The 61,555-nt window shown below is 35.2% G+C and overlaps 1 protein-coding gene across 3 annotated transcripts; it reads right to left on the bottom strand.

The window, feature by feature from the left end:
- Positions 1–5,325: 5,325 nt before the first annotated feature.
- On the bottom strand, positions 5,326–29,103 carry LOC101735354 (methanethiol oxidase). Of its 3 annotated transcripts, XM_062670861.1 has the most exons (12): positions 26,765–26,782; positions 24,793–24,895; positions 21,639–21,790; positions 17,297–17,482; positions 11,141–11,300; positions 10,947–11,058; positions 10,223–10,420; positions 9,726–9,823; positions 9,246–9,430; positions 8,739–8,888; positions 6,055–6,173; positions 5,326–5,733 (listed from the first exon to the last, which is right to left on the bottom strand). In XM_062670861.1, exons 4-12 carry the CDS (start codon positions 17,369–17,371, stop codon positions 5,685–5,687), a joined length of 1,146 nt encoding a protein of 381 aa, XP_062526845.1. In that variant the 5' UTR covers positions 17,372–17,482; positions 21,639–21,790; positions 24,793–24,895; positions 26,765–26,782; the 3' UTR covers positions 5,326–5,684. The 3 variants fall into 3 exon arrangements, with proteins under 3 accessions (XP_062526845.1, XP_004932960.1, XP_004932961.1); XM_004932903.5 differs by lacking the exons at positions 24,793–24,895; positions 26,765–26,782 and adding an exon at positions 28,316–29,103; XM_004932904.5 differs by lacking the exon at positions 24,793–24,895 and having other exon boundaries at positions 26,765–26,889.
- Between the last annotated feature and the right edge of the window lie 32,452 nt (positions 29,104–61,555).

The raw sequence follows: 61,555 nt of genomic DNA, 5'->3' as shown, positions 1-61,555 counted from the left end.
GAACTTCCGGACGGTCTTATTCGGTGTTCCGCTTTAAGCTTGTTATGGAAGTTCTAATTTTATTGTCTTCTAAGTTAGTTGAGCAAAAGTCTCAGTACCGAAATCAATTGCATTTATCTACGCATTTATTTACAATCATAGAGGGGTACATACATATATAACTATGTATATATCTTTGTCGTATTACTTTTGTCAGAGCGGTCATGATCGTCATTCAGTATCATTGCAGATGTTATGCGCCTCACGAGCAATCACCCCTTCTCCCGAATCGTGGTGAGTCCGGTGCACTCATGTATTATGGGTTAGGTGTTGTAAAGTACATTTTAAAAAGCGATGCGCTATTGGGTCATGTATTCAAACGCAATTCTCAAATACTGTTCCGGAATAACTATTATATTAAGTTAAAAATACGATAAATGACGGGATATTTTGGTAATTAATGATACCTCTTTTAATTAGGATCACTTGACCCCTTCTAATTGATTACGTCTTTGCTAATCGTTTGACATAGCCAATTCTTTTTAAGGTCGATGGTAGTTCACCTCACGCTAGGGAAGCTTTGGGATGGTCTGTAATCTTTGAAAAAATCTTCATCGCTTATCTTTGCGTTTTGCTCGACAGGGTAGCGGCAGGTAGCGTAACCTCGTAACCACTACATTAATTTTGTTTTTTTTATTGCTTAGATGGGTGGACGAGCCCACCTGGTCCACCTGGTGTTAAGTGGTTACTGGAGCCCATAGATATCTACAACGTAATGGCGCCACTCACCTTGACATATGAGTTCTAAGGTCTCAGTATAGTTACAGAGGCAGAGGCAGCCGTCTCACCCTTCAAACCGAAACGCATTAGGGCAACCATTGTACTGTAAAAACTGAGACTTAGGACTCATGTCTCGAGGTGGGTGGCAGGATTTACGATGCTATGTCTATGGGCTCCAATAATGTAACTACATAACACCATAAGCTTGTTTAGGAGACAAATAAATAAAAAAAGATAAAATCCTGGACTTAAATTTTAAATCTAAAAGATGTATTTCTGATTTAGTTATCTCACATTGGTTTCTATTTATTGACTTTCCTGGAGTTGTATCCCAATATTATATTTAATTTGCGCAATGCCTTAATTTACTCCCACAGCTCAATTAAACGATATTTGTACGGTTAGTCGAACCAGATGTAAAAGGATGAATAATAAGAAGAGAGGACAGTGAGAGAGGAAGTTAGAGGAAGAAGAAAGATGGCGTGATAATTTTAAGAATTGAATGAAGCGGTGGCTTTAGTGACTGGTGGTATGGATTGCGAGCTTGTATGGATAAGCAACTTACAATTTTTCTTTTCATTCTGGATTTATAATTTTTTTTTATAACAGCTACGTAATCAAAAAAAGAACTAAGTCTCAATCGTAGAGCGCCAATCGATATAAATGTAGCAAAATAAAGATTGCTTTCACGATAATGAAACCGGCTTAAAAGGGTCCGGCCAACGTTGGAATGGCGTTTACGGCCCAGCATTTGCCGTTACCGTCCCCGCAACGAGGAGAAGAAAAAAATAATTAAATATTCAATTTAGTGTTAACGCTAAGTGAATTTGTTCATTATTTTGTTTGAAATTAGAGCTGTAGAAATTAGAACTGTGAAGATGTTGTAGTTCTATCTCTTTCTTCTTTCATCGTTTTACAGCTTTGTGAAGACTAGATCTTTCTACAAACAGCGTCTACCCCAGTTAAACGAGGGGCTACTGCGTTTCTTGCAGTATTCCGTAGCGGTAGTAGTATACTCTCCCCAATCACCTTCCTAAATTCTTCTATCTTCCGGACACTAATGTTATTTATGGTAGAGTGCATTATAAACATCGACATGCGGGAATCGTCTTCTTGTCTTTTCCTGTCAGGAAACGAAAGTGCGCCTCGGTAGGGGCACAAAATCTGATGATTTAATGCCATATATATATAGTCCATGATACGAGCAAATCCCATAAGGTTATTTAGTGCCAACATTTTATTTAGAACTATTTGTGTCTTCCCATTTTGACTTTAGTACATTTTGTTTTCAATAATACTTTAATAAGTAACTTTAAGTTCTCCAGTTGGGTGAAATTTCATATTATTTTTTTAATTTCTTAATAATATTTTTTAAATATTTTCAAGAGCTGCGGAGATGTTTGATATATTTACGGCTTGGTCTTTTAGTAGTTTTAAATCTAGTTGGCGTTTTATTCTAGTCAGAAATTATCATAATTTACAAAACGTTAGGCACCCAAATTAACAGAATGTCTAATATACCTACAAGTTTCTAAATTTAATTTACCTAAAATTAACCTCCAGCTTAAATTTTAACGCGTTTTTAATCATTCCCAAAATAACTTAATATTTATTTTTATTTTGTAGAGCTATATTTATTTTAAGCCGTAACGGAAAACCCTGAATCTCTTTGAAAAGGTAATTTGGGAATGAATTAAATAATACTTGATCGAGAAAAGGGGTAATTACTTCCTTGTAAAATTAGACGGTAATCAAAGAGGACTTCCTTCCCGGTTATGAATTCATCAATTTGGTGAGATTTACAAAATCTATTGTTACTTGAAGGTCATTCGACTTGATTTGACCTGACGCTTAAGTTCAAAATTGTTTATTTCTCACTTTAAAACGAAGAAACAATTTCACGACAAATTTTCATTTCAGCTAGATTTCATCAAGCTTATTTACACTTCTGATGACTCAAACTGAGTATCGCAAATGCCTCCGAGTCAAATTTTTAAATGGCAGTTCCCATGTACTACGATAACAACTATTTAAACCAATATCAATCAAAGATACTAACTACAACTGGGAATCGAACAGGAATACATGCTATAGTGTTTGATGATCACACGAGCTAGTAAACAAGCACAGCAATATAACGTCGCTGTCAAACCAAAACCTGCTATGTGCAAAAATTCTATTTTGAATTAACGAGTAAAACATTTTCGTATAAAATTTTATATGAAGGTGAATTTTTAAGAACTATATCAAATGAAAGCTATAGATAAATATTAAAGCTATAAACACATAACAGCTTTTGGAACGAAGTTCCTTATAGGACGATGCGGAGGGGTACCGTAACCGGGAAAAAACGTCCGTAACGTAAGATTTTTTTATACGGTAGATAGGGCTGTGAACTATACGAAAAGTTCAAAAAGTAAAAATCACAAAAAGTGCACATAGCAGATTTTGGTTTGACAACGACGATAACCAAAAACGTGCCGATTGTGTAATGCACATAGACGCCGACCATGTGACAAGCTGTACGTTTGTTTGTTCACTGAAACCGTCTCCAATGTCTACTTTTTGCATATCAACTTCATTGGCTGAATGTTCTTAAACATATTTCGAACAAAAGAATAAAACTCATTTTGGAACTAGTTTGTAATTTGCTTTTATCGCTATGCATTTTATACCATACGTATATGGAAGGTGCTGTGAATTGTATAAGTAGTTTGATTTTGCCGCATAATTCCGGAGCACAGCATTCATCCCATGCATCCCTAAAACCTGGAACCACCCTATTCATGCACAGTGCATTATCAGATATCTTTTTTAGCATTGAGCACCCGGATATGGAATGAATTTCCTCCATTGTACTTTACTAAGAGCAATGGACGTATACTTCAAACAAGGCTTGAAGAGAGAATCCTAGCGATAAAGAGCTACTTGTCTCTCTCTCTTTTTCGTATTAGCTGACTTCCATGAGCAACAGGCATATGTATGCTAATGAATTTGGCTGCTAACAAAGTTCACTTAGAAGATCGACGATCCTAATTATTATTTCAAAAGGATGCAGAAAACTGTATTCATGTAAAGGTAGATGAGCGCAAAACCCGAAATGGCCAACTAACTATCAGAAATACAACAATTGAATTTATAGCGCGGCTCTCTTCACAGAACATAGTGAATTAAATTGGTAATTACATTGAAAAGTTGCTAATTCGACCACAATGCGCTCTGCGGAATTCCGACCCACGTGTTAGTGAAATTCTGAATAATTGAATTTTGGATGCGCTTGAAATATTTAGTTCGCATTCAAACTACCTCACTATTCCGAACAACTTCAAGGATTTAGGTATTTCAAATACTTCATCAACAATGCAGAAGCTACGAACGGTATTATTTTCTGTTCTTTTTGACCTCTGACCTTTCTGTTTAACCTGATGTCGCGCTAATGATAGTATGATAGTATTTGAAGTCGTCGTGGCCTAACGGATAAGACGTCCGATGCATTCGTGTTGAAGCGATGCACCGGTGTTCGAATCCCGCAGGCGGGTACCAATTTTTCTAATGAAATACGTACTCAACAAATGTTCACGATTGACTTCCACGGTGAAGGAATAACATCGTGTAATAAAAATGAAACCCGCAAAATTATAATTTGCGTAATTACTGGTGGTAGGACCTCTTATGAGTCCGCACGGGTAGGTACCACCGCCCCGCCTATTTCTGCCGTGAAGCAGTAATGCGTTTCGGTTTGAAGGGTGGGGCAGCCGTTGTGACTATACTGAGACCTTAGAACTATATCTCAAGGTGTGTGGCGCATTTACGTTGTAGATGTCTATGGGCTCCAGTAACCACTTAACATCAGGTGGGCTGTGAGCTCGTCCACACATCTAAGCAATAAAAAAAAAAAAAAAAAATATTTAGTCACAAAACTTATCTTTATTCTTCTCGCATAAAATAAAACGAATTATCAACATAATTTTTGCAAATAAATACTTACTATAAGGTCCAGACAGGTTTATTTAAAAAAGAAAATAGCTTTACGATATTTTGGAATCTATATATTAATACGTGAAGCAAAAACTTTGTATCCCTTTTTACGAAAATTGCGCGGACGGAGGAGTATGAAATTTTCCACACTTATAGAGAATATAGAGAAGATGTGCACAATGCTAATATTTTTTTTAAATAATGCGTAAAATATACATTAAATCAATAAAGAAAACATCTCACACACCACATACCATGTATTTGACGCACACACGCATGCATACTATTTATTGTCAAACTTTTGTTCTTGACGTCTGTTGTCAAATTGAGAATAGATTAAATATTGTTTGTCTTTGTTAATATTTTTTTATAGTGTAATCTTGGCGAAATTTGTATTATAGAAATATAAAATACAATCATAATAGTGTACAAACTTACAATTCCAATTAATTATAGTCGAATTTCGACTACTGCGGGACTTCTAGTTATAATAGATACGTGTTTACTGCTTATGTTTATGTGAAACATAAAGCGACTCCAGTAAAAGTACACAATTAGGAAATAATTAAAATCAAAGTAAAAAAAAAATACATGACAATAATTTATTGATCGATTTTTAGTATACATGTAATACATAAGTTTACCAGAATGTTTCTTTATTGTGATACAGTTAATAGATTTTACTCAACTATGATAATTTTCCTTTAAGCTAAATATGTATTTCACATTTATTTTTAAATATAACGCTCTGCAAAATATCAAAAATATATAATGCAAATTGATTTATAAATCGATTACATTTTCATTATTAGATAAAAGCTAAAGTTATTTTACATACATTAATAAACGTCCAAAAATATGGGCACACGACGTTATCGTATATAGCAGATTTCGTTTTGATAATATGTAGTATAAATTCTATTATTAGCCAGCCAACGAATGATATTTTAGTCATCTGTCAACCAAATGTCTGAAGTGCAGTCTCCGCCGGGGTATCTAGAATGAATAACAAAATTAACATCAATTAAAAAGAGAATATTGTCTGGGTTCTGAAATTTACTAATATCCAGACAAAATTCAATCTATAAAAGTATATTAATTTTACGAATGATCCTGCAAAATTAGGTTTATTTCTGGCGAGCACCGAATAAAATTTATGTTGCTCGTTAAAAGACGTTCACCAAGAACCAAACATTTTTCTTAAAAAAAAAATTTACTAGACCAGCATCATTAATGAAACCGACACAACACAAAAAGATCTAAGGAAACACATTTTCAAAAAGTTGTAGGAAAGCGGTCGGACGTTTTTAAAGTTACCTCATTTCGTGCGGCAACGCCGGCCCGTCCGGTTCGGCCCCGAAGTCTACGAGGAAATCCGGATCCAACTTCATGCCTCCATTCACAGTATCCACGTCTAACTTTACTAACCACCCACCCTGGATGAACAATGGAAAAGTAGGTTTCATGGGCGGATATGTTTTGTACCGATGCAACACTTGACTTGACTCTCTAACTGTGGACTCTCAAAATAGAAACATATTTTTAAAACGAAAACTTCTTTAACACTGCTATTATTAGTAACTTGATAAAGCGAATACGTCATTCTAAAAATAGACAAATATCTATTATAGAATTTAGTCGATGATACAGCGAGATAGACTACTTCTGGTGGTTTTTTTCTATTATATGTGAATTGCACAATTATTTTTAGCTTTTATCAAAATCTATCAATTTGTTTACAAAAAACTCAATATTCAAGTGCCTTAGCTTGGAGCTTGTTACATACTGGATATACAAATGTACTGCTGATAGTTCGCATAGTAATGTATTATAGGTACATGAGAAGGTATCCTGCCGATTTTTGCCGCGAAGCGTTCCAACTGGAAGGGTGGTACAGCCATTATTACAATTGAGACTTTCTTAGTCCTCGTAACTCAAGTGGATGTCGACATTCACAATGCGATGTCTACGACTACTATACCACTACTGTATTTAGTAGTTTTTTAATTATTTGTTAATTTATGTTTAGTGAACTCTCAGTGAGCTGATGTATGTTTAGTTTAGTGAACATTCTCATAGTAACGAGATTTCTACAATTAACTTAACGTTTTGTGTTGACAACAGCGATGCCAAAATATTTGCTAATGCCCCAAAGCGTGAGTTTCAGGGAGAAACATTGGCGCGGAAATCAGGGCTTAAGTTATGTATTATACAACATTTATTGACAAACAGGTCTGTATTATCACTAACCAAAGATCTGTTCAATGTGGTTTCTGTGTTGAAAATAACTTTAAGCCCACGTAATATCACGGGCTCCGGTAACCACTAAGTGGGCCGTAACCTCATTTCGCGATTTAAAACCTTACCCAGAATAAAATACAAATCACTTTTCACATGAAAAACCCAGACATTCCAATTTCATCTAACCAGCTAGCTCAGTTTTTGAAGCTAACGTAGATAAAAGTTTCGTATTTTACAGACGCACAATTATCTCTGAATATTCTAATTGAACCAATAAATTTGCTACATTTTCTTGTAATAACAATTGTTTCTTTGTTTCTTTCGGTAAGCCCCGAAGGGAATCCCTTTAAGTGACAATTAAGAAGAATAACGCCCTTTCCTAAATGTCTAATGATGCAAAATGAGATTCGGATGCCTGTCGTAAAATACAAAAAATCTTCCACAGTAGACCGGGTTTAAAATTACATCTGACAGCTATTTGTATGACAAAATGTGGTGGCTCGTGAATAATTCATTAATCAGAGATGACAGAGGCCCCACAGAAGAAATACACCTCAAAAACATAAATTCGTATACTGCTTTAAAAAAATTGTAGAAATAAGAAACCGGTTGTAAGCAAATAGCAAAAATAAAAATGATTCGTTTTGTTACTGCTCGACATGTGTGTTGTGTTAAGTGGTGACGTCGCAAGACCAATACTGCCATCCAATTTAAGCCATTTACTGGTGGTAGGATCTCTTGTGAGTCCGCAAGGGTAGGTACCACCACCCTGCCTATTTCTGCCGTGAAGCAGTAATACGTTTCGGTTTGAAGGGTCGGGCAGCCGTTGTAACTATACTGAGACCTTAGAACTTATATCTCAAGGTGGGTGGCGTATTTACGTTGTAGATGTCTATGGGCTCCAGTAACCACTTAACACCAGGTGGGCTGTGAGCTCATCCACCCATCTAAACAATAAAAAATAAAAAATAAAAGCCATGATGACTCCGAGGCTTTTTATTGGCCTTATAGGCAAACAAACATACAGTAGTTAGTGGTTATCGTCGCTCATGGCACTTGAGCCAGAGCCAAATGACCGCCTACTGATACAATACTACCCCTACTTTTTTCTGAGGTTGAACCTCCTACAAGTTCGCCGCGCCTAGGAGAGGCGCGTAGGATGTGGGACTGGACGGTCCGCAGATATTGGAAGCGGACCGTGGGCCAAGGCTGGTAGAGCCCTACCCACTAAACTCTCCCTTGAGCGTCTAATCTGCGAGGTCAGAAACCGGACAGGGTAAGGGGGCTACCACAGTCAACACTGCAACCAGACGTGCGGCTCACCCCAAGGACGCCCAGCCGACGGAGTTCAGAAGTCCAGTCCAGTCAGAACCAGCCTGCCAAGTAGGCATAGATACAATAGCCCGACTGGCAGTATATTTTTCCCCACCAAGCGCAATAAAAATGTTTCTGAATCTTTACAAACGCTTGTGTATATGTAGCATTTAATAATGGAAGTAAGTTCGACATTTTTCTGCTTGTAATGTCGAGAATGTTCGGGATATCTGAGACACAAAAGATCCCAAGGAAGTGATATTAGAAATGAACAAACATTTATTTGTTGGTTAATACGTTACTTGTACTTACCGACAAGTATGCTTTTTTGAGATCAGTATTTTCACATAAAGAAATACTTCTTATTCTGACAATGTACTTGTTGAAAGAAATGGTTTGAATGCTAGCAGTGATTTAAAAAAAAATTGAACATTATGAATTTTTACCTCTTCAGCCATTTTAGGGTAAACTTGTTTATCCCAAGGTGAGTATAGCGACGACGAGACATACAAGCGTTTTCCATCCAATGATAGTTGCAACATTTGTGGTCCACCTTGGAGGATCTTGCCTTTGACTGTTATCGGTTTTTCAGAATTCTAAATATAAAAAATATATATATGAAATCCAATGTTCTCGAACTTTAGACAGACTTTTTAAATCATTAAAAAAAATAGCACACAAAACTTCTCTGGCTTTTTTTTAGAATTAATGCTAAAAGTAAATTATGAGAGAAAAACAACGAAATTAATTTATCAATATTCATAAAACGAAACGTCAGAAGGTCACGAAAGATTACAGAAGCGTGAACGAGAGTAACGAAAATGTAATTTAACAAACAACAGACGGCAAAAACTCAAATGAAAAGAATGACACGGGGAAATGTAATTGCGTCGAGTCATGGGACGTTCATTTGTGCCGTTACGAATTCTTATTGGGAAAGATGGAATGCTCGCCTTCAACTCTTCCTTGTCCAGGATTTTCAAACCTTCCGAAGCAACTTTTCCTCCGAGATGCACACGACTTATTAACTTTGGGTGCTCCGGATTCGATATGTCATACTGATAAACATCACCGTGTAGCCAGCACGAGAAATATAAATACTTGTCGTCCAATGATAAAAGAATGTCAGATATTAAACCTAGAACAAAAAGTTAATGGAACTGTCATGTTCCAGCGAACAAAAGCTCTGGATTGAATCGAAGCCAACGCTTAATATCAGATATTCGTGGCACGTTTTAGCTATACTCTACTTTTAGAACAAAGTGGCAGCTTAGATCCTGAACTTAAGGATAATTAAATATCGATAAAAGTCGAGTCGACTTTAAGTAAAAAAGACTTCTTGGGTAATAAATAGGTTGAGACGAAAGTGTTTTAACTGAGAGTTAACGTTAGAGAAACTAGAGTAAACGAAATAAAACAAATAAAGAAGCTACCGTTAAGTTCCGACTCGACTCCATCTTTGAAAACTTTTTTAGCCGGTATGTCGATGACTTTATCTGCTTTCCAAGTTCCTTCGGCAGTTTTGTAGAATCTATACAAACAAAAGAAAATTGAAGTCGAGTAACTACATAGTAAACTTAGTAATTCCTATTATTTGAATTCGTACGATAGTGACGGCAATAATTGAGGAGTCTGAAAAAAAGTCATCTACTTCGAGTAAATTAACTTTTACAATATAAAAAACCTTTACAATTTAATCTATTATTTAGGAAGTTTCAAATACTGTCTAGTTTTCGTGGTCGTAAACGACTACGGTGTTATTTGCAGATATTTGGTTATTTTCGATCAACAGCAAAAATCGAAGAGATTTTTTTTTACTTTTATTTGTATGCCTTTTCGTATGAAAGAGACTTATTTAGCAACGTTTATTCAAAAGTTATATAAACCTCAAGTTCAACAAAATAAACAAACAGACAAAATATGTCTATACCTGTAAACATTGGCCTGGACTGCACACCCGACAAATCCTTGGGCGGATTTCGGATCATGAAGAAATCTGATTTCCAACGGAGCACAACCCTCGCTGCCCAGATCTATAACTTGTTGTAGTTCGCGCGTTGACCATTTATAAACATTTAACTTTGTACCATATCGCTCGGGGTCGGATATATCTTCTGCGTGAAATCCGCTAAGAATTTAAGTGCAAAACAAAAATATTACCAAGGAAGAATTTCAATTGCAAAATAAAGAAAGTTCAGCTGAATATTAGTATTAACTTCGTTTAATATTATGATATAATTTTAGCTATAATTCCACTCCAGGAAATGATACAATTAATTATGTATAACGTGACACCGCGAGAGTTTCTGTTCATAAATGTTATTACGAAAATATCATATGATATCTTGATATTACCATAATATCCTTAAGGCTGACGCTCTAATAACTTTAGCAAGTATAATCCTCATAAAGCGTACGAGATTATATTCAAATGAATTAACTCGTATATTTTAGTAAGTTGTTGCTTTAATATTTGCCTAAACAAGCTTTAGGATATCAAGTTTATAGGGTAGAAGCTCGATCCCATTCAATTTACAAAAAATATGTGACAGGTGTTTCCAAATTAATAAGTAAACCTAGGTTCAGTAAAATGGAGAAATATTTAAGTTATATTACTAATATATATTTAATATGAATGAATAGAGTGAGAATACCTTTTAAAATATTTCGGGGTACCCCATTCTGAGGAAATCATAACATCATGGTATGGTTGATACCAAAAATCGTAGCCAAATTTAGCATGATTTTTCCCCTTAGTCCACGTTCCTAAAAACCAAATATAGTTGATTCACAAGTATTTTCAAACTAGAGTGTTCTTACTCTCCGTCAAATCACGTTCAGTACCCACCTGTCACTTCCAAAGTCTTCGAGTCGATGAGCACAAAATCCCCCTTTCCGTTTTCGTTTTCATCTCCCATCGTTGAGATCATAATTTCGCCGGTTGCCAGGCAGTGCGTCGTGTGCGGGAAACTGCAGTTGAATGACCTCATCTTTGAGCCGTCGATTACCTAATGGTAAAGATATTTTGGATGTTTGGATTGGATATTTGAATACCTTTAAAAGATAATAAAGAGAACGAGGACTAGATAAATTCCAAATAAGTTCCTAACTTTTTTGAGCTAAGCTTATTGGATAAACATATGATAAACATTTAGATACATTATTTTAAGTATCATGAATAAATCGATAGTAGCTTATCATAGTAATAATAATAACTGAGAGAAAAGCCACACACGCTCACCTAGCAACAAACTAGGATTCCTTGTACTATGGGAACCACAGATTGATATACATACTTATATACGTTTAAATATAAACATACGTATATAGATATTGAGCATTCCGACAGAGCAAGTAAATCTGTTCATCACACGAATGTTTTCGCTATAATCGAACCCACGACCCCCGCCCCAATAATCAGAGGCACTAATTACTGCACCACCGAGTCAGTCAATATAGTACGTTACATCTTCATAGATTTTGACATACATATATATACATATATATGCCTATCCCAAAATAAAATGAATCCCATTTCTGGTTTCCCAAACTCTTGCACAAGCTATTAGTATTTTTAATCCTCATTTATTTTTAATAAACCCAATTGAGAGAGTAATATTACTATTTTATCACGGAAAGTACTCGAGAAAGACTCCCTAAAAGCCAATACAATCGGATTGCAAGCTTCATAAGTAGCACTGTTAGAAGTTTCTCGATGTATCCTGATGAGTTCGACGGAAGGCGTGAGTTAGTTGCGAACTCACAACCAAAGCTACTGAATGCAATAATTATCGCGTTGGATAATGATTGATATTCTTCGGAAATGTTTCGTGGTCTTCTGTTTAGATAGATTAGTTTCCTGAACAGTTGCTGTGATTAGATAGTTATTTGATTACTCTGATTTTGTTGGATATTTATCAATATAACTTTTTGGTGTAGCATTTTCATAAATCCATATTTGACGGTTTTGGTCATTGGGTCATTAAGCTTTGGCTATAGTGTGTTTTCGGTTCGTGCAATTAAATAATTTTATTTGTGGATCATAACTTCCAATAGCATAAGTGGCTACTTGTGGCTAAAGGCTTTAATCGCATTAGTTTTTATTAGGAGTTTATTAGGAGATTCAGTCCCAAAAAAAGCCTATAATTGCATTTCAATCATTCATCGTAATCGAACAATAACCTCAGAAGCATATCACGAATTTATATTAGACGAAAATCGCCTAACACCGATTGTTTTTGTGGTTGCTTAAGCAAATTAATTTAAAGTGACCTAATTTTAAGTTGATATCGGAGTCCATAGATCTCATATAGTGAAGGCTGCCACCAACATAGACAAATGAAGTAAAACTCTCAATTTGGTCGTATGGTGATTAGCCCATCTTTCAGAGTTGATCGCATAATCGCAATAACAAACCGTAAAATGTACCCTTCCATGAATAAATATATAGGTATGTTTGTTGAACAGCAAACATATATGTACTGTACTTATATTTTATAGCTCTGGGATCGAGTTTTCAAATAACTTCAGACATAATACTTAAGAAGAACAAATAAAATTTTAAATCTTGAATAGAAACTTAATGGTTACGTGAACCGACGGTCCGAATGTTGCTGCTTAGAACTTATATACATGCAAGCTTATCTTGAAATTATCGTAAGCGAGATTCCGGTATCTGTCACCTTTCTTCTGTTGTACTCATATTATAGCTACCGCCACAACAGTAGGCGTATAAACTGATTTTATTTATGAAATACTAGGTGACCCGGCAAACTTTGTTCCGCCTTAGAGGCAATAAATGAGCAGACTTTTGATTATTTGGATAATTAATATAAATTAAAATAGCAAGTATTTTAATGATACTTTATTGGCCATGTATTTAAGCTAGTATTATTATTATTGTATTTTCTTGTTCTTCTTCAGTCCTTTTACTCGCAATGTTTCGAATCATAGTTGCATTACGGCTTCGTCGGGAAAGATTTGATAGTGCTGGTCGCGGCATGGCTTTCTTAATGATTACCTATCTCGGCACAATAAATAGAAATTCGAAACAAACACATCAACCGGTCAACTTCAAAATTCTACTATAATTAGCCATAGACTACATTACGTTTAGCTGTCAGTTGCATTTTGTTATTCCATATCAGTTGCGTTTTTTTATACCTCGTTTTATGTCGCGTCCCACAGGAGCGTGATAAAAAGTATCCTATGTCCTTTTCCTGGTTCTAAGCTACCTCTCCACCAATTTTCAGCCAAATCAGTTCAGCCGTTCTTGAGTTATAAATAGTGTAACTAACACGACTTTCTTTTATATATATAGATTTAATTACGTTTACGATCTTTTGACTTTTGTGTTCTATTTGAGATTAACTTAAGCAACAAAATAATGCGGCTAAATTTGTTCAATTCATAGAAAAGTGAAAATTTACTTGTTAATAATTACTCTTTTCAACTTTTAGTGAACTCTTGACTTTTGAATGGAAATTATGTTATCGTAGAAATAATGGTTAAATTTTAATGAAATTTCGGCTAAATATTCATTAAAGCAATTCGTGAGCACTTCAAATGACGCTAATATTCCGATGACAATATTGACTTGACCAAATTTTACTCTTTCGTGTGAACACTGAGCTCGACTTGCTATCGAAAGTCAAATCCAATCTACCAATATGGTAAAACAAAAATTTAAACAAAAAAGAAAACAGACTCAACAAAATAAAACGAGAATGTTATCAATGTAGTCGAAGTCAATTAAGTACGCTTTTTTTATTAGGTTCACACAACTGGATACATAAACATTGACCCTTTTTACATAAAAAAATGCATTATAGAATTCACCCTTTTTGGGTGTGAACACATATTGCTTAAGAGCGTTTGTGCTTAAGATAAAAATATCGTTAGCTAATATTAAAATTAAGACAAAGAAAACAAAAAAACAAAAAAAACAAAAAACTGCATATAAAATCATACAAAGAGCAATCAATAATAAAAAGAGGGAAAGTAATGTTCAATAGAAATCAAAATAAGTGTGGTTGGTCTACAGCTCGGTGTGGATCACGGAACTTAAATTTATTTTAGGTGAGGCTAGAGAAGCATGGCAAACAAATATGTCGATTTCATCACGTATACTATTTGCCAGGGAAGTCATACGATAGGCAGGAGCAGTGCTGGCCAATATTACTTTTAATTTTAAGGCATTATTAAGGATAATTCAAAAGCTCTAAAAGCTCTTGGCCAAATCTTGATAAAATTCAAATGGGATTAAATGAGACTGCTTCCAAAAAAAAAAGCAAAAAATGCAGTCGGGTTGAGAATCTATTTCTTTTTTTAAGTTTAAAAACGAATTGTATGTCCACATATTTCTCATTTAAATTATTACTATGGGCGGACGATATGAATTCTTTTTTTGCTGTCTTCGAAAACCCGTTTCTTGTGCTGAAAAGCAATGTTCACTTCTCAAATAAATGTTGTACAAGTTAATCTAAGTTACACTACGTTTGGTCTTTTTTCTTTGAACATGCCGGTCAATGCAAAAAGCTCTAAGTGAAGCACGCTTTACTTTCATTATTTTGTTTAAGCGTCGATAAGAGGATAAGCTACAGCTACACAGAGCCTACTTGATATGCGGTCAAAACATACAAATAAAAGATATATTTTCAAATAAAATCGGTGACCGTCTGTAACGTTGATCTTTAAACTAAAATATATATGCATCCTTATAATTAATATAAAAAATAATCCTTCACAAATAATTAAAATTATGAAAACAATCATATTATACATATTTGGTTACGATTATTTTTTACAAATTTCGTTGAGAGCATGCCGGTGGGTGTTCAACGCAAAGTTTAATGAGATGAGTTTTATCTAATTAAAATATCGAAGAATCTCTTTATGCGTACGTTCATTAAAATTAATTCGGGAAGAGAATACTTACAAATTAAAAAGAGGCTTCTTTTGTACCTACTTTAGAAATTTTGATTGTTCCTCTAAATTAAAACATGCAAGCATTCATGAGTACTCACTGTTGGTAGCATAATATTATCAATCCATTTACACAACTGCTGCTTATTTACTAGTGTAAGCCATAAAAAATAAATGTAGAAAGTTTATAAGAAAGATACTTGAATTGTGCGCAATGAAATTTAGTTATTACGGAATTTTATTGATAATGATTTGATGCATACATAAATAGACGAGAAAATTTACATATATTTTTTTTGTCAACATGTCCTAAAGAAATTGAAGTCTACATATTGTACTAAATCATTATCCAAAATAATTAATGTGATCTCATAGCTGAGTTGTTAGCTAGTTAACTAGAATATTTGTTATGTAAAGCAGCGAATTAAATCGAATTAAGGTATCTGGAGACATTTAGAAGGTAAATAGAAAATAACTGGCTCCCGAGTCAGATAAATGGCGTCCTTATAAATCTGCACTCGGCCTTCGTTTCGAAGACTTTATTTTATCCAACGTAATTTTATTTGACAACGATATCTGCACAGCCTTTTCATCTATACTAATATATAAATCTACAGTGATTTTTACGGATGACCCGTTATAACTATGTACGTACTAATAACCATGTATCCGATTGACTTGAAACTTAGTATCCATGTAGAAAATACATGTACTTCATGGATAGGTTAATATTTATATGAGTGTTGGACTCCGTAATAATAATGACAATAAATAATAATGTTAATTTTAAATGCCCAGCGAAGCGGGCGAGTGCGGCTAGTTGTTTTTAATCCGGAAAAAATTAAACAGTTTTCATTTTCCTAGGATCATAAATTGCCATAACACTGTCTTAGCCATAAGTTACTACCCAATTTGTAGATATATCATTGCGTAAATTTACTAACCAGCAAGCGCTGTGGCATATTTATTATTGCAGCTACACCCGCTGATGCGATAAGACACGTACAAAAATTTACGTTAGATTTTTTTTTATTGTTTACAAAACGTAGTCATATACAGCGCGATGCGGCAAAAGGCGTGACACCGTTCTTTCAATTGCTTAACGTACCACTATCGTTATAGTAGGAATGTCTAATGTTTGACATAAGGTAAAATTCTGAGGGCAGATAATCGAATAAGTGACGTCCATATACTCGTAGGTATTGTTCGAACAATAACTAGACAGACTCTATATTACTTTATAGATTATGCCACATATTTAAATTTAGGTATTATTAGATTTTTTTTATAGATTAGTTTATATTATTTTAGTTTTAGTAGTTTAGTTTATTATTTTATAGATTAGATTAGTTTATAGGTTAAAATTACGGGCAGCGGCAGAGTAACAGCGATAGTTTCAGCTATCACAAAGCTGAGCCGCGGCCTTTTTATCTCCACTGTCAGTATAATTAATATATTGTTTAGATAGAATTAGAAATTTATGTCATATTAATTGAAAAGTTATTTGTATTGTGGAGTAAATAAATTTAATTATTATTATTTTCTGGGATGTAGTTCACTAAAATACTGTAAACTATAATTTACCAACATAACAAGGGCACTCTGTACTATAGTTGTATGTGGTCGGTATATAAGTCAGCATGCCGTGAAGGATAAGACGCTCAAGGTACTAGCAGCAAACAACGCGTCTATTCGGGTGTTCAAATCCCGCAGTTAAAAAAGCATATTTTTTTTAGAAAATTCATATTGGTTAAGTGTTCGCGAATGACTTTCAGGATAAACAAATAGTATCGTGTATTCACAATCCATCACAACATGTAATTAATTTATAATTAATGGTAGTGGGTATATGGAATAACAAGTTATAATAAGGGAAGTTCACATGAAAATAATAAACTCTAGATTCATCCGTGTAACGGTGAATATCGAAGAAAATACAATAAATTAAGTTAATAAAATCAACATTCGAATCTAAATATAGGCAGTGTCCGTAAAACTTTATACCTACCTAAATCATAAATCATACAAACTCTATTATAAAAGTATTGTGAAACACGACATTTCAAATAACCATAGCTACCTTATGCAATCGAGGCTTCCTAGGATCGGTCCCGACGTCAACGGCGTAGACATTGCAGGAATGCAATCCCGGCATTATGAGAAGGTCTCGCTTCAGTGCCGCGTTGTCATGGCAACTCGAACACACATTCCAGCCGCTGTGATGCAGTTCGTCTCCTGTTACTCCCGTGTAGGTGCGGTGAATGACCTGAGTGCCAAAATTCAATTGAATTAAGTCTCATCATCAAATATTATAGCTAGACTAGACTCGCCCGCTTCGCTGGGCATTTAAAATTAATTATTTATTGTCATTATTATTAGGGAGTCCAACGCCCATTCAAATATTAGCCTATACATTAAGTACATGTATTTTCTACATGAATACCAAGTTTTAAGTCAATCGGATGCATGGTTCAGTAGTTATAACGGAACATCCGTAAAAACCACTGTAGATTTTTATATTAGTATAGACGAACCCAAATTTCAGTTTAACTACGACCGCTAAGTACGATTGGTATTTATAAAAGCACTTTATAAACTAAATTAGCCACGAATCTATATATTAATACGTGAAGCAAAAACTTTGTATCCCTTTTTACGAAAATTGCGCGGACGGAGGAGTATGAAATTTTCCACACTTATAGAGAATATAGAGAAGAAGTGCACAATGCTAATATTTTTTTAAAATAATGCATAAAAGATACATTAAATCAATAAAGAAAACATTACACACAGTACATACCATGTATTTGACGCACACACGCATGCATACTATTTATTGTCAAACTTTTGTTCTTGATGTGTGTTGTCAAATTGAGAATAGATGTAGTCTTGGCGATATTTGTAATTATAGAAGTATAAAATACAATCTTAATAGTGTACAAACTTACAATTCCAATTAATTATAGTCGAGTTTCGACTACTGCGTTCTCAGATACAAAAGATTATTAATATAAAAAAATTATGTAATATTTAACATTGTTACTATTCTCGTTATCGTTCATTATATTGAGTTCACGTCCTATCAAATTGAAAAAGGTCAAGCACTTGACCTCGCCAGATCATTTGGAGAAAATTGCTTAATTTCTCGGTAACCTACTTGAGCCATCTACGATAATGCTCTCTCTCCATTTTTAGCAAATATCATTTTCTCTCGCAGGCACTTAATTAGTTCCTGTGTGCTACTAGCCCAATATTGCCCAGCGTAAATTCTCCTTTATTTGACCAAAGGGCAACAAAAATACGCAATTACTGGACTTTGGTATTAGAGAATAAACCCTTCACGTCCTCAATTCAGTCCTGGGATATCGTTGGGAGGCAATAACGTCTCGGTAATCCTGCAGGATTTCAGGATTCAGCTTGAAACTATTATTGTATACTACACCATTGCAATACCGTTCACGACACAGAATTAACAGCCGGAATGCGATATATTGTGTGCGAAGATTTGTTCTAAAGCTTACACTACTGTGAAATGTTTCAAATTAAGACGGAGAAGTAGCGATTTTTTTATTGCCTTTCTTGGCAGATGACCATACAGCCTCCCTGATAATAAGTACTCACTGTAGCTTATTGACATCAACAATGCCAGGACAACTAAGTCGCTGCCTAATGCTAAGGACTCTCTGCAAGCAACGTTTCAACAAAAACATGTCATAGTGCTCGAGACACACCGGGTAGGAGAGTTCATTTCTGGCGTAGCGACCTCGATGTAAGGGAGAACGGTGCCCTGGCGGAAGAGTAATTCGAGAGTGGGGGTTCCAATCTTTGCCTTTCGTCCTGAATGAATGGCCTCGCCGTTTGGCGAACCCGTCCTACGGCTTACGACGTACGAATTGTCGAGACGCTCCGACCGGCTTTGCGGACTGGGTGGGCCGCAACCGAGGACGCCTCACCTTTCTGCTGACGCAGGTGTTCACCGGCCACGATTGCTTTGACCGGTACCTGCACCGTGTTGCTATAGAGAATCGAAGGCGCAGGATCACCACTGCGACGACCGCGATAAGAAGGACACCGCGGGCCATACGCTTGCGCACTACACCGCCTGAGCAGAGCAGCGCGCCGTCCTTGTTATGGTTATAGGAGAGGATCGTTGCTTCCGATCGTCATGGATACGATGCTCGGTAGCGATGCGTCCTGGAAGATAGTGCTCGACTTCTGTCATTACCATCTCGCAAAAGGAGGCGGAGGAACGAGAGAGGCAGAGCTATTCGCTCTCCGCACGGATCCGTCGCCATCGAGCCGGGGGTCGGAAGACATAGTACGAGCGTACGTCCAGACCCGAGTAGGAGGCGGCTTCCCCCCGGTGAAGATCATGGGGCGACATGAGGGGGTTGAGGGTGCGCGGCGCGCTACCAGCGCTCTAACGCGCTGCCGAAAAGTAATATCACTACCATTGTGATAAAGAGCAACCGGTTGGTGGTTTATCGTGTCTTGACCCTGCAGGCTGGTTTTGGTCTAGCTGGGTATTCCGGGATGCCAGCAGCACTGTCAGGGCGGCCTGACGAGCTGCCGTACCATGACGGCTGACGTTCTAGCCTTCGTTCTTCGCCTCGAAGGCTCCGTCGGTCGGGCGTCTTTGGGGTGAGCTGCGCTGTCTGGCTACAGTGTGATCGCGGTAGCCCCCTTACCCCACCCGGGTTCTGACCTCGGGGGAATCGGGGCCCGAGATCCGCTCCCAACACCTGCGGAGCAGTTCTACGTAACCCACGTGCCCCCTTGGCGCGGGTACGTAGTAGGAGGTACGGCCCTCGGCCCACTTGAATATATAATAAAAGGAATACTCGTTGTAAATCGGAATTAGTCTCTTACTAAGATTTTATCCATGTTCTTGTTTTTCTACATATATGTATTATATACATAATTAAAAAAGGCTTATCTAATTTAAAAATATATGTTATACTTCGAATATACCAAGTTCAATATTATGACATTGAGAAATCGATAACAATGAACCATATCGAATTTAAAATGATAGCATTTAGGATTTAAATTCAATATCATTATTATACATTGCTTTTCTCTCATATTCAAGTTTACTTCAAAACATATTTCGTTTTGACGTATTTAATTTAGGTGAAAATAAGTTTAACAAACATAATTTTTTATTTTAACTGTAGCTTATGTCTGCGTTAATGTGATAATATTCTAAACCGATAAGTTTTTTAAAATGTTTTTAATGCTCTTCGAGAACCATAAAATGAACCGCTTGTTTCGCCAATGTATGCAGTAGCTATTTATAATTGTGTTAGCATTTATTTTGAGATTAATGTATGTGCTACGAGGGCTGCACTAAAAGTATCGGGAATGGAATATTTCCACTGTTCCAGTCATATTAAAATATTTTTAATTGAAAACTCCTTGGTTTTAAAAACCGAATACCATTTATTTATTTAAAAAAAGATTCTCGGTCTTGTCACGAGTTTTTGTCAAACTTGTTTAGTCGTTGAGAAAATGGAATTGACTCGGGAAAATTCAAGAGCGATGATTTATTATGACTTTCGAAGTGGTTTAACACAAAAACAGTGTGTTGACCGGATGATTTCTGCATTTGGTGATGAAGCCCCATCCAAAACCACAATTTATCGCTGGTTTGCTGAGTTTCAACGTGGACGTGTCAAGCTCAGTGATGATCCCAGTCAAGGTCGTCCAAAAACTGCAGTCACCCAAGAAAACGTTGATGCTGTGCGTAAGCTGATTGAGGAAGATCGACATGTGACATACCGCAAAATTCAGGCAACTTTGGACATTGGCAAGAGTCAAATACAAATAATCTTGCATGAACAATTAGGTGTAAAAAAGTTGTTTTCCCGATGGATACCGCATTCGCTCTGTGAAGAGCTAAAAGTGGCTCGCGTTACTTGGTGCGTCAGAACTCTCGAAAGATTCCACGCAGGATCCTCAAATGCTGTATACAGCATTGTATCAGGTGACGAATCCTGGATATACGCGTACGAACCCGAAACAAAAAACTAGTCACGAGTTTGGGTGTTCCAGTAGCAGCAGTTGGTGAAGCAGTAATGCGTTTCGGTTTGAAGGGTGAGGCAGCCGTTGTAACTATACTTGAGACCTTAGAACTTATATCTCAAGGTGGGTGGCGCATTTATGTTGTAGATGTCTATGGGCTCCAGTAACCACTTAACACCAGGTGGGCTGTGAGCTTGTCCATCCATCTAAGCAATAAAAAAAAAAAGCAGAAATACTAAAAATCATGGTATTATCTACGGTATTCGGTAAACGTGAACTAGAATGGATTAATTTTCAACATCAGGATCCACGAAAGGCGTAAACCATTTGAAACGTCAGAACTAATATAATGATGATGAATGATACCGTATGTGATTAGTAACACGTAAACTACGCACCTGGCCGTATGTTGCGGATTTAGAATCAACGTCCACTGTTGCAAGATAGTCCTGTTTGTTTTTGTTTGGCCGAACGCAGACCACGTAAAGAAGTTCTTCCCTCGGTCCATTATTAAATGCGTCTAATGGTGACGCATACCCTGGTCCTTTACCTGTCAAAATTAATTGCATGAATTGATTGATTGTAAATTGTCGTTTATAAGTCGTGAGAACGTGATTTTATTTGAACGTGATTTGAAGTCGTCGTGGCCTAAAGGATAAGGACGTCCGGTGCATTCGTATGTAACGATGCACTGGTGTTCGAATCCCGCAGGCGAGTACCAATTTTTCTAATGAAATTCGTACTCAACAAATGTTGACGATTGACTTCCACGGTGAAGGAACAACATCGTGTAATAAAAACCAAACCCGCAAAATTATAATTTGCGTAATCACTGGTGGTAGGACCTCTTGGGAGTCCGCACGGGTAGGTACCACCGCCCGGCCTATTTCTGCCGTAAAGCAGTAATGCGTTTCGGTTTGAAGGGTAGGGCAGCCGTTGTAACTATACTGAAACCTTAGAACTCATATCTCAAGGTGGGTGGCGCATTTATGTTGTAGATGTCTATGGGCTCCAGTAACCACTTAACAGCAGGTGGAATGTGAGCTCGTCCCCCATCAAAGCCCCCCATTTATTTATTATAAAAAAAAAAACATGTAGTGTTTCTTCGTGTATAAATATTTAAATAATTGTAACTCATTAGCATTTGAGATTTTGAGAAAATGCACACAGGCAGGCGATTAGAACAAAACTTCTGGACAGGGCTTGTTCATCCGTGGACCTCTTTTACAGAACTTTTGTCCTTTTATAATGAGTACCATTACGAAATTTTAATTGGGTTATAGTGCCTCGGATATTTCACCCATTAAGGCACAACCGATCCGAAATTCTTAATTATTTTTTAATCTACATTCACATGATTCGCTGTGTTGATCGCGAAATGTTCTACGAAACACGAACATTTGTTGAACCTTTTTAAACTGTCATCTTATCAAGTTGTGGCATTTTAACAGATACTAAATTTTCTAGAAAGTTTGACCTCAATAGAAAGAAACCACACGCGACCGCACACAAAGCGTTTCGTGTTCAAGATGATTTTCAAAGTCGTCCCTAATGAATTACGACAGCGAATTGCATGGAAAATCTTATTCATCGGAAAACAACAGCGCAATTCACCCACACGAAATCACTTTATCGAAGCGAAAACAAAAAAAAAAAATCGTTTTCCCATTACGAAACGAAAGATTTTTCTGTATTTAATTTCCTTTCAATATTGTTTAACAGCACTCAATTTTCTCCCGAATTCCCAGTTAGGAAGGACTGTCGTCACCAATAAATCTTCTGTAGGCAACAAAACATAATTTTTCCGTTTCATAATAAGTAAGGGGAGCGTTGGAATAGGGGAACTGGCCCCTTATTAGGTAATCATGTCAGGTGATTCTTGCATATAGATTGCCTTTTGCAAAATGTAATAGCATCAACATATTATAATTCAGTCAGCTCATGTTGTTCATATAAATATTCATAAGTAATCATGCGAATGTTTTGCTAATAAAGTTATTCAGCTTTGAATTTTAATTAATAATGTTGTACGCTAAACTATTTTAGTTTTTACAAATAATAAATAACTGTTTGAAATCGGATTTTCTGAAAACAAAATTTAATGTTATGGCAGACAATTTAACTAAATGTCGTAATTTTACTGCTTTATTTTTAAGGTTCACTTTTTTTTCCTTTACTTTGTCAAAAGGCGTAAACGTTAAAATGATGATTAATATTCCGACAAGTGCTGGAGATTTCTTTGAACGAAAAAAAAAGGTTTTATCTAAGCATTTAGATTAAAGTCAAGAAGATTTAAAAGAGCGCGTTTCAGACAACTCTTTGATGCTATGCCTCGAGCTACGAAAGATAACTTGCAAGCCTCTTGATGTATCTGACACTGTTTTCGCGATCCCTTTGCTCGTAAATTGTCTTTTATTAGTTTGACAAATTTAATGTCAACGACATCCTCTTTGATTTAAACAAAGCATTAGTCTATCCCGTTTCCTGGTAGATAAATACTGCTTTCCTAATAAAACGATTTTTCAAATAATTATGCGATAGTAAAAATATATATTTTATTACGATAATAGCTGTGAATTCTGAAAACTACAGATGAGAAATCGTTTACAAATCTAGAGTGTAAAGTAACGGTGTTCTAAATTCAAAATTGTTATTTATTATTCTGAAAGTTTAATATTAAATTTAGAATTATTATTTTTATTTGTTTCTCTATGCGGCGCTATTTAAATTACGAGAAAATAATGTCCTAAAAGTTACTTTAAAAGAAGTAAGGTTCTTCGAAAGACGTTTAAGGTATTGCTTTGATGTTCTACCTCGAGGCGTGAATGATAAAATTCAAACGACCCTACACAAAGTGTTGGATTTTTGGGGTTCTCTGAGTTTGATAATAATTCCTATTTACGTTGACGATTGACTCCCACGGTGAAGGAATAACATCGTGTAATAAAAAACAAACCCGCAAAATTATAATTTTCGTAATTACTGGTGGTAGGACCTCTTGTGAGTCCGCGGGGGTGGGTACCACCACCCTGCCTATTTCTGCCGTGAAGCAGTAATGCGTTTCGGTTTGAAGGGTGGGGGCAGCCGTTGTAGCTATACTTGAGACCTTAGACTTATATATCGAGGTAGGTGGCGCATATACTTTGTAGATGTCTATGGGCTCCAGCGGTTACTTAACACGAGGTGGGCTGTGAGCTCGTTCACCCATCTAAGCAATAAAAAAAAAAGATATTAATTATATGATTAGACCAAAAATAGATGAACATACACACAGCACGGTAATATTGAAATCACAGTCTAATGAATGATTGACAAGTAGAAGGTGAAACGGTGCTTAATTTTTCTGAAATCTTCTCTTTTGCTATTTATATTATTTAAAAAAAAACTATTCTGTCTTTTGATTCCAAACTATAGCATCGTATTTGTCGCAGCCACAACCGACTTGACAGAACAATTTTACATTACCGAATTTTTTCATTAATTTGTAAGGAGCCCTCGACTTTGCGTATGCGAAGCACCCTTTAGACATTTTTTGTCGCTGTACATTCTTACCCGGTCCTTTATTCCTCTTATCACGTGACACGGTCGAATAATCTTCTCAAAGGGCTGACAAATAAGAACAGTAATTCTGCGAGTCGAGCCCAAGTTTAAAAGGCTGAAAATAGTCTTTTTGATATTATTTCTTCGTAGCTATTATTAAATAAGAACAATATTTTATATTATTATATTATTGCTTATTTAGAGCTAGGACTTATTCAAGTTTTTGTTTTGTCTCTTTCGATCGCATTACTACAACCATACACGGTCTTATTGATGAAGTTTTCTCGTAGCTTCAGTTTTTTTCTGCCGCATAGTCAGTTTCGGTTTAAAGGGAAGGCGTTTTACAGTTGAGAATCCAATATCATATCGCAAGGTCTATGGGAACTAACAAAAAATATGCCCTAGGTTGCTAAAAAAATTGTGTAGTAGCTGCGTACTATGTCTTTTGCGTAAGCAGTCACCCTTAATAAGGAAAGTTTGAATAGTATTACGTAGAAATTATATTTTTTTTATTTTTTATTGCTTGGATGTGTGGGCGAGCTCAAGGCCCACCTGATGTTCAGTGGTTACCGGAGCCTTAGACACCTACAACGTAAATGCCGCCACCCACCTCGAGACATAAGTTCTAAGTCTCAGTTTTAACACTACAACGGCTTTCCTACCCTTCAAACTGAAACGCATTACTGCTTCAGGGTAGCGGTAGTACCTATCCAGTAAAATGAGAAGATGTGAAAATTTTAAAACTGAAAACCACCGATCGCTTGTTCAAATTTATTTATGTCTAATACGTTATCTAGTGCATTATTTATCTAATCTGTTTCAGTCAATCTGTCAATATTGGTTAAATTTAAATATTGGCATATTGATTTCAAACCGCTCTCACATTGATTCGTTTTTTTTGTTGTTGTTGAGTCATCCGTGATTACAAAAAACTGTATTAGATGTTTGATAATATGATTCTAAAAATATATTTTTTTCTACAAATTAGATTGAAGTGTTCGGGTCTAAAGATAAGTCTGTAGGGGCACAATGTATATTGATAGAATAATGAAAATAATCTACATACGTTATTATGTGCCTAAAACAAACAAGGACTTTCTCCTGCTTTACAGATATCAAAAATACATACGAGACACGAACAAGCTTACCCAAACCCTGAGAAAACCCTAAGACCTAAGAATATTCTACTTACTAAAGTCCCCTCCACAGTAGCTATGGTCACTAAAAGGACCAAGAAAGCGTCAACATAAAACAAAATTGCTAAAAAAATTTCTACCTATGCTGATAGCCTTGAGAGGCTATTTCAGCTTCGCCAAGACGCGTAGGTGAGCTCACGGGGCTCAAACCGGGAGGGTTGTTAACACTGACCCTGGCCAGAGCAGTGCTTCACAGAATCTACCACCGGATCCGAAACGCGACACACTGAGAAGATCCAGCGAGAAACTCAGTGGGCTGTGTCTATGGGTTAATTTACTCGTCGAGCTCTTCGTCGCAAGCGACGGGTTCGGCGAGGACGATGACCGGTGCCTCAGGTACCTCAAGTACCTAAAAGCACCGTTAATGAATCAAGTTTCTAACATAACCTTTGAAATATTAGTTAGGAAATAATAATACATCTCATGTTATCTTAAATAAAAAATCCAAAGGGTCTTAAAATATAAAAACTTATTTGTAATCACTTGAGAAACATGAAAGTTTATTTTCATTTTAAACATTGTACTTGAATACCCAAAATTTAGCAAAAACCATGCTATAAAACAAAAATAGCTAACATTTTACGACAATCACAAGTCACTGTACCCGTTAGTTACGAGAAAAATAGCTATCTTTTTAAAATAATTACAAGTCACTGTCACCGGCTACAACACTAGCTTTCTGCCGATAAAATGTTAATTAAACAATTAATTAACCAATTATTTCCACCATAAAAATACTGAGTGATAAAACAAAAATGATTCTTTTTGCGTTAAAAAAAATAACTCACAACAAGACATGACTTCCAAAATTAAATTCACAACACAACAAACAACTAGCCTATAGAATAACCGAACGACTAGTGAATGAACTGTGAACTAAAACAAACACAATAATATCTGACGTTCACTTTCCTGTACCTACTTCTTTGCATATCAGTCAATAAAATCATAAAATCACAAACCACAAAATAAGTTAAACGACTTTAAACTCAATCGTTAAGATCAGAACGTTCATATTTGATTAAAGTATATTAAAACCGAACGTAGCGGATACTGTGTATACATGACAAGAAAATAAACATTACGGGTGATAATAAAATATGTTCCTATATCATTTTCGTTTTAAAGTGTGAAAACCAATTTTTAAAGTTTTTAATTATTATTGGCGTACGAGTTAAAAATGAACAGACATAAATATATTGATGGCGGTTTTAAAAATTACAGTTTGTTTTAAACCTCTAGTTTTAAAAGTATATACTTAGTTCATGTTCTTTGTCTCTGCTGATTTATTTATTCATTTATCTTATTTTATTGCCCGGCCCCCTGCCCACCTGATGGTGAGTGAGTGCCATTGCCCATGGACTTCAGCACGTATCCCTGTTTCTTTAACATTTTTATTTTTATTTTTATTGCAATCGCATTTTTTAATTGCATAAATCAATGAACTGGCTCCTTGGTGTTAGATGATTAACTGCACCCATATACGTTACAACCTACATGCTCAAACGCAATTTAAGATAGATGAGTGCTTCTCGGCAAAAATACGTGGTCTTCGATCTTATATTATCTCATTGCGGGTATTCACATGACATGTGTGGGTTCGGGTAATCGGTAGCGAAGCTAGTGCATCACACTGTTAAATGATAAGCAGAGGTCATAGACATCATAAAATAGCGTGATTACGCCCACTTTGATATGTTATGTAAAAGTCATATCTTTTCATTAATTCCATCTATGTTTTGACGCAGAAAGAAATGATATCCCGGAATTCACCCGTACATTAAGCTCTAGCAGATGAAAAATTATGAGACAACAGGGGTTCGGAGGGTTCAGGTAGTTCTACTCGCATCCTTCACCCGTTAAATATAAGCTGCAGATGTAGTAGCAGTAGCTAGAGGTGGCTTAGGTCACGTACATACCCGGATCCCGTGATAAATATCCGGATAGACTTTAAGCACTGTAGGATTTTCCGACCTAAAACAAATCGCATCCAAAAAGAATTACTATCGAAATATAAACGAACATTGAGATTGACCAATTTACTAACAGCGTGTTCCAGAGATTTAATAACTTAATAACAATACCTAAAAGCTACATTCAAGTAACATCGTTTATATAAATGTAATTAATTCACGTACATTAAGGCTACGTGTGAAACTCGTTAATCACGGTATACCTACGTGTGCAGAATACGCCTTGACAAAAACAAATTGCAATCTTTACCTTAACGTAAAGTAAGAGCAATATCAGAAAACGTTCTCTCGTTAATACTAGGCGGGCGGGCGAATACGACACAATAATACTGTGACAAGGAAATAAGACTGACATATGGGACTTACGTGCTCCGCGGACTAAAATCGACTGCATTCGTTACACTTTAAGAAGATGCTACATAAAATACTTTTATTGTCAGTTTAAAAAAATAATGTTCTTCTTAAACGTATTATTATACACAAAACTGTTTATCGTATAAACTATTTTAGATAAATGTTTATTGGTGTGATAAATATTTTCTTCTTGTTTTGCGTTTATGTGAGTGCGCGTCTTTCATAATACGCTTCAGGCTCGCGTGCTGATGAAACTCGTGCCGTATTGAAATGTGCCTGCTTATGTTCTTGAATAGGATGTGCCACAACGCTTTGTCCTTGTTCTTCCACAATAAATCCGCAGTCTTCTCCTCGATCCTCCGTATATTTTCCTCCAGTCTCCTGGCTTTTATTTCCATTTGTATGAGCGAACGGGTCGTATTTGTCAAAAGGCGGTACAGGTATTCTTTTCTTCGTGTTTTAGTCGGCTCCGTTGCGTTCGCATTTATCATAGACTCGTATTCGATGTCCTCGGGCTCCTGAATTTCGTGCGGATTCGTGAGCTGCGATTGTTTGCTTCTTTTCCGGAGAAATACTCCCGTTAGGAACACAGCAACCACGAAACTGAATAACATGAAAAGTTTTCCGTGACTGTACGGCGGTCTCGTTGTAATATTCATCTCCGAGCGATTTTGATCTCATAGTTTAGCTGTATTGTATCGAGATAGCATTGTTTGTTTGTTTTACGATTCAAACAACGAGTCACGTGGCTTAGCGGAGCGCGAGCGGCGCCCTCTCGCGTCCTAGCCGAAAGCGACACTGAGTGAAAACACACCGCCCCACGTCGGCGTTCGCACCCTACGAATTTCCCAAATGACTTTTCGTCTTGGATGCGGGAACGGGTTCTTTATTTGGATGTGACAATCAAACAACGCCAACATGTTTAATAAGGTTGTCGTATAATTGAAAAAAAAAGTGTATTGATTATAATATTAGTAGATATATTATTTATGTAATGTTAAAGGTATGTTAAAAGTTAAAATGTGTATTCATCATACGTTCCATTACTTGGCCGTCGAGAGATGTTACTTCTTTTGTTTAACTGATGAAATAGATTACATCAATTGGCAAAATTGCTAATTAAGCCAACCACTATGCGAAAATTAGTAACATAGTAACGTCTCATGAATGTATCAAAAAAGTTCCGAGCATCCAAAATTCCCACCTTTGTCCACTTCAACAATACTCAAATTAAAACACTGTTTAAGGTAAAGGACAATGTGTTTACTTTTCATTCAAACGAGGAATATACGTAGCAATCTTTTCCAAAAAACAAGTTTAGATTTTTCATAATAAAAAATTACAAAGGGAAATAAACTCAAAGTCACCTTTTAAAAAGGAAAAATTCAGGAGGCAACTCTTTAGAATTGTTTGTCACATAAATATTATTAGCGCCATTTTATTTAAGACTCATTTACGTTGTTGACGCTGAAGACCTGATTAAGACGTCATAAAATTATTCAAAAATGTTATTATAACATTTTCCTGGAGCTTTATACATTTTCAGTGATTACTTTTACATCCAATTCTTAAAACTGTAGTACAATTGTTGGCTCTTTGTTTTTGTCACAGCATTATCGACTTACCTTTGCTTTTTTATTTTTTTTTATTGCTTATATGAGTGGACGTGCTCACAGCCCACCTGGTTGTTAAGTGGTTACTGGAGCCCATAGACATCTACAACGTAAATGCGCCACCCACCTTGAGATATAAGTTCTAAGGTCTCAGTATAGTTACAACGGCTGCCCCACCCTTCAAACCGAAACGCATTACTGCTTCACGGCAGAAATAGGCAGGGTGGTGATACCTACCCTTGCGGACTCAAAAGAGGTCCTACCATCAGTAACTTGTTTTTTGTGCTTAACACTATATAAAAGGAACCTATGAAAAATCTGAATCGTGCTATCAACAATTTTAAGTGTTCCGTTTGTATAACTACCCAATAACAACGTTCCTATGTGTGGTCTACAGAGAATTTACCACCACAAAATATTCTCATATTTACTATGGCATTATTATAATTATTATAACTCTAATGAATTCTAATGAAATGATATTAGAAATGAATGAAATTCAGTTCTAATGAAAAAAAACGACGGCCAATACTGTTCAGTCACGAACCATATCTTACAACCCGAATGCTCTTTGCAATCATGAAAGCCGCCGTTAAATCTTCTGAAACCGCAAGCTACTCAATCGGGTATTGTTTCGCTCCAAACAGAAGGCAATCTTGGAGCTTTAAATTCTAATAAAACCGCGGACCCATGCAGTTCATTGGTCGTGTTGTTTCAGCACAGCTGCCGGCCAAAGATAAGCGACCCTTTAAGATCCTGGTTTTAAATTGATTTTTGGACAGAGCAGCCATGAAATATTTAACATTTTCCCCTTTTCTAGAGTAAAACAATGAAGAGAGTGTGTTTGTTGAATAAACCAATAGTTCTCGCTCTACTTCGAGTAAATATTCTTGTATCTTAGTTTTTTAATTGATTTTTTTTTTAGACGCAAGAACGAGGTTCAATTATGTTTTTTAAAGACTATTTCACGCTTCAAGCGGAAGTATATGACTGCTTCGCGGCAGAAATAGGCATAATAGCAGTACCTACCGATGCGGGATACAATACGCCTTACAACCACTAAACTGTTGTGCTAACCAATTGTAATAAGAAATGGTTTCTGTACATTCAAATGCTAAGCAACTGGAACTCTTCAAGTAAATCTTAATCTACCTAATCGTGCACTAAATTTTCTGCGCTTTTTATCTACTTATTTTGGATATCAAACTATAACTAGCGGTCCCGCATTAGTCAAAATTCGACTATAATTAATTAGAATTGTAAGTTTGTACACTAATATGATTGTATTTTATACTTCTATAATCACAAATTTCACCAAGGCTACTCTATACAAAAATACTAATAAAGACAAACAATATTTAATCTATTCTCAATTTGACCACAGACGTCAAGAACAAAAGTTTGACAATAGTATGCATGCATGTGTGCGTCAAATACATAGTATATAGTGTGTGAAATGTTTTCTTTAATGATTTAATGTATCTTTTATGCATTATTTTAAAAAAATATTAGCATTGTGCACTTCTTCTCTATATTCTCTATAATTGTGGAAAATTTCATACTCCTCCGTCCGCGCAATTTTCGTTAAAAGGGATACAAAGTTTTTGCTTCACGTATTAATATATAGATAATATAACTCTAAAAGTCGGCACTAATACGCTGAGGTTCGCTCGAGATTTACTCAGTTCAGACATAAGTTATTGGTTACCTTTTAACATGAAAAATTCTAGAACTTCACCGGTAATATAAAGAATGGTTTAACAAGTTTTCCAAAGAGTCGATGATATCTCGGTATCGATATTATTCTGGATGAAAAGAAGCATTTTTTTCACTAAGTCGAAATCATTGATTTGTATTTGTTTTTGTCTTGGCCTACGTGTTTTTAAGGGAGATCTGTGGATAGACTGTTTTATGTGAAGTTTCTCGTAGTTTGTGTCGTAATAAAAGTACGACAAACGAATGTTGGAACGTAAAGTTTACGCCGTAAAATCCATGTTCGCTTAAAATCTTGAATTTGTTCAATACTTTTACAGTGTGATTGGTTAATTTATTTTTTAACATAGATTTATCTAAATTTTCAAATGATGATCAGTGGGTCATTATAATAATATTATTAATTTAAATTAAACAAACTGTATACTTGTATAGTATGGAAAAGTCGTTTATGCGATTTTTTTCTGTTAATCTATATATTAATACGTAAAGTAAAAACTTTGTATCTCTTTTTACGAAAATTGCGCGGACGGAGGAGTATGAAATTTCCCACACTTATAGAGAATATAGAGAACGAGTGCACAATGCTAATTTTTTTTTTAAATAATGCATAAAAGATACATTAAATCAATAAAGAAAACATTACAAAATCTACCATTTATTTGACACATACGCATGCATACTATTTGTTTATTGTCAAACTTTTCTTATTGCATAAAGTCTATGGTCAAATTGAGAATATATTAAATATTGTTTGTCTTTGTTAGTATTTGTCTAAAGTGTAGTTTTGGCGAAATCTGTGATTATAGAAGTATAATAAATAATCTGACAATAGAACCATAATAATGTTCAAACTTATAATTTCAAATAAATATAGTCGAATTTCGACTACTGCGGGACCGCTAGCATTATTAAATTTAAATAAATATTAAAAAATATGTGACGCATGTCAAAATCATCTTATATAAAGTTACAGGTAATCATCATATTTTTAAAGTGTTTTATTCAATTATGAAACATCAAAAGAGTGATATTGTAGGTTCGCGGATGTGTCGAACACAATTTCAATATCCTACGGAGTTAAGTTTTGGTACAAAAATATTTAATAATAATGGTTCCAATATTTTCGTGATAAAATATTGTACGTTCCGATCACGTGGCGTTTATACGGTGTATCGAGTCACTTTATGGAGCAATTGACAACATCAGGGACTTCATATCGTTCTCGATATTTCAATATTTCCAATTTTATGAGCACTAGTAGAACTTGCTCGTTTGAATAGGTAAAAAATATATTATATATTTTATCGATCGTAATGTTTGTTACGATCGGTTTTGGTACGATTTGTGGGCAGCGACTTGGCTCTGACCCCGGCATTGCTGAAGTCCATGGAAGACGGTAACCACTGCGGTCATTCACAGTGCGTTTCCAGAGGTCTTTTTTGCCACGTGCCATCCGGCTATGGAATGAGCTCCCCTCCACGGTGTTTCCCGAGCGCTATGACATGTCCTTCTTTAAACGAGGCTTGTGGAGAGTATTAAGCGGTAGGCAGCGGCTTGGCTCTGCCCCTGGCATTGCTGAAGTCCATGGGCGACGGTAACCACTCACGATCAGGTGGGCCGTATGCTTGTCTGCCTACAAGGGCAATAAAAAAAATCATCAATCAATAGTGAAGGATTCTACATCGTTAAAGGCAAATATCTGAGAACACATTGAGCACATTGTGAGATCTAACGCAAAGTAGAAAAATCTTCAAACATGAACGAGCCAACAATATAAGTTGTATCATAAGATGTAGTTTAAGAGATATCGCATAAATACACTTAGTTTTTGAGAAAATTTTCCGGAACAAAACCTTTACATATGGAAAGGAAAATTGACCTCAGCCATCGTCTTATTAAGATAAATAATCAGAAAACTATTATCTAAAAAGATACACCATTTAGCTGATAGTAACACATATATCGTCAATTAAAATATTAATGGTAAGCCTAGACCGAAATCAGTCTTTTTTTTTTTGCCTTTGTGGTTAAACTAGATCTTCGGTGTATGCAGGTGTCAATGTCAATAGCACAGTAATCATTGTTTACTTAAGGACTCTACTCCTCATAATTCAAGGTAAGGTATATAAATAATAAGTCTTTATCTATGAAGTTTTACAATATTGGCCATTTGAAATGTAATTTATGTATTGCTTGCTGGCTGGCAATAAATCCTAAATTCCAATGAATTTTTTCTTCTACAAATATGGAATTTTATTTTCAAATTAGGAAGTTATTTATTGAAAAGTAAACGGCTCACAACATTAATGACGTGTACGAAGTGAACACTACAAACGAACGCACGACTCGTTATTGGTTTAAATGCTTCCGACATGGAAATATTGATCATTATTTATGAATGCCGTGGTCGTCCAAAATTTAAAGTCAACAAAAAGGGATTAAAAGCGATAGTGGAAGCTACCGGTACTCAATCTACCGTTGGCTTTCAATGTTACCATCAAAACAATATTGGTCCGTTTGCGTCAAATTGGTATTATAAAAGAATTTGGTAAGCGGGTGCCGCACGAACTGAGCGATCGCCATCGCGACGAACGCTTTTCTTTTTAGTTTAAGAAACTGAACACGCTAATGGAGAATCTCGCAAATCTTCACCTGGCGCTTGTCTCCACTACTCCTATCGTCCTCATTCGCCACAAGAGTTGGTCTTTAAACTACAAAACCTAGGGTTCGACGCTTTGCTTCATCCACCGTCCTTGCGCCGACAGATTTCTCTTTTTTCGAAATGAAGACTTCTTGGCAGGGAAAAAATGTATTACCCGAGAGGCAGCACAACTTGCCTTTGAAGAGTTTGTTGGCACTCATAGATGAATAATGGCATTGAAAAATTACCACTGCGCTTGCAGAGATACATCGATACCACAGGTGTATATAGGTATTTTGATAGATAGAAATTGAAAAAAAGTTTCTAAAAAAATGATCTTTATTTTATGTATATTAAACGTCAATTTCGTAGGTAAAGGTCTAATATATTATCCATTTAAAGGTCTCTCAAAACTATAATAGCAATGAATTAATTTGCATACGTACTTAATTCGTGTGACAATTTGTTTCCACGTCAAACTTAGGGGGCCTGCTGTAATCGAGTATGTTTTGTCAATTAGGCCTGCGCCCAGAGTGTTGTAAATTCCCATTTGCAACGGAGTTGTCTATGTGATTATCCTTTTAGAAAGGGGCTGCTGGAATTTATAGTTCTCCAGTTAAGTCCATTAGGGTGGGTGGCCGATGTAACGGTACATAACTATCTACTTTCAGGGAAAGTCCATTATCGTTTGTGTGAAAAAGCACATTAAGACGTTTCACGTGAGAAATTATTTGTTTTGTATTTACTTGGAGGTTGGTAAAGTAATATTGATGAAGATTTGTTCCTTCATACTCTATTGTATGAATTGGTATTTTGTTGAGATAATTTTAATTTAAACCTCTTCTTTTTTCCTATGTTTTACAAAAGGAAGTCATTGGATGACATAAAAATGGTGAACGTGAGAATTCGTGATTCATTCCCGACGACATATTTAGTCACATTTGAAAAAAACCTTGAAGCTTTCCGAAATCTTGTTTAAGTCACACGGATTTAGTTTATTTAACGAAATAAACTTCAATATATTCCTTCAAAATCCTATCCCCAAACACGAAACCAAAAGCCTTGTAAATAATCAAGGTGGCCAACAAGTGGGAAACATAATTTACCGGGCCCATTGCCCACAAGCAACGAAAAAACGGTGAAGTTCAAAAGTCCCACTCGAGAGGTGAATGGGAATAAATCAAACCCGCATCACTTCGGCAACATGGTTAAAGGGCTCCAAGGGCAAAACTTTTGGTACGCATGAATAATTTGGGGGCGTGTAATTTCTGAAGGACACGACGGGGATTTTACATTATATTAATCGATATTTTGTAACTTTAATATAATAGTTTAATAGGTTTTATTGAGAATAATTACTTTGAATAATTTTATAGGAAATACTTGTAGCGTAATTCGGACGAGTTAGTGTACTGGAAAACTAAATAGCTTAATTCGGTTTACTCAGTAGAATTTTATAGTAGTAGTGGATACGAAAAGTAGTGAATTTAAAATGAAATTACTGATTAAATAAAACATTTAACATTGTCTTAAAACATTTCGGAGAATTCACTATAATGGTTAGGTTATAAAAACACAAAAGTACCCACAAAAAACGTCAAATATTCACCCCTTCTAACATAACTACCGTTAATCTCCTTGTTTACTACGACTCAACAAAGGGCAATAGTAAATCGTCTTAAAATAAGGCGACAACAAGAAAAACACGAAACTTGGGTGATTACGTTGCGAAGTGCAAAGTTTCGGCGCCATCTGACGCAGACCCTAAATTGTGCACCTCCTTGACTAACTCGCCAAGTGGTAAAACGCTTCAATTAAATAACAGCTTTAATTCGCTCACATTTTTATCGAAGTTGTCGGAACTTTAGTTTGTAACTCAGTTGAACTTAGTTTTTTTTACGGTTTTCGCGATTCGTAGTCGTATTAAAAGCTATTTTAAGGTTTTATTTTTATTTCCGAGTTTCGAATAATTGATGCATATAATTGAAGTTAAATAATATAATTTTGCTTAAAAACAGTAAGTAATGTAAATATAAAAACAATAATTGTAAAGAAATATTTATAATAGAAAAATAAATAATCGGTGTTCAGTACAATATTGAAATACCGACAAATAACACCTTAGTCTTTCGTAAACGCGAAAAGTATTATAATATGAAGCATTCGAAACTTATATTATTATATCTAAAGTAATTTTATACAATAATAATAAATAAATAAATAATAAATAAGGCAAAATTATTTTGTTATAAAAAAAACATTTTATCGTAGAATGGGCTGGGATACTAAATGTCAATTATTGTAACTATTTTATTAATAAATAATGGTAAAAGTAGTCATTTCATTAACTGGTGTTCAGTTGTAAAGGACCTAGGCCTACTTTTTGACTCTAGCCTGAGTTGGCAAGCCCAGGTCATCTCCGTGTTTCAGCGAGTTACACTTACACTCCGTATGCTTTACCGCCTGAAGAATTTCCTTCCGCCCGAGACCAAGACAATGCTCGTTCAAACTTTGGTCTTCCCCATGACCGACTATGGTGATGTGTGCTACTTTGACCTGAATGCAGATCTACTCAATAAACTTAACCGGCTTCTCAATAACTGCATTCGATTTATTTATAATCTTCTCAAATACGATCACGTATCTTCTCATTGCTTCCAACTCAAATGACTCCCCATCCGTCAACCCCGTAGCTTGCGTGCTCTCAGTACTCTTTACTCTTTGTTGCACTCCCCAAATCCACCTGCTTATTTAACTACCTCCTTTCAATACTTAGGATCTGACCACAGCTGAAATCTTCGTTCATCTCACAATCTTCTTCTTCGCTGTCCTCGACATAGTTCTGACTTTTTACATTCTTCCTTTACGCTAGCTGTTTCCATAATTAGAAATATTACGTCATTAATAACAAAATCAATGATGGCCCCATGTACATAGAACTCATTGGATTTTGTTTCATTTTTTTGTTTTATTTCGTAATAAAAAATAAAAATTGAAAAATAAATATTTTGTACTTATGAACAATAATGTTTGAGAAATGATATTGCATTTACGATACGGGAACCTGGAACTTTTCGATGGTAACGTGGTTGAGGGAAACATTGAAGTTGTGCCGAGAAAGCTCATTACGCACTTAACTTTATAGGTAATTTCCGTCTGAAGCAGCATGAAAATGTTACAGTTCGTCTCCTATTTTGCAAAGTGATAAAATCTTGTTCTAATATTTATTGGCACGAAGTTCCTTATGGGACGATGCGGAAGGGTACCCTGACCGGGAAAAAACGTCCGTAACGTAAGATTTTTATTATTTACGTATAATCTACGTGATGACTGTTATTATTATTATTATTATTCATATAAATAGCTGTTCTTTGTATATTATTATTATATATTTTTTATAAGCCTAAAAAAAGTTGATAACTTATTAAAGTAGTTTTTTTTAGCAATAAAAAAAATCATAACGAAAAATTTATACCCGAATAATTATTTTCTTTATACCTCGAATAGAACTTAAAATTAATATTTTTATAATAAGGAACTTAGTTCCTATCCGGTGTCCCACGACGCAACACATATTTTTTAACATCTATCTTTGAGCTGCACTCGTCAAAGAAATTCCATGATTGTACAGTATTTTTTATAGCATAGATAGGTGGACGAGCTCACAGCCGACCTGGTGTTAACTGGTTACCGGAGCCCATAGATATCCACAACATAAATGCCGCAACCTTGAGATATGAATTATAAGGTCTCAGTATAGTTACAACGGCTGCCCCGCCCTTCAAACCGAAACGCATTACTGCTTCACGGCATAAATAGGCAGGGTGGTGGTACCTACCTATGCGGACTCACAAGAGGTCCTACCACCAGTAATTACGCAAATTATAATTTTGCGGGTTTGATTTTTATTACACGACTAGCGACCCGCCCTCGCTTCGCTTCGGAAACATTAAAACACACATGAAACCAAAAAAATAAAATATTTTTTTTTTTTTAAAAAGTAGCCTATGTTCATCAGGGACAATGTCGGCTTCTAATGGAAAAAGAATTTTTCAAATCGGTCCAGTAGTTTCGGAGCCTATTCGAAACAAACAAACAAACAAATCTTTCCTCTTTATAATATTAAGTATAGATGTAATTCCTTCACCGTGGAAGTCAATCGTGAAATTTGTTAAATACGTATTTCATTAGAAAAATTGGTACCCGCCTGGGATTCGAACACCGGTGATCGCTCAACACGAATGCACCGGACTTCTTATCCTTTAGGCCACTTATCTTTTAACTTTACGATTTAACTTAACGATTAACTTCATATTAGAATATAAATTGTGTCAATGAAATCAGGTAAGCTCTTTTTCAGCAAGTAGTCCATGAGCGAAGTCTGTTCACTGATAAGATAGATAAATAAAAACGCAAGCCTTAATATTTGATTCATATGTTTATTTTAAAAAGATTCTTGAACGTTAGGTACCTACTTAGATTAAAAGCGAAAATCACAAAATAATTTTGTTTTGTGATCTATAGGCTTTTATTATTATAATTACTTTAGTTGAGTAATTAATTAAATAATTACAAACGTAACTTTCTACTTTATTCGTCTTCTTAAGTACGAAGCACAAAAGCCACTAAAACACTATTATTGGTAATAAAATTTATCAAGTTGACGGAAGGAAAGTGAATAAAGAACTTTCAGATTGCAAATGGATTCTCTTAGCAGAGAGTGTTCTGGAGAAACTTTATATTCTCGAAACGAAAATATGCAATAAATGTATTTAATTACCGTAATTGGCATTTTTTTTTAATGTCACAACTCAATTATTTTTATTTCATACTAATTTTTAACGCATCTAGGGATTTAAGGTAACTACACTAAATCAAAATCAGGTACTAAATTGGAAAACGACTTCAACAATATGGCTCTCGATTCAAACCGTATAATGTTTTATCACTAAAAAAAAAAGAACTTCAAAAATTACATAATTGTTACAGAATGACATTCAGTTGCTAACACGTCATCAATAAGCTAAAATTGAATACTTCACAGGTTCAGCAGCTGGCCAGGCCGCCGACGTTCCAAACGACATACCAACTTTTTTTGTTTTGTGATTGTTTATCCTATAAAATTTCCTGATAAATTAATAATAGGCCCAAAATTTACAAAAATCAAGCAGCCGAATGTTTGTAACTAGATTTGTGATCCATATAATAATAATACCTTGAAACTTATGATATGACAGTGAAGTAAATAATAGATTGATCGATATTGTCGCTTTCCACGTACCACGAGTACAATGACCGAGGACTGAATCAATGAAATGCATTTTCATGTCCCCTCCTCAATATTGCCTACGTACTGTGACATGGCGGCTATATTATGCGTGTTTCGTATTTCGCGTATTTTTTAGGATTCGTCGAGCTACCTTTAAAATTCGATACATTTAAAGTGAATAAGTGCTTATGAAAAACAATAAGGGTGATGCAAAACAATATACCTACAATAATTGCAAATCTTCCTTAACTGTTTTCTTTAACTCTTTTCAATCAAGCTTAAATAAAAATAAATGTATTCAGACAACAGTCGATTTCAATGCATTATTTAAACGAAATCTTTAGTTTAATAAATACGAGATGATTCAACTATATGTAATCTATTATTTTAATATAATTGTTACTAGGATTACTTACGTACTTTTAGCATCCGCGGTCATAATTTATTGGAATAATAATAATAAATAAATAGAAAACATTATTTTACTCAAATACATTTTATATATTTACATTCGAATTTAGATAGACACATAAAATCTTTCAGTGCCTTGTTATTCCCTGTTAGTCGAACGGATTAGCTTTTTTTTCTATTTAATAGTTAATTACGACATTTAATACTGACATACATGGTTATAATTTTTTTTAAACGATCAGCTTTTACATGTTAAAAATTTAGTATCGAATCCATCCATCTATCCATCCAAATATTAGTTCGAAAAATATTAAATTTCTTCGGCAGTCGGGTACAGAGTATACTTTAAATTTTAAATCAAACTGTAATACCGAAAATAATATTTGCCGCACTTTTTACGCAGGAGAAAAAAAATAATATAACGAGGGTAACAATAGGGGGTGGTTTATATCAAATTCAATTACCTCTTCCTTGTTTTTGTATTTGGTATATTACATACAGAAAAATACAAAAATCATGAATCTATTTGTGAACAATCTTTCGTTTTCTGCAACTAGGTGTATTATTATGTTTATTATTTGAATGGTCAATGGTTCATGTGTATATTTTTAAATTTAATTTCACTAAAATTTTAGTTCGACGGCCAACGATAAACATTTTCAACATCACACTTCAATCCAGGCGGCCGTCATGAGCAGTCAATCGCCTATAATGAAATTCCCAACCACGTCAGGTATCACAGATTGCGTCCAATATGCCCTGTAGGGGTGCACGAACGCATATAGTAAACCTCACAAGCCCAATGTAGATCGACCCTCATTTTGCGTCATTCTAGCAATTTCACTACCAGTTACAGGCAAGCCATGGTACAGACACAGATCTCGTGTGACTGGTCTTGTATCGTAGATGTATTTCATGCAATTTCTTGCGCCCGGAACGGCAACGAAATGACATGCGGGCTCCTCCGTGTTATATCGATGCCAATAATGTTAGTCTCTCAGCGTGAGACGCTGAATATAAATACAGATAATAATCCAATATGGAGCTGTTTCAGTTTTATTATGCATAAAAATTCATAAGATTCTTTCGCGTACGGTATTTTCAGTTTGTTTGAATGTGCCTATTGTTTTTGTTATAGCAAAATACAATCCGCCGCGCTTTTCATTCAAGATAAGTGTCGTTATGACGTTATAATCGTAAAATAAGACATTATTTTGTTTTATAAATATTGCTTATCTTGGGTGTTGCGGAAAAGGTTAGGTTCGTTACTAACTTTGAGGAAAAAAATACATATTAAATATTCAAAGAGCCCACAATTAAATCAATAAAACCACACATTTCATTACATATCAAAAACTAAGCCTGACTATATAACATATTTTTATAAGTTCTTTGATACCGTGAGAGAAAAGTTATAATGAATAAACTAATTAGAAATATATGGCCACGAAATAATAAATTAAACTAAACAGATGTGTGTGTACAATTATTCACTAGTTTTTACACTATATTCTATATTTACTAGTTACTATTTTTACTAGTTATACACATTCACTAGTTTTTTTTAATACGCGAGACAACTTTAAAAACAGCTTAAATGCCATTAAGAAGCCAGTCAAGAGAGCCATTTTATAACAAAACAGTCACTCACATAAATATATATATTTGCTTTAATGACAAAATTAACTACATTTCTATTGTTTTCCTACTTCAAATATCTAAAAATAGGCATACAACAGTGCTTTACTCACTTACTTTACTTTAGTTACTTATAATAAAACAAAATTAATAGACATTAACCACGCAAAAGATTTTCCTAGATTTCTATTGTTTCGTAAGGCGATATTGACAACGCCTTCAAACATAAGTGAAGAATCTTCGAAGAAAGAACTTAGAGTTCTCATAGGAATAGAATTGTTTTGTAACTAAAATAATATTTATGTGTAATGAAACTAAAAATATGTTCGGAACTTTTCTTTTGATTGTTATTGGTTTAGGTGCTTATTAAATATCCACTAAGTGCTTTTCTTTGTCAAACAGTTGATAAGTTGATGAAACATGAGTAGAAGATGCTCTTCATATTTCCTGATGAGAAAATAAAAATCTTCCTTTGGGTTCGGTGGTTGATACGATGAATCACTAAACTAGTGAGGGTTGATATTATTAAGAGTCACAGGAGAAAAATATCGTCCTTATAGAGTAAAAATTAACTAAATAGATAGTTTATTATGTATTTCTTTTTCAAATTCGAAACAACTTTTCAATCTCATTATTTCTATCTCACTCCCAATTCCGTTGCTGTTGTAGTTTTTGACTTTTGAAAAGTGAAAATACACTAAGGTATGATTATAGACAATATCATGGAAAGGAAATAAATTAGATAAACACAATTATTATTTCTCTAACATAAATTTAGTATGGCTTGCTTCCACTTCCATAAATCACTAACTATTTAGTTTTTGTTTTTTTTTTGAGATCTGAAGAATCGTTTCAACGTTCTAAAGCAAAAACTAATCAACTCAGCTTGTTGATTTCTCGTTCTCGATTAATATGTAATTTATACAAAAACAAAAATGCAAAACCTCGCACAGTTTTAATTAATTTTCTAGTATTGTAATGAGTGACTTTGCTTCTATTTCGAATAGGAATGATACACTAACTCAGGTCGACAATTAATTAACTCATAGTTACATCAATAGATACGTAAAGCAAAATTCATCAAATGATTATTTCTTCAATTTATTTAGTTCTTTCCGCTTTAGTTCTTATTATTTTACTGGTTACAAATTTTATTTGGTACAAAAATATTTATATTTTCTTCAAAGTTATATAACTATGTTGATAATTATCTGCATTATCTGAAGCAAGTTATGGCCATTACAATTTTCTGGACTCGCAAACGCGATTATAGCAAAACACACTTTTTAGATTTAGCTAATTCTCGCTCCACGGGGACAATATATAAATATGTTTTAGTTGAACGGCAAAGTAATAAAAACCTAGATCCGATAAAGAATTTGTTAAAACATACCTCAAGGTGGGCAACCCTGTCATTCACATGATTCCTAAGGGCCCTGGTAGCCTCTTAGCAACCTGTGATCTCGCCGATATACGCGAATATAATATTAAACACCCACAGCATTGACATTTCATAAAGTCAAAGATATACGGCTCTAATCAAAAGCTACATCTCTGCTTGTTCTTCAAAACAGTAACTATATTTTTATATATTATATAACGGTCGGCAGCGAGTTGGCTCTGCTTCTGGCATTGCTGAAGTCCATGGGCGACGGTAACCACTCACCATCAGATGGGCCGTATGCTCGTCTGTCTACAGGGGCAATAAAAAAAATTATATATAAGGCAATCATATATTTCTTCCTAAATGTTAACGGTAGAATCACTATTTCATACTAGATCCTATTAAATACAGTCATAAATAATTCCAAAATTGTATCGGCATATAGGCATTTTCTATACTTAGTTTAGCACCTCTTCGAAATATTACTCATTTGGGACTCGTAACTTTACATTAGGCAGTTCTGAGCGTCGCGTCGGGTCTGTTTTGTGTTAAAATTTGACGCTTATATTTTTACAATTCTGAACATAAATGTTTGATTCATAAATGACTTCTATGTATATAATATTAGGATTATTTTTAGGCGGCGTACATACTCTCAGGCTGCAACCACAGCGATGCCTATAACACAACGCTGCTAACAGTTGGATGACATCTATATATAGGTATTAATACGTGAAGCAAAAACTTTGTATCCCTTTTTACGAAAATTGCGCGGACGGAGGAATATGAAATTTTCCACACTTATAGAGAATATAGAAAAGAAGTGCACAATGCTAATATTTTTTTAAAATAATGCATAAAAGATACATTAAATCAATAAAGAAAACATTACACACACTACATACCATGTATTTGACGCACACACGCATACATACTATTTATTGTCAAACTTTTGTTCTTGACGTCTGATGTCAAATTGAGAATAGATTAAAGATTGTTTGTCTTTGTTATTATTTTTTATAGTGTAGTCTTGGCGAAATTTGTGATTATAGAAGCATAATAGTCTTTGAAAATAGAATCATAATAGTGTACAAACTTACAATTTCAATTAATTATAGTCGAATTTCGACTACTGCGGGACCACTAGTTACCCTAATTTCGTGCAGTGAATATATGGTCAGCAGTAAATTATCTAAATCAAAATTAATATCTTTTGTGAGAAATACAAAAATATGTTGCAATAATTTTAACATTAGTTATCTTTTAAAGCAAGACGAAACATTTATAATTGTACGCGTTCAGTTTTGAAATTGAAATACTGAAAGACAATGGAGATTGAATATTAAGACACAGCAACGACAAGCAACTTCTGTTTAAAGTAAGCTTGAAGTTAGACGATGGTCTATTTTTGTATTTTTATATTAAATAATAAAAGCTAAATGATAAAGCTTAAAATTATTAATCAAAATTCAGTAAATAAAGTATTTCTTCATAAACTATACATACATATAACGATATTCAAAACAAATGGTGATTAAAATACTCGTACTACGATCCAAAGTAAGTACTAGCACCGACAAAACTAAAATTGGAAGGTAATTAAAAAAATGCCAGTAACAGGTTTCAAAGAAATGAAAGGGTACCCATATTATATCGTCGCCTAGAATATTATTTAAAATACAGTAAACAGCTTGATTCCAGAGCAAATATGTACATATTTTTCTTTAATACAACTATGCAGATAAAATTATGAATTATTCCAGTGGTGAATTACGATATATGACCGTGTCTCGTAAGGTACCCAAAATTTACTACGAAACAAAGAAATGCTTGAAGAGTTGTGAAGCCTATAATATTATAGTAAATATAATTGAGATTTCATCTTCGTGTCATGTGCTCCCCCGTAACCAGTTACTGTGCAAACAATAATTATATGATTAAAATATACGAAAACAGTACTTAGCTGGGAATTAATTATATAGTATTTGAATGATTTAATAACTGGAAGCAAATATTGCCAAATATATAAACCGGGAAGCCCGTTCGTAGCCATAGCAGTTCATTTGCGATACGTCCAACGCAGATTATCATTGCACAGAACGAATGGAACTAATTTGCGGAGTTCCCTTTACGCTGAGGAGACTTCTATTTCTGTACCATGATTTTGTTTGGTTTTCTCTTTGATTAATATCTTCTTTGGTTTGATCTAAGTAAATCAGTTTTTGGAACGAAGTTCCTTATGGGACGATGCGGAGGAGTACCCTAACCGGGAAAAAACGTCCGTAACGTAAGATTTTAATTAGTAATGCACACTTACCTTTGTAATAACATACAAAAAATAACATATTTTTTTATCATTCATTGACCACGATCTCAGAGCGTTCTTTTGCGCAATACACTAACTCTTATGCAAACAACCGTGAATGAAGTGTACCACAATAAGTTCGCACGTTACCGAATGACCGTGGGTTGTTGCGAAACCTCTAGTTTTATTTTCATTATATCTCGTATAGAACCTAAAATTTATGTTTTTATAATAAGGAACTTCATTCTTATCCGGTGTCCCACGATACGACACATATTTTATTTCGTGGCAATGGCGTAGTTATACACAAAACAGTATGTAATTTTATTAACCGCTGTATTTAGTTAGATATTCTCAAGGCTCACATGTTGTTAAACTGTTACCTACATCGCAGTGGGAGTACCGATACACACTTCAGAAATGCGGTCATGTCATGGACGATGAGAGCCTAGAGTAGCACCAACCTATGACTTCATAGGGGTATGGTAAAAAGCGAATAAGAAATTCACCAGAGAATGCGCGTAGCGTTATCTGAATAGTATACCCGCGAGCTACTACTGATGTCAGCAGGTAACGTACCGGTTACAGGTCGTATTGTAAGCCTGCAAAGGTTACTGGTGGTAGAACCTCTTGTGAGTCCGCACGCGTAGGTACCACCACCCTGCCTATTTCTGCCGTGAAGCAGTAATGCGTTTCGGTTTGAAGGGCGGGGCAGTCGTTGTAACTATACTGAGATCTTTACGTTGTAGATGTCTATAAGCTCCAGTAACACCAGGTGGGCTGTGAGCTCGTCCATCTAAGCAATAAAAAAAAACACCATCCTGCCTATTTCTACCGCTAAGAAATCATGCGTTGCGATTTGAAGGGTGGGAATATAAAATATAATAGGGTATGCGAGTGATAAGGCGTGAGTACCTATTCGTGCTCTCAACGTACAGCTACTAGCTGAATAGAATAGATTTTTATATTAGTCGGCAATATCATTGATGTTCGATATTGGCCCGAGGCGGACACATGTCGGAGCATCTCACCTATTCACTGAATATGAGATTCCGATGTCGCGCCTTGAGGCGTATATTGGAAACATCGGATCGTCAGAGGCATCGAGAAACGAATATGTGACGCCAGTGATTAAGTTTCAAATTGATTCTGTTTCGAACGAAAAAAGCATTGCAATTTACGTATTTGAATTTTTTTTCAGTACATGATTCAAATTTGAAATAAATGTATATTGTCCAGCAGCGCTTGTAGTTCCGAGTTGGTATGCGCATAGCTTAGAGGTATATCGGAAAATTAGTAGCTGTTGGGCTATTGACTTTTGCATTGACGTTGTTGAGAGCTCATAGGACGCCCTACCACCAGTAATTACGTAAATTAAATTTTTTGCAGGTATTATTTTTTTTAAAAGATATTATTCCTTGCCGTCGACGTCGTTTGCGTACATTTGTTAACCATGTATCTTTATATATATTTCTTATGTGCGTGTGTTTGTCATTGAACTCCTCTTGAACGGCTGGACCGATTTTAATGAAATTTTCTGTGTACTTTCAGGGGAATTAGAGAATGGTTTAGATTTACAAATCATCCCAGCAGATGGCGCTGCAGTCGGTATTTAGATTAATTATCTTTCCGGGCCAGCTAGTTTCATTCGAAAAATTGGTTCCTGTCTGCGGGATTTGAGCACCGGCATGATCGTATTGCTCGATACGAGTTCATCGCGTCTCTTAACCTATATAATAGGCCATGACGACTTCGAATCATTAGGTATTACATGATCTTGTAAATAATAGTTAAACTTTCCTTATCAAACATGTAGAAGGAAAATAAGCTGATTAATATTATTGAATCATATCATGTTTAAGAATTTGATATTATTAGCACAGTATGTTTAGGACAACGTCTAAGACAGTGTGTAAGGCACGATGTATGTGTGTGTATGTAAATATTGAAATGTAATACTTGCGAGTATGTCCAACATTTTCCTGTCCCAATAAATCCACGTTCACTAGAACTATATTGTTTCTTTACGTTCAGCACGGAATTCAAGCAAATGGCAAAACAAAGGTACGTTATATAGGTACTTATGCAAGACATATACTAACTACCTTGAATTTTATTCAAAAAAGTCTGGACGCGGTCACGACTTCAGATAAAGCCGTCAACGGAGACTTTATTAAGTTGGGCCGGAGATTTATTTGGGCCCTTTTTGTCGGAGTTATCCATTCCATAAATCCCGTTTTGGTTCGTATAAGCGGTTTATCGGTCGTACATTCTGCACGAAAATCAAATTAAAGGACTATTAGGCGAGGCTAGTACGATGCGTAATCTAGACACGCACCCTACATTCTAAATGTATGAGAGGTTCGTCATATTAAATAGGAAGGAAAGTGGTTAGTATGCTAGTATGTTAGTGTGTATGTTTAATATTTTTTACTGATCGGTGAACAAGCTCTATCTCGCCTGGTTTATAGACATTACAATGTGAATATCGCCGCATAACACGAGGTTGAAATCTCCACCGTATTTTACAACAACTGTACGCCCAAACCAGAATACATCATCGCTTTACGTCAGAAATAAGTAGGGAAATAAATGGCTTATAATACCCACTACCAGTAGCAGTAAGTTGATAAATTTTACAGTTTTCGTTTTTACTACACGATGTTCTTCCTTCGTCAAGGGAGTCGTTTTCGAATGGGCATTAAGTACATACGTATTACCTCAGAAAAATGTATACCTACCCACTGAGGCTTGAACTGCCTGGTCACATCACTCGATATAACGACATCTAACGACTTTTCTTTTTTGCCACTATGACTATAAATTTGAAAGCACCTGTCTAGAGATGGGAGCAGTTAAAGTTAAACGGATTCTATGGATATGGTTACGCCCATCCTATGATTTTGTTCAGTGTTTCCGGAAATAGATACGAAACGCTCCAATATCAAATACTTTAGACGTTAGCTTGAAGTCTCAACTCTATAGTAACAGGGATTGATATGATGTTGCAAAATTTAATTTTGACATTTAAACAAATAATATAATTTAACATCCAGTTCGTATAAAATCCGAGTGTCGTGATGTTGTGCTCTACCTACAACACAAATATGAATGAACTTTGAACTGATTTCACAACGACAGCCCTAGTCTTAACTAGGTTAGTTAATGTTTAATTATTGCCAATACGATCAAACTAATAAACAACGAACAACAAGTATATGAGCAAATTAGTCTAATTATTGAATAGTAATACTCATAGAGTATAGATCAATGTCATCAGAGGGATGACATCATCAATTCATCATACAATCATCAGATCAGAGAATTAAAATTATTCATAGCTAACTCTTCTCAACATTCTTAACTAAAATTAAACGTTAGACAGTCTGTGACCGCAAACCTGGTTTTTGGAACGAAATTCCTTATGGGACGATGCGGAGGGGTACCCTAACCGGGAAAAAACGTCCGTAACGTAAGATTTTTATTAGTAATGCACACAGTGTACGACTTAACTTTGTAATAACGTACAAATTAGTAATGCACACAGTATACGCCTTAACTTTGTAATAACATACAAAAAATAACATAATTTTATTATATATTTTTTATAAATCATTGTGAATATAATAAAGTTGATAACTTTGTGAAGTAGTTCTTTTTTTATTTTTGTCAATAAAAAATCATGATAAAAAATCTATACCCGAATCATTATTTTCTTTATACCTCGAATAGAACATGATCATCGTTGTTCTATGGCTCGGCCATTGCCGATTTTAAACATCGAAATGATTAACTCTGTCACCCTCCCCACTACTACTGCCAGGCACGTCTCGTCCTGAATTAGGCGCGGTAACTCCATTCCTGTCACCTTTGACCAGCCCATGCCATAGTCTCGAAGGCCAAGTATCTAGGCGTCACCCTCGATATACTAACTTACTAATTTTGAAGGCTTAGTAGTTATTATAGGAAGACACAGGTTTGCGCGTTCACTGCGAAGAAGGACCCCTTTGTCATGGCGCCGGAATTCCAAGGAGTATCCCTGCAGCTTTCCGCGAGTATCGGGATTCTGGGGGTCGATATTTCGAGCGATGTCCAGTTTCGGAGTCATTTGGAAGGTAAAGCCAAATTGGCCTCTAAAATGTTGGGAGTTCTCAACAGAGCGAAGCGGTATTTCACGCCTGGACAGAGACTTGCGCTTTATAAGGCGCAGGTCCGACCTCGCGTGGAGTACTGCTCTCACCTCTGGGCCGGGGCTCCCAAATACCAGCTACTTCCATTTGACTCCATACAGAAACGGGCTGTTCGGATGGTCGATAGTCCTGCTCTCGCGGATCGCTTGGAACCTCTGGGTCTACGGAGGGACTTCGGTTCTCTCTGTGTTTTATACCGCATGGTCCATGGGGAATGCTCTGAGGAATTATTCGAGATGATTCCCTCATCTCCTTTTTATCATCGCACCTCCCGCCATCGGAGCAGAGTTCATCCATATTATCTGGAACCGCTGCGTTCATCGACAGTGCGTTTCCAAAGATCTTTTTTGCCACGTACCATCCGGCTTTGGAATGAACTCCCCTCCACGGTGTTTTCCGAGCGCTATGACATGTCCTTCTTCAAACGAGGCTTGCGGAGAGTACTTTATGGTAGGCAGCGGCTTAGCTCTGCCCCTGGCATTGCTGACGTCCATGAGCGACGGTGACCACTTACCATCAGGTGGGCCGTATGCTCGTCTGCCTACAAAGGCAATAAAAAAAATAAAAAAAAACACTCCGTCGTTGCGGAGACCTATCACAGACTTCTTGATGACGTTTTGTTACATTTAATTAATACTAGCGACCCGCCCTCGCTTCGCTTCGGAAACATTAAAACACACATGAAACAAAACAAAAAAATTAAAAAAAATATTAAAAAAGTAGCCTATGTTCATCAGGGACAATGTCGGCTTCTAATGGAAAAAGAATTTTTCAAATCGGTCCAGTAGTTTCGGAGCCTATTCGAAACAAACAAACAAACAAATCTTTCCTCTTTATAATATTAGTATAGATAATTAATTTAAACACCGATACAGCTTCATCTCAGACATGAATTAGAGAAGCTCATAATTACGGGTCACAGAGAGGGCAAACACGCTGTGGGCAGAACACCAGCCAGATGGTCAGACCTAGTAAGAGAAACACTTGGTGGTAGTCTGTACCATGCGGTCCATGCCACCCATAATTGAACACAGTGGAAGAACATCATATGTGGTCGCGATCTTCAGTAGTGAGGGAACGATATAGAAGATAGCGGCATCGAATGATACAAGCAAACCAGGGATCTTATCAATTACGGCTTCGAACTCGGAAGCCCACTAGACATGAGAGCAGTTAAAGGTAAGCATCCCATATTCAACGCCAAAGATTTTACCTTAATCTAAGGTTTTCTTCTGTGTGACGACATACAAAATACCTGACAAACATACGAAGTATCTGAACACCAACTATCTGCAGCAAAGATAGTGATTGCGACCGGAAAGCAAGCCTGGAATCCGCAGTCAGGTCACTAATCATTACAACGAGGGGATTGAACTCGAGGCGAGTACACAGCTCTACTGTGTACAGAATAAATGTGACTAAGCGTGTACAACTTGACTCTCATTGGAACTCCCAACATTTATAATTGCCTGTAGTTTTGATACGTTATCCAATACTCGTTGTTGTAAAACACAATCTTAATATCATCAAGGTTTTAGTACACAGACTGTTTAAATGTAAATAGTATTTAAATTATATTTGTTACTGGTGGTAGGACCTCTTGTGAGTCCGCACGGGTAGGTACCGCCACCCTTCTTATTTCTGCCGTGAAGCAGTAATGCGTTTCGGTTTGAAGGGTGGGGCAATCGTTGTAGCTATACTGAGACCTTAGAACTTATATCTCAAGGTGGGTGGCGCATTTACGTTGTAGATGTCTATGGGCTACAGTAACCACTTAACAACCAGGTGGGCTGTGAGCTCGTCCATCCCTCTAAGCAATAAAAAAAATACTTAAGCCTCTTGTTCTCAAAGTTTAGGCGCTTCTAATTTGGAGTCAAGCAATTATGTATGATTTAACTCAGAGTATTTAATTGCATATTAAAATATTTTATTAGTTTTCACATACTACATACTTTCACTTGAAGCTTAAAATGAAACGAACAATTTCATTTTGTATTTCAACATTGTATAAAATAATATGTGATGAATTTAAAACTGTTATTGTTTAGATATATTTAAGTAAAATCTATATATTAATACGTGAAGCAAAAACGTTGTATCCCTTTTTACGAAAATTGCGCGGACGGAGGAGTATGAAATTTTCCACACTTATAGAGAATATAGAAAAGAAGTGCACAATGCTAATATTTTTTTTAAATAATGCGTAAAATATACATTAAATCAATAAAGAAAACATTACACACACCACATACCATGTATTTGACGCACACACGCATGCATACTATTTATTGTCAAACTTTTGTTCTTGACGTCTATTGTCAAATTGAGAATAGATTAAATATTGTTTGTCTTTGTTAATGTTTTTTATGGTGTAGCCTTGGCGAAATTTGTGATTATAGAAGTATAAAATACAATCATAATAGTGTACAAACTTACAATTCCAATTAATTATAGTCGAATTTCGATTACTGCGGGACCTCTAGTCAAATTAAATTGTTGACGAATATTTTCCGAGAACAATTAAAAATGGCTTATCTCGTATAGTAACGAACGATTTAATAACTCGTATCTTCAAAATTTCATTAAGTAAACATGTTTTTATCTTAATTTTGAAATTATGTTGTCGAGATATCTAATAGATGATTTTACTTGCAATGATTTTAAAACAAACGTATTATTAAAGTTAAAATTAATGGAATTTTTTCATGTCGTTACTGAATATTGAATTTATCTTCGAGACGAGGTTATATATAATAATAATATTTAATATTATTACATATTAAACACGTGTACGTGATAAGACCCCAACGAGAATTAAAAACAAAGTTGAAAGAAGTGCATTTATCTAACTTATTTATTTTTCAGTGCTAAAAACATATTTTCGAGTGTGATCAATCAATTTGATTATAATTAAACCTTTCATTTTAGGTTTAATATCGCATTTTATTATATTACTAGCGACCCGCCCTCGCTTCGCTTCGGAAACATTAAAACACACATGAAACTAAAAAAAAAAAAAATGTGTGCGTGTACTAGTGTACACACGTAAGAAGTGAAACTTATTTATGGCCTTATTTTTCGAAAAATGATCTACATGCAACTTTCTAGAAATTGGTTAAATAAAGTTAAATTAGATAAAGTTTAAACAAAAGGATTTTATTATCATAGACATGAATACAAAAAAGTTAAATTAGATAAAGTTTAAACAAAAGGATTTTATTATCATAGACATGAATACAAAACAGATGGCGCGTAACGGAAAAATGTGACGCGTAACCGAAAAATGTGACGGTAAATTTTTTTCCAACGCCGATAAGGAAGTTTCACTTCAAAAAAAAAAGTAGCCTATGTTCATCAGGGACAATGTCGGCTTCTAATGGATAAAGAATTTTTCAAATTTTTCAAAATTTCGCAGCCTATTCGAAACAAACAAACAAACAAATCTTTCCTCTTTATAATATTAGTATAGATTAGTATTAGTATAGATTTATTATACATATTTCGAATACTTTACCACGTCATCTCGGATCCTCCCGATCCACTGACGGTGCTTCTAGGTACTTCAAGCACCGGTCACCGTTCTCGTCGAACCCGTCACTTGCGACGAAGGGCTCGACGAGTAAATTAACTCTCAGACACAGCCCACTCAGTTGCTCGCCGGATCTTCTCAGTGGGTCGCGTTTCCGATCCGGTGGTAGATTCTGCGAAGCACGGCTCTTGCTAGGGTTCGTGTTAGCAACGTCGTCAGGTTTGAGCCCCTACTAGTTACGGTTACGCTGGAATAGCCTCTCAAGGCTACCAGCTTAGGAAGGAAAAAAAAAAAAAAGAATACTTTACAGTTTACGTGGACACGGACGATTTAAGTATTGTTCGTCGACATTCGAATATTTTATGTGACTATTGTCAATTTAAAAAAAAAAAATGTGTGCGTGTACTAGTGTACACACGTAAGAAGTGAAACTTATTTATGGCCTTATTTTTCGAAAAATGATCTACATGCAACTTTCTAGAAATTGGTTAAATAAAGTTAAATTAGATAAAGTTTAAACAAAAGGATTTTATTATCATAGACATGAATACAAAAAAGTTAAATTAGATAAAGTTTAAACAAAAGGATTTTATTATCATAGACATGAATACAAAACAGATGGCGCGTAACGGAAAAATGTGACGCGTAACCGAAAAATGTGACGGTAAATTTTTTTCCAACGCCGATAAGGAAGTTTCACTTCAAAAATTATATTTCTACACTTTTACGTTACATTTCACACAGAACTAATTAACACCGTCTTGAAGTCTGGGAGTATGCTTTGACACGGGTTTTTATCTTCACGATAATAGGAACCCACATGTTAGACAAAACTAGTCTATCGATTTAGTTTGTCTAATATTCTGGTTGAGTTTAGTCTTTAAGAGCTTAGATATTCTAAAAAATAAAGTTTTTATCTATATGTGTAGAAATTATCTTAAATTATATATTATAACTAGCTTTTGCCCGCGACTTCGTCCGCGTGGAATAAGTTCACAAATAATGCTTTATTTTAGAACAAATTTGGTTAGCATAAAAAACCTTCTAGTGAGCCAACCTTAACATATAGATATTTGCTGTCGCAGTCTTTTTTAGATCTTTTAAAGTGGAACAATTCTGTCATACATTATTTTAGCGAAACTTTAACCGTTTTTGCAGCGCACGCAGCGGGAGCTCTTAAAAGGGAAAAAAAACCCAATTTTAAAACATTCCTTATTGGTGCTCCACTTGTATTGGTCTTAGCGTAATGTTATATAGCCTATAGCTTTCCTCAATAAATGGGCTATCTAACACTGAAAGAATTCGGACTTCGGACCAGTAGTTCCTAAGATTAGCGCGTTCAAACAAACAAACTCTTCAGCTTTATAATATTAGCAATATAGATAGATATTGATGCAATGAATTTTAAAAGATCGATTAGTGCGTAAATTTTGTGGCTTTAGATTAGCAGGCGAGCTCACGGTATGACCGATACTACACGATCGTCACATAACGAAACACGCTGATACGATGCGATACTCGAGCCTAACCTCAATTGCATTGGAATAAAGGTCATATTAAATAGGAACGAATGATTGCTTCATTATATAAAGCCAAGAAGAAGGCATAAATGATCTGTGAGGGTTGTCACTCATGGGTTCCTATTCGAAGGCTGATATATATATGTATATTATATAGTCTGGGAGGCTTAGTCAGGAGGGAAAGATTTGCAAACAGTACCCAGTACCCCCAGTAACCCCTAAAAGCCGTTCGAGCTTATCTTCTTCGCGAATGCGTCTACCACTGGATCGGAACTGCGACTGACTGAGAAGATCCAACAAGAAACTCACCGGACTAATGCTACAGGCTAAGGTTTCATGAGTACCTATTGTTTTATATATAATTCACACATCTTTAACGTTATTGGTTTTATTAATTAGCTAAAACGATATATATATAGACGTAATTTATACTTGTCTTATAAGATTACCAACCGTACTCACCAGCTTCGCTGGGCATTTAAAATTAACATTATTATTTATTGTCATTATTATTAGGGAGTCCAACACTCATATAAATATTAGCGTATCCATTAAGTACCAAGTAAGATACCAAGTTTCAAGTCCAGCGGATGCATGGCTCAGTAGTTATAGTGGAACATTCGTAAAAACCACTGTAGATTTATATATTAGTATAGATATATTGTTTTCTTGAATATAGTAATAATAAGTACAGACTCTTTCGGACTCTGTATGTAGGACATAGAATGTTATAAATAAGGAACAGATAAAATAGAAACCAATGAAATACGTTTTTCTTATTAATTATAAATTTAATTTTCTTAATTATTTCAAATCACAAAATAGGAATAGTTAATTTAGATTCATATTTCACATACAACTGTGTTTTAGTATTTAATATTACAAATGTGAATACTGGAGAATTTTCACAAACAACCATTTCTTGCATAACCATTCATAAACTATATATCTAGTCAGTGTTAGCACGTACATTAAATTAATTATTTTCAATAAAATCGACTTTTGAGATTGACAAAGAAAATATGAACAATAACTACCGCATTACAGCAATTACTAGATAAGACAAATTACATTGTTTTTTTCTAGTGGGAATGAACTCACAACTCTTAGTATAAAGCAGTTAGCGTTGCTTATAGGCATCACAAATTGGATACTGCTGCCCATCTCTTTTAAATAAATAAATTAGAATTAGCTATTCTATACTATTCGAAGTATACGCTTATCTCGCATGCAATTTAATAAAGTTGAACCTTTCAGATTTCTATCGACGAGATAATTAAATTCATGAACGAATTATGTTGTCCAGTACCTGTTTTTTACCAATCACATAAATTTACTACAACCGACAATACAATAAATACTTAAATTTTGGACGGAATCTAAAGGCTTCGTACAAAAAATATTTTAATCCAACTCGTGCTAATAATCTTCCAAAGGCGCCCTTTCGCGTCTTGTAATTATTTTAACGGCCACAATTTACTTAATATGATTTGTTAAAGACTAATACCAATTTTCGAAACAAAACAATAATCACGACGTGTTTCTTAATTAACGATATGTTTTCAAATTCACATTACGGGAGCACACACACACAAACACACACAGTTTTCGCCATAACAAGAGCACGACTTCAGAATTCAGGAGACGTCACGAGTTCATTTGCACACATCACCAAGTCTCCGGGCAGTATTCGACTAGCTGGGACACGGTGCAAGACCGAAGGCAGCACTCGTCGGCTACCTGCCTCCTGGATCTTTGCTTTGCAGAAAACAGAGAGGCTCTCTTGGCACGTACCTTCGACAGACTTTCGGGCGGTAAATCCGTAACCGGTAGCGTTCCTGTGCAAATGTCAAATATGAGGTTCGACAACGCTCTGCTGCACATATCTCTGATCCTTGTGTTCATGGTGAGAGCGTCGCCTTTGCTTTCTCTCAACAGAAGCAAAACGTACAGGACGAAATAAAGTTTTGCCGTCAGCAACATTTTGGACGCTCTCGTCTGCTGGTTGCCAGAGAACTGAGTGGTGCTTCCGTCTAGTTCGATACTGGTTCAATAATAGACGCGATAACCTGCTCGAACGATTGCAAGAGGACAACAAGAGTTCAAAACAACAAGCCGGAGGGCCCTCGGACTCAAGATGAATGTCTGTAATGATTTAATATTTATAGAATTGTGATAACGAGTTGTTTTTAGAGATCGACAGAGAACGAGGACTTTATCGCTGGCATTTGTTTGTGTGTCTGTTTGTCACATTAAAGTGTGTCAATAATGAGTCAATTTTATAATAGCCGTGTTGTTTTGTTTACCGTAATACAGCTAGCTCGGCGAAAACACAGACAGCACTACAAGCAATTAATAGATTTATTACTACTACTGGTACTATGGGTTCAATGTGGAATTTTTTTTTTTTTTTTTGTAAGACCCAAAATATTTACCTCAGAATCGAAGACGTGTCGTTTTAAAAATACGTCATTCATCATTGTTGTCTTTCTTTTTTTTTAACTTACAAATAAATATTTTTTTTTATTGAAACATTTTGTACACATAGCTTTTAGGAGAAACACGACAATAAGGATACAGAGTACAAGGGCCTACTTATTTCATGTTGAAATCTCTTCCAGTAGGCTCGCAGAAGGAAAGAAAAATTAGGAACACAAACCTGCAGTAATATATAATACAGTAAACATTACATATAATAATATATACATATTGCAGGATACAAAAATAAATAAATAGTTACAAACTGGATTGGAAATTTCCATTTAAACAAACATATTACTGCTGGTAGGACCTCTTGTGAGTCCGCACGGGTAGGTACCACCGCCCCGCCTATTTCTGCCGTGAAGCAGTAATGCGTTTCGGTTTGAAGGGTGGGGCAGCCGTCGTAACTATACTGAGACCTTAGAACTTATATCTCAAGGTGGGTGGCGCATTTACGTTGTAGATGTCTGTGGGATCCAGTAACCACTTAATATCAGGTGGGCTGTGAGCTCGTCCACCCATCTAAGCAATAAATAAATAAAATGCTTGTGTTTGGAGAGCCACTTTTTAATAACAATAAGAACATCCTAAATGAAGTATGTAAATTTTTCATAACTTAATCCCTAAGTTCACAAACTAAAAATAAACCTATCTATCATATGTATATCAAATATAAAGATCGTAAGTTGTACGGAATTTATTGTCTACAAAAAATATTCAAGAACCGAGAAGGTCACTTGCTTTATATTCGCTATCAACACAAACAAGATTAACGAAAATCTGTTCAAATGCTCGCTTACTAACATCTAATTGCTATGTATTGGATGATAACACTATCATTGTATGCTCTGTAGGACGCCATTCTAATTAGGGGCTCATATTGTAGACATTCGATTCAATTTGGCTTTTTGTGTTTCAAAATAACATAGTTTTCTTGATGCATTCAACAAATGTCAGTTATTTAAATCTATATATTAATACGTGAAGCAAAAACTTTGTATCCCTTTTTACGAAAATTGCGCGGACGGAGGAGTATGAAATATCCCACACTTATAGAGAATATAGAGAAGAAGTGCACAATGCTAATTTTTTTTTTAAATAATGCATAAAAGATACATTAAATCAATAAAGAAAACATTACACACACTACATACCATGTATTCGACGCACACACGCATGCATACTATTTATTGTCAAACTTTTGTTCTTGACGTCTGTTGTCAAATTGAGAATAGATTAAATATTGTTTGTCTTTGTTAATATTTTTTATAGTGTAGTCATGGCGAAATTTGTGATTATATAAGTATAAAATACAATCATAATAGTATACAAACTTACAATTCCAATTAATTATAGTCGAATTTCGACTACTGCGGGACCTCTAGTAAATGAAAATATATGTAAATATTGTATTAATAAATTGTTCACATTCACATTAAAATTTCGGCATATAAACGCCATTGCTGACTAATAAAGACAAAAATACAATTTATACAACTCATGCAGAAATCGTTGTCGAACGCCTAGTCTTAAAGCGAAGTCATTGAGAAAATAATTGAATAGAAAAATAGACAAACGTTTTTGTTCAAATACTATTTGTTCAAAATGATCGTTTAAGCTAACTTTTCTGGAGTCCAAATAAATCATTTAAAAAAAACAGGTTCCTTTACGATGTTACTTAACTTCAATTAATTTTATCAATTCAAAACCATTATCAAAATGAACAAATACTCGGAAACATAATAAATAATATAATCATGGAGGTCATTTAAAAAAAACGACCATATTATGTATTATAATATGCCCTTTTCTTTGTATACTTTATAGCAAATCGAACACAGCCTTATTGAAAATTTAATTATAAATAACTAAAACAAAATCACTATTGTAAACTTTGTGTCGGTGTGAATAATATTGAACAACTTCCCGTTATTAATTTTTTATATTGAAAGCGCATTTTTGGAATAGAACATGAACAATAAAACCATATTTCCTGTGTGTTATATGTAAGCTAAGTGCCCTAAATGAAAAAACCCGTGTGTGGGCTTTTATCAAGCGATGTGACTACGCCGTTTTTAAAATCCAGCAGATAAGTACTATATTTACTAAGAATACGTACGTACTGACACGTGTTTACCAGTTGGGAAGCGGCAGAGCGTCTACTCATTGAGGTTTCTTATTTAATTTACATGAAGTATAGAGAGGGAATTATATTCCTTTTCAACTCCTCTCCTCTCCTCTTTTTTTTCAAAACGATTCATGTAAAGATTCTTATGCATATTGCTACAACTTCATTATTAACTCACATTTACTTGAATATTTCGGCTTACACACATAATAACATAAATAATAAAAATAAGAATGATAGTAAAATAATGATAATAAAAATAATGAAATAATTTTTTTCCGAAATAATAATGATGACTTTTTTCGTCAAAATTCTCTTCTGAATTATAGGGTAAAGTACACAATGATTGGCACAAGTTCTAAGGAAAATAGCATAGTTATTGATACATTTTTTTACAGTTAATGGCGCTGAAAAATAAATTTTGCTGAATCCTTTCGAAGGTTCAAAATAAATTAACTTGCTGCAATTGTTTGTTTTTTATTTTGTTTCTTATTGTCTATATGTTATATTGCCGCTGTAAGCAAACATATACAATAGAATTATTTACTGAATACTAAAGGAAGCTGACAGAATTGAAATCATTCAAAGGAAAATGCCAGTAATAATAATCTCCACCCAATTTTTTTAATAAAAGTCTCAGAAATCTGAAGATCCCTAAATTTAGAAGAATTGCGAAAGAAATATTCTAGAAATAAAAAGGTGTTGTGCTCCAGATATATCAGACTTAAAAAAACTTTTTAAAACGACTCATATACACTTAAATTACTAAACAGTGTTATCATTATTAGCCGGTCACCGTCCACTTTAATTACTAAACAGCATCATCATTATTAGCCGGTCACCGTCCTCGATGAACCCGTCGCTTGCGACGAAGGCCTCGACGAGTAAATTAACGAATAGACACAGCCCACTGAGTTTCTCGCCGGATCTTCTCAGTGGGTCGCGTTTCCGATCCGGCGGTAGATTCTGCGAAGCACTGCTCTTACTAGGGCAAGTGTTAGCAACACTTCCGGTTTGATCCCCATGAGCTCACCCACATGTCAAGGCCAAGCTGAAACAGCCTCTCAAGGATATCAAACATAAAAAATATTAGCCCATAGTCGTCCGATAGTCAACCAGCAATAAACCTCTTCCATTTTACAATTCAATTTACAAAACAACATAACGATGGAAAGAAAATAGTATATCGTAATAGTATGTCGTCATTTTTCAGTGATGTATAATATTAAATAGACACACAGTTTCCTCTGTCACAAGTGTCGCGAGCTGATGTAGAGCAGCAATATATTGTGGTGACATTTCACTGAGTATGAAACTCCGAGATAAACGCCGTTTCTACCTGTGATGTGAACTGAGAAATTAAGGTCTAGGGATGTTATAATAATTATTATATTTTTTTTAATGAAGATTAAACTTAAAATTTTCTCACTGTAGATAATTTAATTAACATTTTAATTCACGATAATCTGAAAAACTAAGAGGGCACGAAGTTTGAAGACTCAAAGCGGGTGGCAGAATTAACATTGTAATATTTGTGGATTTGAGTAATCACTTAACATTAAGTGGGTCGCTCGTTCACTCATATTTGCGAGAACCACTACGCAGTATAATTAATGAATGTAATGAATTGGACAAAAACATATCATACCCATAATATAAGAGGAGCCCATGATTTAATTGTGGCATAAATAACAAATATTATTTTAATGACCTCCCTTTGCGTACCGCTTCAGTAGTTGTTTCGATTTTACCACCCTATTCTCTTTTAAATTAAAAAAAAATTAACGATAGATAAATCACATAATTCAAGTAATAAAAAAAAGAACACAATATTCCTAACCTAAAAGTGCATGTTTTTATCCGCAACATGGTTCGTCAGAATTTTAATTAACATTATTTAACAGAATTATTTTAATTAACAGATTTTACACATCCCTGAACTTAAGCAGGAAGGAAGAGAATCATGCGTTACGCTTAATATATTTCCTTTTATTAATCACACAATAATAGCGACGACGATGGGGCCATGTACACACTTGAATATAGGAAACGATTGCAAAAGAAGAGAGAGGAATTCATTAAATAAATAGACGTTCTCACTGTCCATATTGTGTCACTATTACAATATGAATGGTTTTTTTTATGCATAGGTGCGTGAACGAGCTCACGGCCCACCTGGTGCTAAGTGGTTATCGAAGCCCTACATCTACAACGTAAATGTCGCTACCTACCTTGAGATATGAGTTCTAAGATCTCAGTATAATTACAACGGCTGCCCCACCCTTCAAACCGAAACGCATTACTGCTTCACATAATTTTTTTGTTGCCCTTGTAGGCAGACGAGCATACGGCCCACCTGATGGTGCATGGTTACCGTCGCCCATAGACTTCAGCAATGCCAGGGGCAGAACCAAGCCGCTGCCTACA

The sequence above is a fragment of the Bombyx mori genome, chromosome 11 (assembly GCF_030269925.1).
Source record: "Bombyx mori chromosome 11, ASM3026992v2".
In the NCBI taxonomy this organism is placed as follows: Eukaryota; Metazoa; Arthropoda; class Insecta; order Lepidoptera; family Bombycidae; genus Bombyx; species Bombyx mori.
Note: the sequence above shows the minus strand (reverse complement) of the source record. Positions and strands in the feature narration are given on the sequence as shown.

Bases quoted from the DNA above. Each gene is read 5' to 3' on its own strand.
- LOC101735354 (XM_004932903.5), bottom strand. From the start codon at position 28,343: ATGCAGTCGATTTTAGTCCGCGGAGCAC. The intron at 21,791-28,315 runs GTAAGTCCCATA...TAATTTTGACAG, and splicing joins GATTTTAGTCCGCGGAGCAC to GTAAAGGACCAGGGTATGCG. The intron at 5,734-6,054 runs GTAACTTTAAAA...TATTCATTCTAG, and splicing joins GCGTTGCCGCACGAAATGAG to ATACCCCGGCGGAGACTGCA.